The 63876-nt window shown below is 38.0% G+C and overlaps 2 protein-coding genes and 3 long non-coding RNA genes across 8 annotated transcripts; 3 read left to right on the plus strand and 2 right to left on the minus strand.

Moving 5' to 3' along the window:
- Nucleotides 1-12651: 12651 nt before the first annotated feature.
- Nucleotides 12652-13224, minus strand: LOC125197247 (ethylene-responsive transcription factor ERF098-like). The gene has a single exon (XM_048095970.1). The coding sequence runs from the start codon at nucleotides 13177-13179 to the stop codon at nucleotides 12787-12789; it is 393 nt and encodes a 130-aa protein (XP_047951927.1). The 5' UTR covers nucleotides 13180-13224; the 3' UTR covers nucleotides 12652-12786.
- A 12219-nt stretch (nucleotides 13225-25443) lies between these two features.
- On the plus strand, nucleotides 25444-27649 carry LOC125192493. 4 transcript variants are annotated; one of them, XR_007171410.1, is made up of 4 exons: nucleotides 25444-25884; nucleotides 26069-26452; nucleotides 26907-26968; nucleotides 27484-27649. It is a non-coding gene; the product is annotated as an uncharacterized LOC125192493 (long non-coding RNA). The 4 variants fall into 4 exon arrangements; XR_007171409.1 differs by having other exon boundaries at nucleotides 25444-26452; XR_007171411.1 differs by lacking the exon at nucleotides 26069-26452.
- A 22612-nt stretch (nucleotides 27650-50261) lies between these two features.
- Nucleotides 50262-52110, plus strand: LOC125196906. Its single transcript, XR_007171959.1, has 2 exons — nucleotides 50262-51450; nucleotides 51838-52110. It is a non-coding gene; the product is annotated as an uncharacterized LOC125196906 (long non-coding RNA).
- Nucleotides 52111-53102: 992 nt separating this feature from the next.
- On the plus strand, nucleotides 53103-54119 carry LOC125193269. Its single transcript, XR_007171548.1, has 3 exons — nucleotides 53103-53272; nucleotides 53603-53679; nucleotides 54057-54119. It is a non-coding gene; the product is annotated as an uncharacterized LOC125193269 (long non-coding RNA).
- Nucleotides 54120-57153: 3034 nt separating this feature from the next.
- LOC125195135 lies at nucleotides 57154-60055 on the minus strand. The gene is made up of 4 exons (XM_048093329.1): nucleotides 59980-60055; nucleotides 58347-58650; nucleotides 57534-57625; nucleotides 57154-57429 (listed from the first exon to the last, which is right to left on the minus strand). Exons 1-4 carry the CDS (start codon nucleotides 60053-60055, stop codon nucleotides 57386-57388), a joined length of 516 nt encoding a protein of 171 aa, XP_047949286.1. The 3' UTR covers nucleotides 57154-57385.
- Nucleotides 60056-63876: the final 3821 nt, after the last annotated feature.

The raw sequence follows: 63876 nt of genomic DNA on the forward strand, positions 1-63876 counted from the left end.
GCTTTCGAGGATCTTAGCGCCCGCCCCCTCCACCCCCTCAAGATTGAAGAATCAAGCTCGATGACTTTAAATGGGGCTTTTGTCCCCATTTTTTTTGGATGTTTTTGAGACGTTTTATTTCCTTGATTTAACAATTTTTGCTTTATTTTTAAGTTTTTTTTGGGTTTTTGGTTTAATTTTGTGCTTTGAAAAAAATTTTGGGGGGGTTCCCGACCTCCCCCAAATTTGCGGCGGTCCGCCACCGAATTTTTGGAAATCACTTTGACGTGCGGGGGCCGCCAAACAGGTGCGGGGACCGCCCCCCGGGGGCCCTTTTTTCCCAAACCCCGTTTTTTTTCAAATTCTTGGGAAATTTCGCCCCCCCTCAACCTCTAGGGAAATTTTTCGGGTACGTTTTTGTTTTAGGTTTACTAAAATTCTATTTTTAAAAACTTATTTTACACTTTGTTGTAAATAAGTTTGGGGGGATGGTGGGGCCGGGGTGAGTTTGGGGTTTTCTTTTTTTTTTTGTTTGTTTTTTCTTTAATTTTCCCAAAAAACCCGAGGAGATTTTTGTGTTCAAAAAATGTTTTCTTGAATCCATGTCATGAACAAAAATAAAGGGAACTTAGAAACACGCATGTTTAGGGACACATTGGGCTAAGTTTCCAATGATATTATATTCCATCTATGTTTAAGTGTGGCTTAACGTTTTGATATGAGGGTTTTGGGTAAAAAGGTGCATAATTAGTGAATTGCTTGTTCGCCTTGAATCGTGGTTTTACCTTGGAGATTTGAGCCTTAAATTTTTTTGTGTGATTTTTTCCGTATGCATGTATATGTTTCTAGAACTTTTTTCCTAGTTTTCCTGTTTACATAGTGTTTAAGTTGATTTAGGGGATGTTAGGCCGTTTTTTTCTTAGCTACTTTTATATCCAAAATTTTCAAACCCTCTCAAATTTTTCCTTTAAAACCAAATTTTTTTGACCCTTTTAAAACCCTTTTTTCTTTGGAACCCAAAATAAATGGGGGAACAATTCCTTGGGTTAGTATAGTTTTTGTTATCTTCTTTTGTAAAGGAATTGGAGAGATAAGGAGGAAAGTATAAAAAGTAGTGTGCTTAATATTAAGAAAGTACAAGTTGTGAAATTTTGAGAAAAATTCCAAATATGTGCTTGATCTTAGGAAAAAAAGAAAGGATGTGTAAAAGAAAAAAAAAAGAAAGAAAAGAAGAAGAAAGAAAGAAAAAATGTGTGAAAGGTTGTGAAAAGAAAATAAAAAATCAAAGGATTAAAAGGAAAATTTGGGAAGGGAGAAAAATAAAGTGTTAGAAGTCCCTTAAGTTTTAGAAAAGGGAGTCATCTTAACTTTTACTTGGGATATTTTTATATTTGGTCACTTTTTAGCCAAATATTCCTCACCTACCAAAAAAGCCTAAGTTTCAACCGAAAAAAAAGACCTTTTGGATTTTTTATGCTTAATCACATTGAGTAGATGATGGAAATTTTGAGCAAGCCTTGGGAAAATTTGGATGATGCATGATTTGGTGATTTTTCACTTTTTCCCTTTTACACTTTGAGAGTGGGGAAAGAACACTTCCCATCTTTTTGGGAAATTTCCCCATGTGATTTCTTGAATTCAAGGTGTTCCACGAGTTTGTAATGAAAGTGGCCCTTTTAAACCTTGCTTGATTTGATTGTGTTAATACATGCTTAATCTTTCTTTCATCTTTTGAGGCAATTATAGCTCTGGGGTTTTTGCATTCCGTGCGTCTATTCTTGTGTCTTTAGTGTTTTGTTCGAGGACAAACAAAAATGTATGTTTGGGGGAGTTGATACACCCGGATTTTGCACTGTTTTAAGGCCATTATTTGGTCCGTTTTTGTTATAAAGATCACTCTACATGTCCATTATTTGCATATTCTATACATTTTGGTATTTTGACGTGTTTTGTGAGAAATGTGCATATTTGAGCCGAAAAGGGGGGGTAAAAAAGCATAATCGGAAATTCAGGGCGGGCGGCGACCGGCCCCCGGGTTGTACGGCGACCCGGCCCGCCGGGGAGAGCCATGTGGCGGCCCCCCCCTCGGGAATTTACGCTAGGAGAAGAGTCTCGCCCGGGGACCGCCCCGGGGGACATTTGGGGGTCCCCACCGAAAAGGGCGGGGTCTCCGGGTCCAATGCGGCCCCACCGCCGGGTTAATCTTGGGGAAGGGCCCCGGAAAAAAAGGGGGCGAACCGACCAGCCCTAGATTTGCTCCAAAAATTTCCCAAAATTTTTAAGATCTTTTCCTTCTATGATGAGGAATAATCTTCCCCTTTTTAAATAGGACCTCAAGCTTCATCAAAAAAAAAATGTTTTTTTTACACACAACAAGAACACATTCATAGAGATCAAAAGCTAGGGGTACTTAATTGTAAAAGGGGGTTGAAGAAGGGTTTCCAAAAACATCCCAAAACCACAAGGGTTCAACCTACGGGTTTTTTTTGCTTTAGTTTTATGTTCGGATTGCCCCCTTCAATCATGTTTTTAGTTTATTCAAAATTTGTAACTAAACTCATGGGGTTTAGGGATGTGTTAGTAGCAACTTTGGTTATACAATTCCGTTTTCTATTTTATCCATTTTGTTTTTTCTTTGTTTCTTCCCTAAATTAATCATGATGCTTCATAATTGAGTGACACAATTATGTATGATTCAAAACAAATTTGGGTTCATAAACCCTGGGGCGAAATTCTAGCGAAATTAGATCCACTTTTTGTAGACACTACAGTTTGCTTCCTTTTAAAAAACGAATTGAGGGGTGAGGACTTTTCAAGGGTCTTAGGAGCTTTTTTGGGGTTACGTGTTAGGATTGACAACCCCAAAGTTAGTAATCCCAAAGTTTGTATCGCATGAGCATAAGCTAGGTGACTCTCCTTTTCAAAGTATTAACCCTGCTAGGGTATTGTAGTTTTGGGAAATTTTTATAACCATAAAAGTGAAAGCACATCCCCCCAATTCCCCCTTTTCTCCCCCACTTTTTTGTGTTTTTTGTTTTTGTTGTTTTTTTGTTTTTTTTCCGTTTTCAAAAAATTTCCAATAATTCTTGTTTCTCCGGATAGTAATTGAGTTCTAGTAGAAGATAGACACTTTGTGTACATCTTCCCCGTGGTTGAACCCGGGACTAACCTTTTTCTATATCCTACTTTGTATACTTCTTGGTTTTATAGTCAAATAAAAAGTGCATCAAGGCCGGGTGATCAAATAGATACGCCCAAAAGTAGAGCGATCCCCAAATTTGGGGGGAAGTGGTGATTGAAGTAGCGCCGTATCTTCCGGGTCCCAAACGCGGGGTTATTTTCCCCTTGGGAAAGGGGGAGCTTGGGGTTTTACCCGAGGTGGGGTTCGGGTTTGCCCGTTGGTGGGGGGGTGAGTGACGGAGGCAATTTCCAACCCCTAAGGGGGGCGACGACGCAGTTTGGGTGCGTCGGGGGGGCGGGCTTCGGGCTCGCGTCGATGAGGAAAGAGACTCTCCCGATCTTGCGATTCCCTTGCTTCCCGCCGGCGGGGAAAGCCTCGGGGTCGAACGGTTTGACATCGGCTTATCCCGGTTTTGGGGTAGCGGATTTTCATGTCGACAAAATCCGGGGGAAGTTCTTCGTTGGAGTAGGGGGCGGTGGTGGAACATTGTTGGTGTCGGGAACCCGAACCGGAAGCCAGGAAAAAGGGATAGTGTAAAGGGTGGGGATATTTTTTATGGGTGATGGGGAAGAGGACTCAATGTAAAGCACCAATTGATAGGTTTGAGTAACTTATCGGTGGAGCAGGCCTTTTGCAAGCCAAAAAAAGAAGGCGGCGAAATAAGAACAATGGTTTCGAGAATAAGCTTTTTATTTCTTCTTCTCGATGTTTTGACTCTCTAATGAACTCTATTATATAGAGTTCGGACCCTGCTGATTCGACTTACGATTCGGGAAAGAATCAAGAAGAAAACCCGAAAAGATTTAATAATAAAAATAAAAGATCTACCCTAGTGCAATCTTCGTAATAAAGGAAAGCAAATAAAAATACAATAAGGTCTTATTCTAGTGAGATATGAAATCTTTGAATTTAGCGAGTCTCGGTGCCTCTCTTCTTGAGTCGACCTTCCGGGCTTGGGCTGGTTCTTTCCTCCTTCCTTCTCGTCCCCTCGATGTTCTTCCCTCATGCACGTCTGCATGGCGCCTGGTCGTTGGGTCCCTATCATTCACCAAGATACTCGCCGCAGTCTTTTCCTTTGCTACTTCACGAAGTACCAAGAACGATCGCACTATGTGCCTTCGCCTCAATTTCAGCTTTCTTGGTAATCGCCTTCTCATCAAGGACCTCATTCCCCTTGTCGTCCTTATCTTCAACGATAACGCCGACGCCAAGCCTTGCTGAATCAAAATCGCTCTCATCTTCATTCTCCATAGGGCAAAATCGTTCTTGCCCGTGAATTTTCCGCCTCAAATCTAGAGGCCATCGTCTTCGTGGATCCGCTTCCAAAATGATAAATCGAGTAAATCAATCACCTCTTGTTCCCCAGACGGCGCCAATTTGTTGTGATTGGAGCGGCTTCGAACGTGAAACAAGATTAGAGAGAAGAATTGGAGTGCGAAGAATCGAGAGAGATTTCTTATTGATTGAATCGGAGCTCAAAGAGAGAGATTACAAATTGGGGAAATTCTGTTTTCAACTAACTAAACAAATTCTATTTTAAACCCCTAAAAGATCAACGGCTACTTGATCTAACGGCTCAGATTAAAACGTCAAACTAAGAGCTAATCCAACGGCTGCTGAAGACTCAGAAGCTTGATCGAGCTTCTTCCTTTTATTCCTCGCTTCACGGCTGAGCTATCAACATTACAAGTATAAATATGATATGTATTTAACCATGAAATAACTTTTGTAGCATTGTCCGGCCGAAACCCTTACATTGTGTTTTGGATCAAAATAAACTTTTGTAGCATTGTCCGGCCGAAACCCTTACATTGTGTTTTGGATCAAAATAAACTTTTGTAGCACTGTTCCGATTTGGCTTGATACTGAATTTACATTGTGTTTTGGATCAAAATAAGTTATATGACCTTATAAATTAGATTTTCAAGTGTGTCGGGTTCCTGGCATGGACTGGCCTCAGACTGGGTCGACAAAAACGATACATGCTTGGACTCTAGCAACTCAATTTAAGAGGACTTCAATAAGGTATTTTTCATTAAAAGTTGGGCACGCAAATTTCAAGTCTAACTAGGCTGATCCTACTTTATTTTTGTAAGCCCACCCACCAACCAAGCGACCAAAGCGAACTACTCACTCGTTCCATAATAGTGGAGTCGTTTTATTATTTTGGTATGTTATATAATAGTTGAGTCATTTATCTTTTTAGAAAAAAGTCAGCGTATTTATTTTTACTTACTTTACTCTCTTTGCTTTATTCCTCTTATCTCTTATCTTTTTTCATTTACTACTTTATTATTCGTTTAATTTACACATTTAACACAATTTTTCTTAAATCACATACCCAAAAGAAACAACTCCACTACCACGGAACAAAGAGAGTACTATTTTAACACAATACTCCCTCTCGCCATAAGGAGTCACGCTCACTTTTGCGCACTCGTTTTATAAAATGATAATAAATCATTAAAGTGGAGAAATGGTAAAATAAGAGAGAACTCTCTTTAGAAGAATCTTCTCAATATTATTATCACTTACTTTACTATTTTTTCATTTTTAACTATTTATTACTACCTCTGTCCCGAAAATTTGATACAATTTACTATTTCGGTCCGTCACGAAAATTTGATACACTCACTTTTACCATTTTTGGTAGTGGCCCCAATTCCATAATTTCATTCCTACTCATATGTTATTATAAAAAAAATACTTTAAAAGTAGGACCCACATCCCACCAACTTTTTCATTCACTTTTCATTACATTTCTTAAACCCGTGTCGGGTCAAAGTGTAGCAAATTTTAGGGGACGGAGGTAGTATCATTTTTATAAAACGAAGATCAAAAGTGACCGGGATTCCTAATAGCGGACGGAGGAGTAATAGCCTCCTAAAAAACAGGGGATTCAAAATAACAATATTTCAGCCGCAAGTTCATTTTTTAGGTGTCACGTCTCATTTCACCCATAAACGGTAAAAATTAGATCAGTCTCATTTTTAAAGCCAACTCAAAATTTTAAAATCTATCATTATTTTTAATTACATTAAATATTTATTGAAAGTTTCGTAAATTAAACTTCAATAGGTAATCTAATTTTCGCGAACAATTTTTTCGAACTAACATGAACTATGGAAGTAAAATAGAAAACGAAAATTTTAGTGTAATTGAATCCATGTTCATTTTTTAAAAGATTACGTTTTAATAGATTACGTGATCTGACTTAATCAGTTATATCTCATAATGAGATTATTAAATTATAAATCAAATTGGAAGTTTACATAAGAGTGCACTTTTACATTTTTTTCAATTAGTTAAAATGAATGAGATGGAAGGTTTCATCTAATTCTGCAAAATAATGTCACGTGAGAATAAATCCCTTGGGTGACAATCGACATGTTATTGTACTTTGCATTGCAATTCATTCTACAAGTATATAAATGTTTAACGTTTAATTAATAGTATGCATTTGGAGTGTTTTAATAATAAAGGAATCATAATATTTTTACCTTACAGTAAAAGCAACACGAATTATTCTATGTTAATATATATTGACGACAAGTAATATCGGTGGATGCAATATGAATAATGCACGATTCCTACGAGCATAACCATCTTGAGATCGACATCTTGAGCACTAATTTGCTTTGCTTTTCTCTAGATACTTTTGGTCTTGATCTTAACAGAAGATTCAGAATATCTAATATTCGACAAATCTGATCACGATGCATATATCTCTTTATGTGGATGTGAGTAATTCACCTTCACAATAATTTTTTTATCTAACAACTTTATAAAAAGGCTCTATTGCATATATTTAAGAATGTATTTACGAATATGCTGTTAGTTAAAATATTCTTTCAGTCTTTTACTCTTGCAGTTCTGGTCTTGCACTACTTTTTATAATTTAGAGATTGCCCATGCTTTGAAAAAATGGAAAGTGAACCGCTTAACTTTGTTTTATATTTTTCTTTCTAATCGGATAAGTCAATATACATGGCAATTATATGATTCTTTAGGTCTCGCAGTGTGCAATAACAATGAGGTTCAGAATTCAAACACAAGATTGGGTTGATAAGGTATTATCATCTCGAAAATTCATCGAGTAAAAACCATATGTTTATATAATTGAAAGTTTCAGTATACCAATTTTCGATACGAGTAAAAACCATATGTTTATATAATTGAAAGTTTCAGTATACCAATTTTTGATATGACTAGTTTTACCATTATTCTTTTCAATATATGAAAAATTACGATATCTTTGGGTTTCGGTAACATATAAACACGGGGAAAAGTGCTAAGCAATCGTTACGAAAGAATTTTACCGTTACCGTACCGAAAGTTTATGTATGGGCAATATCACTACCGTTACCGTATCGATAATTCGATATACCGAACTTTAGTACACTATACCATTATACCGCAGTTTCGTATAACTTTATACCGAAAAAATTATAAATAAATTTATAAATTATTAATGGATATATATATGGTTTTAATCTAAAATATTAATCCATTCGTTCCATGTTAATAGAGTCATTTTTTTTTTTTTGGGAAGTTCCAAGTTAATTGAGTCATTTCTATTTTTAGCAAAAAGTAATTCTCTCTTTTACTTGTCTCTTTATCTCTCTTACTTTATTCAATTTTACTTTATCATTATCCATTTAATACACTATTCTTAAACTCCATGTCGAAAGAAATTGCTTTATTAATAAGAAACGGAGGGAGTAAATTATATTACTCTCTCTACCCACCATTTAAAGAACCATTTCCATTTTGCCTTTTTGAGTTGTCTACGATTTATAGAACCATTTACTTTATTCCACTTTTAGTATGTAGACTACATTCTACCAACTTTCCACTCACAATCCAATATAAAACTAATACTTTAAATGAGTTTCATATTCCACTCACTTTCTCACTTGACTTTTCTTCACAAAGTCAAATAATTTCTTAAAACCCGTGTCGAGTCAAAAGAGCTCTTTAAATGGTGGACATAGTATATTTTTATCGGTAAAATAGGTATATCGTTAATTTGATCGTATTGATTTCGATATATATTTCGAGTTTTGGTATGCCGTAATATCGGTACATACCATATTTTCGGTATACCCGAAAGCGTATAAGAAAATTCATACCGTCCGTATCAAAACTTATGGTCGTGTACCTTGTCTTAAAAAATACGGTATATTGAAAACTTTGGTTTCGATAATTTCCGATAGACGATCAGACACGTTCTTTGGGTATTTTTGCCCCCGCCTACATTTGATGGTGCGAATCGGGAAGAAATCAAACAGGTCACATACACGTATTATTAGAAATATCGTATAGTAATATAGGGGGTGTTATATTGTTAACTTTAATCTTAATTCTAACTACAACTCAATAATAGAAATTTGATATTAAAATTTAAAATCACAGATCATCAAACCGGGAAAAGTATACGATGAACAAAAAAGGGCAAAAAGCTATAGGATTAATTCCAATAAAAATCAATAGGGGTATTAATGTCAAGTTAGTTATAACTAACTTTTAAAACAAATCTCAAAACTTTAAATTCATATAACATATATCAATTAAAGATAATTTTATAAGTTCCCCGATATACTACATGCTATGTTGGCGTCAAAATTTAAAAAAAAATTGAATTTTTTTTTTGAATTTTTATTTTAAAGCGATTTATTCAATAAATTTTACTAATATGTCAATATTATGCTTTAAAAATGTCATATGTTGTTTTGCATTTTTTGTTTATGTTGATATATTTAATTTTTGTATTGCTTTTTCAAACCAAATTTGATAGTTGTTATTTTTTTTTAATATTAAAAAAAAAAAAACGAAATTAAATAAAATTGTACCCCAAATTTAAAATCTATGGTTTAAATTATTTTAGTTACAATAAAGATAATTAAAATTTCACAAAGGTAATATAAATGGTGATGGGTTCCGGTGCGTCTTAGTTCTTGTTTACAGAATGTTGCATCTAAAAAAAGGTGCCTATTTCAGTCCTTGCAGTTTTCGGGGTTTAAATTTAAATCAGGCTATACTATAGTCAAGTAAATACATAAATAAATACATCAAGTTCTTAAGGAAATTTTAAAAAAATTGGGTGAATTAATTCAAATATGAAATGTCCCGAATATTTTCCAAATTTTTGAGTTTTGTTTTTAAATCAAATAGATAAATCGAAAGTTCTTATCAAATAATTATTAACAGGTGAATTAAGAAAAATAAATTCACCGATTTTGACCCTTTTTTCTTGTGCCAAATATCGCCAATTTTGACCCCTTTTTTCACAGCAACACAACTTAAATTTTTAAAATGGGAAAATTTAAAAACAAAATTAAAACGTCCATAAAAAATTTTTAAACCCTTTTCAAAAACATTAAAACCTATAAATGATGTAAATTTCATCTTTTCTATGAGTGAACTTATAAAACATAAATGACTCATTCCCTTTGATTTCTCCCAACTCTAATAATCCATAAAAATAAAAATACATTTATCTCTATATTTTTTGGATATAAAAAAAAAATTATAAAATTTATGACAAATGTTAAAATTTGGGAAATTTTAACAAAAAATGCCAAAAAGTCAAAAGGGTTGGTTTACTGGACTTTTTTTTTGGCATTTGTCTTTTTTATATTTTAATTTCGTCATTAATTGCATATTTAAGTTTGGGATCGATTATATTTATATATTTCTCTTACATTATTTGCTTTTCCCTTCTCAAATGAGACTAATTTTTTAGTGAATCTTTTTCCCATTTTATTTGGGAAAACTTTTTTAAAGGGGGTGGCTACCAATTTACTAAAATTTTCTTCTTTTTGAAAATTGGATATTTAAATGGAAAAAGAAAAAACGTTTTAAAAACTTAAAAAAAACATCAAAAACATTTTTTTTTTAAAAAAAAAAACAATTTGAAGAACACTAAAAAAATTTTTTTTCCCAACATGAAATATGTGTGTATAGGTATCTAAAAATGTATATATTTTAAAAAAATTAGATGTTCTCCAAACCAAAATAAAATATCCGCAATGGATTAAAACCTACATCTTAAAATATAAAAAAAAGATGGTTTCTCTCCAACCAATTCACTTTTAAAATCCAAAAGGGGTTAAGTCAAACATAGGGTGGGAGCCCGTGGACCACTTCCCCCCATAACCCCTTTTGAAAAACTTAAAAACGGGGTGAAAAGATTTAAGGGGCCCAAGGGTAGGTAGTTATAACCAATTTGAATGAATAAAAATGCCTCTCAACTTTCACATCTTTTGAGACTAGTCTCGGCCCCTCGGGCGCCCCCCGGGGCTATTGGTGGTTTCCCCATATGATCCTTGGATCGACCCTCGTGGGCCCAAACTCTCGAAAGCCCCGACACAACAATGATTAAAACCCGGGAAATCGAGCAAAGTAAAACACCCTCAAAGTGAAATTAAAAATAACCCCCCCGCTTGGTTTAGGTTGTCCACCTGACCCTTTGGATCCCACTAGCACTTAAGCATTTCTAAAATCCCCAATTCTAGACAAAACATAAAAATTCTCACTTTTAGACATTGACAACTAAAAAGCATAAAGCTTGAAATCAAAACCACAAACATCAACTTAGGAAGTGAGATAATCCAAAGAGGAATTCAATTTCTACCTTAATTCGCAAGAAACTTGAGTTTGGGGAAACAAAGCTTCAACCTTGAAATCCATTAATGGAGGTTAGAGAAGATGGAGAGGGAGAGGCTGCGGGCAAGGAGGGGAGGGCCGATTGCCGGCGGCCACGGCAATACCGGCGGGTGGCAGCCGGTGATTTCCGGTGGCTGCAATTCCATCAAGCCGGAGGAGAGTGATGGGTGCAAGTGTTTAGCCGTGGGTAAAATGATGTTCGGTGTGTTTGATGTCTAGTGTGTATTAGGGTGTAGTGTGTGTGTTCTTAAATTATGGTGTGTCGTGTAGAGTGTTCTAGATTAGTGTCGATTTTTATTTTTATCAATTCCTTTTTCTGTTTTCTTTTTTTTTTATTGTAACTATCAAATGGACATAAAAATCAACACAATTAATTTTATTGTTCAAACATGTAGAAATTTTAAAATCTCAGTCACTCTATTAAGTGCAAAACTAACACACAAAAAGAGCACAAAATGAAATATGAATGATATTAACCAAATTCTCTATATTCTAATTTCAAAATTTCAAGTCTCTAAAACCACTAATTTCACCCAATAAATCAAACACGAACACTTAAACCTTATTTATTTTGCTAAGGCGCATCTTCGGTCAAGTAGGACAACCTGTAAAACATTTGGAAAATCAAACTCATTAGTTCAAAATGTTTATACCAAAAATCAATTGACAGTTAAAATAATCCCAAAAAAATACTTTTGAATATACCCAAAACATATAATAGCTTCTTTTATAAATTAAAAAGATGCGGGGTATTACAATTTGAATTGTTGATTTATAGCTACGATTCATATTAGCTACTAAGTACTGTAGTATTTATGCAGAGTTGTTGATTAATGTTCTTACGCTATAGTTATATACAACGAGTAACAATATGGGTGGTGAATTAGTAATTATATTCTTTTGCTATAATACACAATTCTGTTGATCCTCAGGTTGTAAATTAGTGTTTTTTTCATAAATTTTCTATTCTTAGTGTTTGGCCATAATTTGTTCTCAAATTACTCTTAATTGTTACTCCTAGGAGTATTAATTTTTATATGACTCACAATTCCAAATATTATCAATTGTGAATTTATCGATATTTTTGTTCAAATACATTCAGTTGTAGATGAGTTGCGCAATTACAATAGTTGTCAAATTAAGACCGTTAACAAAATAAACAAAAACAAATCACAGCAACTCATTGTTGTTTATCAAAATAAATAAGACCAACACCTCTGATGCGCGCATCTTCTCAATAAATAATCTTATTCTTCTTAAATCACAATCGTGCTTTTGATTTCACTCTCGTCTCCTTTGCAAAACTTACCCTGATCACCATCACACGAGGCTGAATTTGAAACTCTCTTTTCCCTGCGACGGTTTTGTGTTGACAAAGAAATGATTGAGAGTGAAAATTTTAGCATATACTATAAGCTTGAAAAAACTAGGGATATAATTATGCAATTTCTTGCAAATTGCAATAGTTAGGTTTTGTTTTTTTTTTACTTTTACTAAATCAATTTGAATAGTTTTTTTTTTTTTTTTTTTTTTTTTTTTTTCACTTTCTGTTTTTGAGATAGTAATAAGTGAATAAGTAAACCATACAAAAGCCGAGCATCCAGTGTAACGAAATGAGATAACATTACTCTTACAATAGAGAATCTAACTGTATCTATACTGTGGGAACTTTCTTGGTTTGAATAAGCATTCACTTTCTCAGTCAAAAAAAGTCAAAAGAACATATGCAGATTCGCATACTTTCACTCACCACGCCTTCCATTTTGTATTGAAAAGTTTTACTTCAATACAGAATCTAAAAGCAATATAATAAAAGCTTTTTTACTTCATGAGTATAGTACTAGTATTTATATATATCGTTGAACTTAAATAACACGATCGATGGTGATCTAGTCGTTCACATACAAGAGTAACAACCAATTAAAACAGATGTAGATTAGATTCAGTGGCGACAATCATCAATTCTTCTTCTTCTTCTTGTCGGACGATTCAAGAAGCTCCTCCAACAAACTATCATCATAGTACTCCAGTTCAATCTTGTCGTGTGAGGAATTACGACGCGAAGAAAGAGTAAAATTAGGGTTATAAGGCGGAATAACAAGTTGAGAGTAATACTCATTGGGGAAATTCAAGATCGCCAGATGCCCTCTGAATTTAAACGCTGATTTATCATAGGCCCTCGCGGCCTCCTCCGCGGTGTCAAATGTCCCCAGCCACAGCCGCGCTCCCTGGCGAGTCGGGTCGCGAATCTCAGCTGCAAACTTCCCCCACGGCCGCCGCCTCACGCCGCGGTATTTAACTTCCTCCTTCTCTTGCATGGCTTTGCCTGATGAACTCGAACCACCTTCCATCTCCAACTATTTTGTTTATCCTTTTGTGGAGTTGAGATTGTTTTTTCTGCTAATATGATTGTTGGTATATATAGAAGGTTGATGACGATTGTGATCACCTTAGATATGATATGCTTAAATGACAAATATGAAAATAGTTGTTGTCTATTGTGAAATCGCTAGAAATATGGTTCAAAGATGTGAGAGATAAAAATGATTCTAGGGGAAACTGTTGGTCTTTGGTAAGCAACAGGTCCATACAGTGTCCAAATTAAAATAATTTTTGGGGAACATGGATATTCTATGTCAAACACACTCGGTCCTAAATAATGGTTTATTTTATAAGTAATTTGTAATGTTTCACAATTATTATACTTTATAGCATACAACTCTCTTAAAAAATCATCATTGAAATATCAATAGTGCATATCTTCTTTCAGTGTAGAATCTCTCTCTCCAGTTATGTATAGTACTCCATCTGTACCAAAAGAATAAACTTTTTGAGTTCGGCGCGAGTTTTAATACAAAATTGATAAGTAAAAGAGAGATAGAGATAAAAGGTAAATAAAATATTATTAGTGGAGAATGGATCTCACCTCATTAAAGAGATACTCCCTCCATCCCCGATTAGGAGTAGCACTTTGACCGAGCACGAGTTTTAAGAAATGTAAAGAAAAGTTGGTTGAAAAGTTAGTGGAATGTGGGACCCATTTTTTTATATTAGTTTTATAATAAAATGTGAGTGAAGTGAGTTAGTGGAATGTAGAACCTACTTACCATTTATGATAAAAATGAAGTGCTACTCTTAATCGGGGACGGACCGAAATGGAAAAGTGTTACTCTTATTCGGGGACGGAGGGAGTAATAATTTCCAAAATTAGAAAGTATATATTCTTATGCGACGGACTAAAAAAGAAAAGAATGCGTATTCTTGTGGAACGGATGGAGTACTACTATATAATATGCTATTGTCATACTAATAAAATGTGTTATAAATATACTACTACTATATTTATAACCATAGATGTACTTAGGTGGGGTCGGGCAGGGTTGACCGACCCCCTCGTTGGCCCATTAGTAAAAAATGGTCTAGAAACTCCATTAATTGGCCTCCAATCTTACAACAAATCTGCTTTTGCCACAACCCTTATTTTACTACCGTGCGATTTCAAGGTCTCATTATATTATATGATCAGAATATACATGGTTCAAATAGCTATTGAATCATCTTTCACAAAATTTGTGCAACTTTTTGCACTTACCTTACTACTGTTTTCCATCTTTATCCTTAGAATGAATTGCCTTAAAAGTCCCTAACTTTTCGGATTGTGACACTGCAGGTCCCTAACTTTTCGGGTCGTTTCAGTTATTTAAACAATTCTACTATCATTCAAATGGAGACTCATATTGAATCTATATTAACTTCATATTCGTTTTCAATAAGATATGTTATATGGAGACAAATAGTATAATTTTAAATGTAAGAAAATAGAACTCATTGCTAGTTTAAGCTGGGAGTTTCAGTAATTTATTGCCCAGACTTCTTTTATATTTCTACATACCTTTTTCTTTAAAAAGATAATGTTCTTAGTGAGAGCTTTTAAACAAGACGGAAAATCACATAGAGGTAGGAGTGACAACTTCAAAAAAGAGAAAATACGCCTCCTCAATTACGAAGTTCGTTTCTTGGATTCGTTAATTACGAAGTTCGTTTCTTGGATTTGTTAATGATACAACCCCGGAAAATTTTCTACACATTTTCAGAGGATCAAGACGTTTTTACGTCTTTAATTTCATCTAATGTGTGTATCATTCTAAAAGTGATCCCACGAGTTCACTGTATGCCTTTTTCTATAATGGTACGTATGCATTTCTGTGTTTAACATAAGAAAGGAATTTGTAAATGTTTTTTGAATGAATATATTTAAAGGACTTCATAAGTGTGTGGGTCAACTCGGGATTTTAGGGAATTTTAAAGGGTAAAAATATGAGTGTGTGGAAGTAGTGGAATGATGTACTACCAAAAATAGAAATTGGTAGTATATATTAGTGGATTGAAGTATATTTTTTTTCAATAAGTAATATGCAGTTTTTGTAATTTAATGATATAATTTCTGTGTTCAGTAATATGCATTATGCGTCAAGAATACATTTTTACCGCTCTAACATTAAAATCTCTTTTAATACTTAAATTAAAAAAATGTACAATATTATTAATGCCTTGTCATCACCTTATTAATTCGAAAAACGAAAGATTGATGACACATGGAGTGTTATATTGCGAACTCAATACCTAATTGTTAACTACAATTAAATGATAGCCGTTAGATATTTAAATCAATGGCCTAGATCATCAGCCTAAAAATGTCAATACGGATATTAAGATCATGAATTTACAGCAAATTAGTTGTAACTAACTTTTGAAAAATATCACATAATTTTAAAACATATATAACTTAGCCATAATCGGGATTCATTTTACCATTATTTATGCTAATGTTTATCATTAAATAATCTGTTAATAGTTTATTGTATATTTGTATAATGAGATGAAATGACCATTCGAAAGTGTAATGCTTGGAAAAGGAAATATTATATCCTCAAAAGATAAGATAAGAAAAATGCTGTCTTGTTGATCTATATTCCGCAAAATCATTGTAATTTCAATCTAGAATCACATAATAATCTGAACTTACCGTCGATTTTCGTGGTCAATAACTTTTTGTTGATTCAATAGAAAAACTACGTAAATTATTCTTATATAAACTAAATTAATAATACAATAAATTAATAGAAAAAGTAGATCAACTTAACACTACAATAAAGCAGAGTTTACCGACTTTATTCTTTGTTAATTACCAATACATCTCCGATGGAATACTGCTAGCGAACACGTAACATCCCCGACGGACTTTCTAACTGACCGACAAAAATGTCATTTTTGTTCATAAATTACCATCCCTAGATAAGTTATCACCCCTATCAAACATGGCCTAAAATTGACTGATTGCGGACAGAAACAAACCGTGGGCATAAAAGAACTTACCCAAGTCGGATGGGAGGGGTTGATTGCCCCTGGGACATCTAGAACCCGGAAATAGAGGGGGTGATTCAAATATCTTGATGGTTTCGAATATCATGGTGGTCTCAGCTATCAAGATAATAAAGTGTAGTAAGAGAGAAGAAAAGTTGTTGCTACAGTAGGACAATCCAAAAATAATATGACTCAGCTACAAACGTACGGAAGAAGTATCATTTATTGTGTTTTTTATAAATTTTATTATGTAATGATAAAATATTTCAAATAATAATATTACTATCAAATAATAATATAAATAAATAAATAATGATATGGTTGAGTGGTTATTGATAAATTAATAAAAAATAGATGATTGAATTGAATGAATAATGTATTGGAGATAGAAATTAATTGAATATTAAAAAGTGACTGATTGAATTGGAAGGTGTGGTTACTAATAAATATAGTCTAAATTGTATTGGGTTATAAAAATTTATGCCTTAGGATAACATTAGACTAACCAGTGGCTATTTTGCATAGTTTAATCATACCAAAACGAAAAAGCAAAAACTTCAGCATTTTCATAATTTTTAAAATTTATAGCATGTATAGTCTAATTTAGCACTATATCTATAACTTTTTGTGTTAGAACAGTATACTTTTGTTTGGACCACTATCATACAACTATAACTAATTTTCGAAATTAACTCAATATACTTATTGGCTTTTTAACGTTTTGTGCTAAAGTAATACTGGTTGTTTGGACCACTATCTTACAGCTATATAAAACTAGTTTTAGAAAATATGAACTTAAATATACCTGTTGGCTAAATATATACTCCCTCCGTCCCGGAGTATTAGAGCATCCACAGCGGTGTCTCTTATCCGTCTCATCTCTTCACTATTCATGGGCCCCACTGTACTTTTCACTCCATCTCTTAACTCAAAGATAGCACCCACATCAATTCTTAATCATCTCATCTCTTAACTATTCATTCAATTTCATTTTTCATTTTTATTTTCAACAAATCCAATTAATAAAAAACACACTTCATTAAATAAAATAAAATTACAATTTAAAATCCTAAAAAAAAAAAAAAATACATAATTAAAATCCTAAAAAAATAAAAACACACATAATTAAAATCCTAAAAAAATAAAAACACACGTAATTTAAAATACTAGAAATTAAAAACACTTAAAAAACTACTCCGCCGGCGAATCATCCCCCGAAGCCGGTGGCGGTGCACCCGGCTGAAGACCAAGTTGCCTTGCCATCGCCTGCATTCCGAGAACATGATGTTCGTATTGGGTAGGCGTCATCTTGGAAGTGTCAGCCATCGTGGAGAGCATGTATACGGACCACAGGGAAGTGTTCGAGCCCATGCCCGCGCCCGCGCCCGCCTGGCTCGATTCGCCCCGGCTCTTCCCCTTCCCCTTCCCTCTCCCTCTAGCCGCCTTCGCCACCTTGGTCCCTTGCGGCCGACGTCGTGAACCGGAGGAGAAGCCACCGGCTTCAGTGGGCGTGTCCCCAACCTCATGTGAGGCGTTTCCTGATCCGCCACCCTCACTAGACGAATAGCCACCCCCCGTGTGCTTCGTACGTTTCGAGCTCGAGGACTGGACACCGCCAGCCCACCGATCTTCGTTTCTGACCAGCTGCCAAACATCGATATGTTTGAAATCTTTTTTGACGTCGTCTCTAAAGACGCGCATCGCCGCTCGCAGAATGTCGGCTTCGCTGGCTCCGCTTTGGTAATGCTTCGCTTCACCCCTGTAGACCGCGCAAAACTTTTTGACATCTCTGTCAACCTGGTCCCAATGAGCGCGGAGCATCTTCACGGTGCGGGGGCGACTCCCCCTCGGCTTTGAATCTGTGTTGTAAAGCTCGGTGACCTTCTGCCAAAAGCACAATTTGTTTTGTTGATTCCCGGCGATGGGATCGTACGAGACGGTGAGCCAAGAGCTGTATAGAGCCATCATCTCCTTGGAGCTGTATGGATGACGGCCTAGATCCTCATCCACCTCCTCCTCCACCGGGGTCTCTTCGTCCTCGGTATCACGGCTGGCGGAGCCTCTACCGCTGCTGAACGGAACCTATTCCGGAATGTGTTCTTCCTGAAAATTCTCCCTAATTTGGGACAATCCCTGCGTTGACCTCGGAAGGGGGGAGGGACGATAGTATGCATCCAGATCGAAATGTGGAGCTTGGTACGGCGCCGGCGTCGTCGAGCCTTCGGTGCCCGGTGTTGACGAACGAGCCAGCGAGTTGTACATGCCCCCCAGTCGCCAAACGCGTTTAAATCGAAGCCGCCGGAGCCGCTGGAGTTTCCATCACCGGACATTTTTAAAGAAATTGGAGAGGGAAAGAGAAGTGAATTGAGAGAAGAATAGATGTGGTGTTTGTAGTGTTTGTGTGTGGAATGGAGAATGAAAGAGAGTAGTGTGTATTTTATAGAATAAGAAAAAAGAAAAAAAAAAAAATTATTACCGTTGAAAAAAACGGTAATATTACCGTTAATTAAAAAAAAAAATTAAATCGATTTTTTTTAAAAAAATAAAATAAAATTAAAATCAGATATTCGACGCCCACTCGTGGGGTCAGCGAGTGGGCGTCACGCACCAACAGCGACGTGCCACGTCGCCCAGCGCGTGGCGAGACCGTCTCGCCAGCTGCCTCGGCGAGGCGGGACGCGGGACGGGCTCGGGACGAGATGGACGCCACAGCGGCGTCTCGTCTCTCCGAGACAAGACCGGGCTGAATTTGTCAGCCGCTGTGGATGCTCTTAGACTCGCTTCTTTTGGGCACATGATTTAAGGAATTGATATTTAAATAGTTAAAGTGGAGAGAGTAAAGTATGAGAGAGGGAAAAAGTAGGGGAGAGAAGAGAGAAAAAAGTAGGTGGAGAATAAAATAAGATAAATGCTTTTTGCTAAAAAAGGAAATGAGTCTAATATGTTGGGACATCCCAAAAAGGAAAGTTGGTCTAATACCTTGGAACGGAGGGAGTACGTTTATTCAATAGCATGTGGACAATATGCTAAAGGAAAATTTACCACTATACAGCTAAGAATTTGTTGGCTATGAACACTAATGATCCACTATTAATCAATAGGCAAAACTCATAGTACTATAAATCCATACCTACTGAGGAGTAATTTTACTAATAACATACTTCCTTTGTTCCACTCAAAATGTCCACCTTTCCTTTTCAATTTGTTTCAATCAAGATATCCACATTCAATATTTAGAAATAAACCCTCTCTTCTCCCTTCTTATTAAAATATTCAACTACTTTTTAAATCTCGTGTCACTCAAGAATGTTGACATCTTGAATGGGACGAGGTACAACAAATTATTAAAATTAAACCTGCATTGTGATACAAATATAGACATTTGTATTTCAACAAATAAGATAGACAATGCAATTCTCTCTCCGTCCTTTAAATCTCCTCTGCGTCTGTTATTAGTTTAATATTTTAGTAAATTGTGAAAAACGAAGAAGTAAAATGGCGGAGAAACCGCCGAAGAAGAACCTTGTGCAGAAGAGGAGAAACCATTGACGAAGAAAAGAGAGAAACTTGGAATTCATTAATGGCTACGTTAATTGGGGAAAATATTAATTACACAAATTACAATAAAAGCCATATAAATATGCTGGTAAAAATAACAAAATATGTACAAATTTATTTTCCTATTGTAACATAAATGAGTATAATCATATGCGTAGGATGCAACTTTCCTACTTAATTTCTTGAATATTTGACATGTTAAATTAAATCAATTTTTGCAAATGCATGCATGTCTAGTTGATTTTCATGTGGGCAGTCATCAACGCTAATATATTGAACTGAACATATAAACCATATTTAATTAGGCGATTCCAGAATCAACAATTCAAAATAACCAAATATTATTGCTTAATTTGATGCATATATGGTGGCAGTACATAGGAGGTGCAATTACTAGTACTACATCAACATTATTTCTTATTACTCGTGTTTATTCCCACTAGCTTAGTGTTATAAATCACGACTCAGTCGAAGGGCTAATGGCTGGGCTTGGGCCCACCTTCGATGTCTAGGCTCAGATCGTGCAGCTCTTTGGGTGAGGGAGGCGCCTGATAGAGCCCAGTGGCATATCGAGCTTCATATGGTGAAGTGGCTGGCTCCTCGCCTTGAACGACTGGACCAGCCTTCTCCCCAGTGGCATAACGAGCTTCATGTGGTGAAGTGGCTGGCTCTTCGCCTTGGACGACTGGACCAGCCTTCTCGTGGCGGGCGAGAGAGGAGGTTGCCATCAGTACCATTACCAAAAGGGAGAAGAGAGGAATGAATGAATGAGACTTGTAATTAGCACCCATTTTCTTTACTCTGTGTTTGAAAATCCTTCTCCAATTCACCTCATTTATAATGAGTTGCGACCAATGAAGGAAAGCCACGTGGTGTGAAAACGATGTGAATTCATCGACTGAATTTGGCTCGACAAGACTATTTCTATGTTTTATGATTCCTGCAGAAAAATATGTTTTAGGGTAATAAGAATTTTGTCTATTGTACTAATTGAGAGCCATGACAGCTGGTGATTTTCTGTTTAGCCTGAAGAACAGTTTTTTTCTATAAGATCGATTGTTGAAATCTAAACGTAACATTAAAACGTACCTAGTCTTGGAAAATCGGCTCCAAAATTAATTTGTACATAGAAGCAGTGGGGAATATTATGCTTTTTTTACTAAAAACACACATAATATAAATGTAATAAAAGGGTTATATTACTCCCTCCGTCCGCCAACAGATGTCTCATTTTTTATCAGCTTGGGTTTTAAAAAATTATTTCACTTTGTAAGAAAAAGTGATAGAAAAAAATAGTGAAAGGTGGGTCCAATTTTTCTATATTAATTTTATAATAAAATGTGAGTAGATTGAGCTAGCGGAATGTGGGACCATATGCCAAAAGTGGTAAAAGTGAAATGAAATATTTATTTGCAGAATGGATGAAAAAGGGAAAATATGACATTTAATGGTGGACTGAGGGACTATGTACTTAGTGTTGTTTTTGTAAGAAGATAATATTAATTCTCTCTTATATTTATTTGCATAATATTACTTTCTTATAAAATGTACTCCTTCCGTCCACCACAAGGGGAGTTTTGACCCGGCATAGGTTTTAAGAAATGTAATAGGAGTAGAAAGTTAGTTTAAAAAGTTAGTGGGAATGTGTATGTGTCCCACTTTTATATACTCCTTACTAGTTTTATAATAAAATTAGTTTTATAATAAAATGTGAATGAAATAAAGTTAGTGGAATAAGAGTTCAAAAGCAAATAAAAAATTTATTGGTGAACAACTTAAAATAACAAAATAAAAAGTTTATTGATGGACGGATGGAGTATATAATAACTTATCCCGGACGATTGCTATCTTTCTTAAGTTGCTAACTTGTTAACTCATCAACGCAGTGTATTAAAAATGTCAACACGATGACATTAAAATGTCAACACATAATTTTGTTGAACTTTAATATAATGTGTTGATATTATTTATTGACATTTTGATGTCACCGTATTGACATTTTTAATACACTATATTGATAAGTTAGCAGAGTTAGCAATTTAAATAGTTAGTAATATAACGCATCCCAACTTATCCATGCATAAACGAAGCTCAAGTTTAATGCAATTTATTTCATGAAGACATTAAAAAAAAAAATCTTTACTGCTTTAGAAAAATCTTTTTGTTTAATACTATTGCAAATGTTATCTGAGACCCACCTGTCCACGATTAATGATGTGCTCCCTCTGTTTCATTTTTTATTCTTTTTTATTTTATTGATTACATATTCATCATGTCATTACCAATTAATCTATTTTATAAAACGGAACGAGTATTATTCCGCAAAGTGAAGTAGTATATATACCTGTGAAAGGGTCTCCGAAGATTATAATCTATATAATCAATTATTTCATGTAAAAAATTCAAATTATGTATTTACTTGGCGTAATCTAAAACATTATGCTAATTTAGTTAGTGAAATACTAGTAGTATAAACTTATTAAAGTCTAGCTATGCATTTAAACTAGTATCACACCCGTGATCGCACGACTCGATCTAATTTCATCACTGTGAATTCATATTTTGAATTAATTACTTAAAATCAGATATTATTACATTATTTAAGGATTAAAAATCACAAATATATAAACCAATTTAAATGTACAATTTCTAAAACCGAATAACGCAACTTTAGAAATCAACTAAGCAAAATTTAAATTCAATTCCAAAAACATAAATAAAGTAACTTTAGAAATCTATACACATATTTAATTAAGATGTCAAAAAGTTCGAACCGTTTATGATAAATTATTGCTGAATGAAAAATTGTATAAAAAATGTATTACTTCTTCTGTCTCACAAGAATATACACTTTTTAATTTTAAATGTCTTCTAATAAGATGAGACACATTCTCCACTAATAATACTTTATTTACTTTTTCATTTTATCTCTCTCTTACTTGATCAATTATTGATTAAAACTCAATATCTAACAAAAAGTGCATATTTTTGTTGATCGGATGGAGTAGTAAATATTAACTTTATGACACATTTGAATTTCTTGACTATTAATTTAATAATAAATAAAGCATCACCAATATTCTAAAATAGGATCCTAACAAATATGAGTAATCTCGAAATCAGTCTAAAGATCTTATGATACCTAACTCAAAGAGTGTGTACAATTTTCAAATTAAAATAGGTACCTTAACTTGAATTTCTTTCTCCAACCTTAACTTGCGAAGATAACCTTTTTAAAAACATCACAATATAATATAATACACAAATCAGACTTCAAGAAATTCTTAAACTTTAATAGGAATGCATGCCTCGTAATTAATTTCCTTTTCTTATTTCACTTATCATTAAGAAATTTCTAAAACTCGCTTGCATACTATTTAATGCTTCTTCTTTCACTATTCTCGACTTTGATTGAATTGAACTTTATACTTTAACTTCAAAATTTACTTTTATGCAAAACTCTAAAATAAAACAAAAGAAGAATTATTTTATCTTAGTTACCCCATTAGAAGAAACCATATAAAAATATTAATTGAATCTTAACTGAAAACTTAGGCTAAAAAAATTAAATATCTAAATTTCTCCCAGCTAGTTCTTGGCCAACTTTTTAAATAAATTTACTGCAGCCCAACTTATTAAAAGGAGTTGGGCTCGGATTTTAATTCTCTCATCCTCTTAGCCCAAGTAAATAACATGCAGCCCAATCATCAATTAAAATGCTAGCCCAAAAGATATAATTATACCCACATATATATACTAAGTCATCATCTTCCTTGCAATAATTCTAAAACCAAATTGACGTGAGAGAAGCTCCTCCTTCTCACTTCCGTCTTCCCCTCTTCTCTTCTCCGTCTCCCCCTCCTCTCTCTCTCTTTCTCCCCCTCTAATCTCTCCCTCTCTCTGACCTATTCACGCCGCCGCCACTGTGCATGCACAGGCGGCGGCTTCGGCCTCCTCTGTGCCTCGTACTGCTCGGCGCCACGCCAGCCCCGGCCGCTGCCTCCTCACCGAACTCCTGGAAGGTAATGTTAATATTTAAATTTCTTTCTCTTTTATTCCATTTTCCAAGAACTTAAAATCTTAAATCTGAGGTTTTTTTTGGAATTTAATTTGTGAAGGTTTGTGAAATTAGTGAAGAAGCGGGGTGTGGGGCTGTCACCGTTAGCAACGGCGTGCCGAGACTCAGTCGCCGGAATTCCGGCAGAATCCCATTTTGGAGATAAATTTCTTTAACTATCTAGTTCTAGCCATTGTAGGATTTTAATCTCTCTATTCCATGTGTTTTGTGAATTGTGAGTATTTTTTTCTAGCTACTTAAAAGAAGACTAGATGGTAAAACTATTTGTTGAACTTGCTGTGTATTGTTAAATCCAAATTTGGGCAAATTCTAGCTTCAATTTATAAATATGCATGCTTGTACATATATGAAAGAAAGGAAGGGTTTGGGGTTTACCTTTATGACGGTGAAAAAGTGTTGTTGGGTCGTAGGGCTTGACTCTACAATTGTGAAAATCTCCCCCTTGGTACTCTTCTATTCTATGTTGTGTTGGTGTGTGTGAGAAGAGAATTTTAGGAAATTTGATAGTGATGTGTGGCTGATTTTGGAAAGGTTTGAGGTATATATATAGGCTTTTCATCTTGGCAAGTGGCTCAGGTGATTAATGATTCATATCTTATTAGATCTTTACATGATCTTAGTCAAAGATTTGTTGGATTTGGGGATGATCTAAGCCGTTGGTGTAGATTTGATGTATCATTGCACACCTATCTCTAATTGTAAAAGATTAGGATTTGGTTGTGTTGTATACTTTTATCGGACTTCTCGTCATGTACTATTATTCGAACTTTTTAAATTAATCATGGTAAAACAACCAACTTCTTCTGTATATTTCGTCTTGATTTCTTTATAACTCAAAAGATCGATCTTAAAAATTCAAACGGGCAGTTTATAAATACTACATTGATCACTTATTTAGAATATATAGTTAAGATCATAATAATAATACTAAGGTTCAAAAGTTGGGGATGTTACAAAAATGCATTCCAAGCTGACGACATTTGACTTGTCTCCGAGTTTGGTCATTTCAAAACAAAAACACATAGAACTTTGATGATTGATGAAGTTATGCTAGATTGCAGATGACAAATTACAAATTCTATTGAGAAGTTTAACGGGAAAAGCAATGAGAAAGTGAATAATAAGCTTACGAATGACACATATTTATAGTCAAAATATATAAAGAATCCATTTCAATAATTTTTAGTACGTTTCTAATGATGCGGCGGTTACAAATTAGTGTAACGCTAATTCCATTAATTATGTAATACTAACAATTTGTGGACTAAACAATGCTTGACTTTATCCATTAATAATAATTAATAAAATATACTATTACTATTGTAACATCCCGACTTTTCCTTTTTCTTTTTAATTGAACTCGAAAGGACGTCTAATGGGTAGCCGAAATTTTTTATTTAATCTTCATTTCTTTTCACTGATTAAAAGAGTATTGAACGCTTAAGATCGATCAAGAGGAATTATAAAATATGTTTAGTTTTGGCATAACACCTGAGTGTTGATTGTCAAATTTTATGAAATGAATTTGTATTCAAAAAAAAAAAGAGAGAGAGAGCACAGTAGAAATAAATGATTTATTTCTAGTGGCCCTAATTTAAAAAGAAAGTTTCATAGCCCATTCTCTCAAAAAAAACCCAAATCACTAAAATAAATTGTTCTTGGAGCCCAAAGGTCCAACACCAAATCTCTCTGCATAACTTGTGATAAATCTCCTCCACCTCCTCCTTGATTATGCTCTTCCCATTCAAGTCACGTATCTATTCTCCTCCACCTCAAGTTCTTTTTGATTATGCTCTTCCCATTCAAGTCACGTATCTATTCTCCTCCAACTCCTGCTTGAACTGCTGTCTTTTGTCCCAATAGGATACAAGCCAAGGTAATTTCTATTTCACAAATTCATAGCACAAACTCCTCAATTCCATTCTAGTTTCAAGCATATGCAACATGCAGTTGACAGAAACCAATTTGATCAAGTCAAAGGAGCTCTCTGTTTCTTTTCAACAAGAAATTCGAAGAAGCTTTCCATCCCTTCCACCCACCATTTTGTTCGAGGAAGGTATAAACTTTTGCCCTCTTCAATTCATCAATTTCACAAGCATGCTCATCATACAAATATAATCGAAACTCGAAACCAAATTAAAACAATCAACACCGATCGAACATCACAATTGAAACCCCTTGCTGCGAATTGAAAACTGAAAACGAAAGAACATAGCTTTGTAAAAGAACTTATCTTTCAGGTTGTTTTGAATGATTCGGGGGCTGCCGGCGAGGTTGTTTCGAGCTCAGTTGGGGCTGCTGGATACCGATTCGGGGCGTGCAAAGGCGGCGGCAGATTTGGAGAGAGAGGCGGCGGCGGTGACCAGAAAGAAGCCGAGAGAGAGAGACCGATAGGAGAGAAGGGGCGACGAAGCTATTTCGGAAATTGGGGAAAATTAGGAGAAAGAGAGAACAGAGGGAGAGACGGGAGAGATAGGGAGATTAGGAGGGGGAGAGAACACCGACGGAGGAGGAGGCGGTGGCGGCGCTGGAGGGAGGTTGGCCGACGGTCAGCACCAGGCAGGAAGGGGAGAGAAAACTCTTCTTTGATAGCCACGGTGGAGTGAGGAAGGAGAAGCATTTAGGTATTAGTATTAGTAATGAGTTTATTTAATTGGGCTAATGAATTAATGGTTTGGGCTAGCATTTTATTTTGTCTGGACTAAGGAGTGGAGTAAATAATTTGAGCCCAACTTTAATTTGAATATTTGTGGCTGCAGTGAATATATCAAAGAGCCCAATTCCGAAATTTAATTACTTGAGCTAAAATTACAGGGAAGTCCTTGTCGAGTTTCGAAATTAGAATTTAGTTGGAAGAAATCTAGTATTAAATTTCGGTAGTCTAACATGAGCCAAATTAATTGTGGAATTCGAGATTAATAGAAGAAGGAGGATCAAATAGTATATGGGTTCTAACAATTTTTTAAGGATAAGTGAAGAATAAAACGCTTAATTAGGAGGCATGCATTCCTATTAAAGTTTAAGAATTTCTTGAAGATTGATTAGTGTTTTATTTTTTTATTGTGATGTCTTAAAAAGGGTTATCTCCGCAAGTTAAAGTCGGAGCGAGAAATTCAAGTTAAGGAAATTAAACGAACGAGGTGAACTTTCCTATCCTACATACTAACATGGATAAAATGTCAAATAATTTTGAGATATTTAGTTATGCAAATGATATTGTCTTGCCATAAATGATTGTTTTATGCCTATCTGTTTGGTTGGAACGTAAGAATCGAATTCGGGTTCAAGTGAGGGTGGTGTCCCTACTCGGACTAGTGTACACAGGTGACCGTGGGAAGGTGGCCACCTTCCACGGCACAAAGATGATATAGTGGAGGCCGTTGGGAGGTGGCCACCTCCCCGGCTGGAGAAAGATGTAGGTGACCGTGGGAGAGTACCATCTCCACGGCACTTGGTGTTCAGATATGACAAAGTATGAAAGAACTTAGACTGCGCAGTCGAACAAAGATTTTAGTAAGCTCGGGCCTTTTAAGAGAAAACTCTCAAGTGTTACTGTGATGGCATGATAACATTTTCAATTTATGTATGTATATTTCGGCAATGTGTTCACTGAGTATTTTTATACTCAGCCCTGCATATATTTCTAAATGTGCAGGTTGAGCAGTGACGGTGGGGAATGCTGAGCAGAGTTTGTGATTTTCTTTATATTTTAAGTAGAGGCTCTCAGAGGTGCATGTCTCCATACATGTGACCATGTTCATTCCGCTGCGTATTGTTCTTCTATACTCTGATAAATATTAATTGAAAAGATCTCCATTCGAGTTCTGGTGATTAAAAGTTAATTTGAAGTTGTTTCCCTTTATATTTCCAAGTGGATATTCAGATATTGTTTACCCCATTTCTGTTCCCCTCTTCTTATCTCCCACTCCTAGTCACGGGTTCCCGGCTTTGCTATCCTTAGCAAAGTGCAGTCGTGACAACTATACTATACAATTCTTCTAATGAGCTAACAATAACGGGTAATTTGTGGAGTATATATATATTATATTATTTAATATTAATTGCAACCGTTCAACGGTGTTTATTGTGATGAAATTATATAGCACTTATTATATTACTCCTTAATTAGTGTAACAATTTATACATTGCTTATAATGATAATAAAAATAAATATAAGTATAAAAATATAAATATAAATATGATAATGATAATAAATATTATATTACTCCTTAATTAGTGTAACCATTTATAAATTGCTTATAATGATAATAAATATAAATATAAATATGATAATGATAATAAAATTTATATTACTCCTTAATTAGTGTAACCATTTATACATTTCTTATAATGATAATAAATATAAATATAATATAAATGATAATAAAGTCAAACATATGAAGAAACCATATTGCGTATAACATTCACAAATTTATTTAAAAAATAATTATGCCAGTTACAAATTTTAGGCTGAATTTATTTTAAAACTCCCACACTATATTGTTTAGCCAAAATCATTTAAGAAATACCTAAAAATAGTGACAGTTACATAAATTAAATGGTTCAAAATTAAAGGGTATTTAATAATTTTTCTTAATTACATTTACATCCTTTGTGTAAAATAATTATTCAAAACATTTCAAAACTCGCCTTTTATATATACTAGTATCACAATCGTGCATTGCACGATCCATTCGATTTTCCTCGTACTTATTTTACACCGTGAAATAATTTTCGAAATGATAAACATACCATCATACAAATCTATAAGCATAAAATATATACTAAAAAATCATTACATAAATATATAAAATCAAAATTTGAAATTAACAAATTTGTAAGAATATATTGCTTAGTAAATTCGGCAATAATTTCTCAATAAAATAAAATGACCAACTGATTGGAATCAATAAAAAAGTTTATACTACTAATTAAGAATTAATCTGCATCGATCTTCTCTCCTATTCCAATATGCATTCATCTTACTTCTAATCTCTCCTAACCTTTTTTATCCGCTTGTCTCTATCTCCAATAGCCTCCTTTTCCATTCATCATCTCCAGCAATTTCATCACCCTATGCCGATGTCATCTTCTCCATAATGTCGGATTGCCTCCAGCTATATAAGAACTTCAAACAAAAAATAACAAAACTTGCCTTTTATAACCCTACCATTTTGTCATGGAACACACCACAATGACAATTGATTTGTCATCGGGCGTGGCTATCTCAAAAACGCGTACATATCTCACTTTGACTACCGATGGAGTATTGCTAGGCTATAAAATTCATTAAGGAATGTGATATTCATATGGAAAACAATGTCTTGTTGGAGAAAATCCAATAATGGAAAGGGAAAAGCCAATGAAAAAGTGAGTAAGAAGGTAGCAAATTAGAGATATTTATAGAGGGTTTAGGTTACATATTAAGTTACACACTCTCAACCAAATTAGCCTAATGAATTTATTTGGATTTCACCAATAATTAGTTACGTTACAAAGTCTTGATAGGAATTAAATTTTCATGATTTGAATTATTATGTAACGGCTTATACATTGATACATACTACTATAATTTGTACAGTAATTATAATAATTTCACTTAATTTAAATCAGTTCCTAAAACCATACAACCTCCCATTACTAAGGCAAAGTTAGTCAAACTATGACTATAAGGTCATAACTTTGGATTTAATTGATAAGAAATTAATTATAAAACCATACAAATTCAGTTTTTTTTTAATTAATTATTCCATAAATAAGCAAATTGGTCCATAATTTATAAATATTTCAAAATAAGGACAAAACTTATAGATATTTCAAAAGACGGCCAAAACTCGCCTTTTATATATGTATAGACTAGTATAACACCTGTGCTAATAGTACTATATTTTTAAAATATTAATTTTTAATTTTAAATTAATTAAACAAAATTAGAATTAATATTAACAATGAACAATAGGAGTAAAATTTTTTGTTATATATGAGAATAAAAAAATCTATATAAATCAACATTGAAGCATAATAAATTTGAAACATATCACATGGAGTAATATAATGTTTAAACAATAAATCATGGAGTAGGAAGATAAAAATCTATTACAATAAAGAATTAAACACAATGGATAATTACTCATCATTTTTAAAACTTCTTAATATACTACATTAACTTTAAAATTAAAATCAACCTCATCATTGTAAAATAAAATCTTCAATTCTTCACAATTCGTCACTCTTCAACATAACTCATATGTAAAATAACTTGTTCGTCATCTTTAAAGCTGTCCGTCTCACCTAAAACTACAATACAATAAGGAACAAAATCAATTTGCAAGGAACAAAATCAATAAGCAATATTGTAACATCCCGGATTTTAGAACCCTAATTTTAGAGCCCTAGAATTAATTGTTGATGACGTGGAATCGAGAATGCATTTATTTCATGAGATGATATGGTCAAAATTGAATCTAGGGTTGTGTTAAAGGTTTGAAAAGTCAAACTTATTGATTTAATGATGTGGCATGTGATTTATTTATTTGTGAGATTATGTGGTAAATTAATTATCTAAGGGTGAGTGAGAATATTAGAGAAAATTTCCATAGATACTTGTCACCCAATTCTTGAAATTTTCGAACCCTAGACTCCTTGGAGAGGGAATTCTTATTTTTTTCGGATTTAATTTAATTTTTGGGATATCTATCCAAATTAAATCCAAGACCCAATTATTTCCTCATTCTAAAAGAGGAAAATCGAGCCCCTTTGTTTCTTGGTGATTTTCGAAAATCACCTATTGTGGGAAGGAAGGAATTATTTTATTTTAGTTAATCCCTTACTTGATTCCCTTCCATACCTAGAATCTAATCATTCTACCAAATCTTTCCATACTTCAAGAGATCTTGCCATACCCTATTTTAGTTAATATTTCAAAAATTCATGCCTTATTTAAAAGGGCTAGAAATCGCCCCTTACCTTGCTTCATGGAGGATTTTCCTTATTTTTATTTTGCTCCATGATACTTTATTCTATATGGAAAAATACCAAAACAAAATCTTGGCTTTTTGGAAGGCCATATTTTCGAAAATCTCATGCCTAGTACCCTAATCTATTTTTGTTAATTCTTCTTCCCTACTTCACAATATTTATTTAATTAATTGTGGAGAATGAGATCTTACCAAATATTCTATTTGTTTACCAAAGATTTCATTTGGACTCTATAAATAAGAACCAAAACCCCTAACCCTAGCCCCATATTTTCGGCCCCCACCCTCCCATACACTCTCTCAAATTTTCTTCTTCTACTCTCCAATATTTTGCTATCTTTTGGAGAAGAATTGAAGTTTAATCCAAGAACTTTGAAGAATCAAGGCTAATACTTGTTTTCTACCGATCGTTTTTCTCAAAAAGGTATTTTTGTTTAAGAGTTATGCTTGATCTTCTTCTATTTCTTCTTTTTCTTCTTCTAACCGATTAATCGGTCTTCTTGAACCCTCATGCATCTTGGTTGAGTGAAAGAGGGATAAAAAGGGATGTGGGAACATGTATATATGTGTGTGGCGTGTGTGTGTGGCGTGTGTATGTGTGTGCCGCGTGTGTGTGTGTGTGTTGTTGTGTTGTGTAGTGTGTGTTTGATGGCTAAATAATCTTGTGTGATAAACATGATCTTGATTTATTAGTAATGATAAGATAAATCGTTGGGATGAGGGAAAAGTAATGAAACATGCATGAGTAAGAGTAGTATTGAACCTAATTTGTGATATGTGCCTATGTGATTAAAAGGTGAAACTTTGGTTGCGAAGCCGGATAACGGAAAAGCGAAACTACTTGAAAACTAAGCAATCTAGGTGGGCTTTACTCTAAAAATTTTATCAAAATGTTGTTAGGCGTTATAAGGGTGGTTTAACTGTTATGTCATATCTATGCTTTACCTACTTTCACCTAACAATTTGTATAGTTTTCAATAAAAGTTAAAAAAAATTAAATTATATATTAAATTTACCAACAGAATAATCATTTCATATGAATCAACCTACTTATAGATATATATAAAATAAATTGGTCAATTATAATTTCAACATAAATTTTTTAACATGGATCAACTATAAAGTAACATAGATGGACTAAAAATCTAATCATTATTATAGAAAATTTTTTATAATTATTAAAAACAAAAAAATAGATTATGTGGTAACATGAATCTAAAAAAGAAAACATAGTAATGAATAAAACTGGACGGAAAGAAATGAAAATTATAACTTAAAAGGAAAATATACCAATAAATTCATATAATATTAAATACAAATATGTTATATCAAAATTAATACTATAAAAATGAATGGATAAAACAAAAAATATAATTAAGAAAATGTTAAGAAAAGAAAAATATAATTAATAAAATGAAAATGCACGGAAACATAATTAAAAAGAACAAAATTAGCCAACCAAAGAAATTGAGGAAGCCTCGAGCTCACTGAGCATGATGTGGAATGGTTCCATGACGTCAAGCTTTCCTCCTATGGTAAGAGCAAAATGGTATGCTTGAGTTCAATAAGGTAAGTAGGTACGTATGGATATCCAGCATTTAAATGACATATAAGCTAAAATATTATGCACGTAATCCTTGACGTAACTGCAAACCAGGAGGCAACCGCTCTACACCTTTCGGATTTGATAGAACCGAGATCTGAATCAGAACATTATTAGAGGGCTGATAAAACATACTGACATTAGAGATAAAGAGATAAGAAGATGCATTTTGTAAGGATGTACACATATAGACATTAGAAACAGAGAGATGAGGAAAGCTTGTAGCTAGGATCAATTTCAGCGTAATTATACCGTGTTCAAAAGAGCTTTTCAAAAGTAATCTTGACTAAATACAATGAACTTCCCCATGCTCCTTCTCCATTCATGGAAGCCATATTAAGATTCATAATTTCATGGACTCGGATTCTCTGCTGTGCCTCAAGGCACAGCATGAGATGTTGTGCTCAAAACGCAGAGGTTTCTATATGAAACGCAGATGTTTGGTTTCAATGCACTTTTTCATTCTTTTCAATAGTTTAAACATTAAATGCGCATGCATTGTTGTCTAATTTTAGCCTTTCATTTTATATTCTTTGACATACTTAAAACCTTTATAAAATTCAATTTTTTATAATACAAGTATTTTCGTCACATTAGATTTATATTTTATTTTATTATTTAATATCCATTTTAAATTATCACTGAATTATTTTAATTTCATTTCTAAATATTGTAATATTATTACTGTGTGTTTGATTATTTAATACTCCCTCCGTCTCATGTTCTTGCACTATTACATTTCAGCCCGTCTCAAACTACTTATATTTTTCTAGTTTAAGTTAGAATTAATGTATTTAATTAATATACTCCCTTCGTCCCATGTTACTCGCACTTTTAATTTTAGGCTGCAAATTTGGGATTGAATTTTTAGTCTAAGTAAATTAGAATTTTAAGTGTGATGAGACATCACATAACAAAGGGGCTTTTAACTTAATCTAACATATTAATTAAAAACATTAATTCTAACTTAAACTATAAATATTGTAAGTAGTTTGTGACGAGCCGAAATGGAAGAGTGCAAGTAACATCGGACGGAGAGATTATTAGATTAAGTTAAGAGCCCCTTTATTAAGTTATGTCTCATTACACTTAAAATTTTAATTTAATTATACTAAAAAATCAATCTCAAATTTACGGCCTAAAATGAAAAGTACGAGTAACATGAGAGAAGGGAGTATCTATTTAATTCCCTAATTATAATTATCATTCGTTAAGTAAAATAATAATCAGCTAAAACAAAATAAAATAAAATAAATAATAATAATCAGCTAAAAGCTGAAATCATCAGAATATAAAATGATCAACTAAGAATGTGCATGTAAAAGGTTGGATAACATAATATGAATTGTGAAATAATGAATACTTACACGTACTACTAGTGTTTTTCAAAAACATAGAACTACAGTAAAAAGGATAGGTGCATTTAATGTTTAAAATATTGAAAAGAATGAGAAAGTGCATTGAAACCAAACATCTGCGTTTCATATAGAAACCTCTGCGTTTGGAGCACAGCATCTCATGTTGTGCCTTGAGGCACAACAGAGGATCCGAGTCCTAATTTCATATAGAATGAAATGATATTGGATGGTTATTAAGAATAGCGGAATTTTTGCAAATATCTTCATTTATAAATTATTGTAAAACCTCCCACGTCTACATTTTTAATTTAATAGTGTAATTTTTTAAACTAAAAACTTCCCCAAAACTCCCCTAATTATTTAAATTAAAAAACTTCCCCAAAACTCCCCTTTTATAGATTGTATAGATGTATAGAAAGCAAAGAAGATAGAATATCATAAAGTATCACATTTATTTTCGTGCGTATACATAAATCATTAATTTGGAGATTAAGGATGAAAATAAGGCGGAAGAAGAGTTAGCCGGATATTGGAGTCACTAGGGTCCATGTCCTAAAATAGAAAGATTCTAAAAGTTTTTATTTTTAAGGAATGACCCAAAATAGAAATAGTTGCTATTTTTAAAAACGGAGGGAGTAAGTTTTTTCATTTCTTATAAAATACTACCTCCGTCGTGTAAAAATAGAAACTATTTTTATTTTGGGTCATCCCTTAAAAGTAGAAACTTTCTATAATTTATTTGTGTGTGTGTTTTTATTTGTTTTGTACATCATTTTATCTTTTATGGTGATATCATAGTTCTCATTATGCTTTTAAGTTGTATATTATTATTGATAGTATTTTAGTATTGAAGTATATGTTTTTTATGGTGATATCATAGTTCTCATTATGCTTTTAAGTTGTATATTATTATTGATAGTATTTTGGTATTGAAGTATGCATTGTAATGATGATATTTTGTAATGAACAAATATTTTCATTTTAGTTTAATTTAAAATTTATTTAGTTATGTATCTCTAATTATATAATATATTATTAATATATAGTATTATAATAATATGATAATAAAGTCAAACATATGAAGAAACCATATTGCATATAACATTCATAAATTTATTTTAAAAATAATTATGCAAGTTACAAATTTTAGGCTGAATTTATTTTAAAACTCTCACACCATATCGTTTAGCCAAAATTATTTAAGAAATACCTAAAAATAGTGACAATTACATAATTTAAATGGGTTCAAAATGAAAGGCCATTTAATAATTTTTCTTAATCGCATTTACATCCTTCATATAAAATAATTATTTAAAACGTCCCAAAATTCGTCTTTTCAATATATGTATAGATTAATACATTTATAAAGCTTAAGACTTCAGCCCACTTACGAAATTAACATAAACCCGCCTAAATAAATCTCCCAGCCCAGCATTATTTATCTTATAAGCCCAGAACTAATCAAATCAAACACAATCATAAATTAATAACTGGCCCATTTTTCATATATTAAAATTTGGCTAGACTCAGTTTTTTCTTTCTTTAATCTCTCAAGTCTCGACCTCTGTCCGCATCACAAAAAGAAGGTCCGAGTTTATACTTTTATCTATTCTCTGTTGAGATTAAGGAAGAGCTACTTTCGTAGAATAAACAATAGCGGCTGAGGAATTGGCGATAAAATGAAAGTATTAATCTCAATTTATTACTACTACATAAATATCAATTGGTTTGATAACGTATGTATGCAATCAATTGTATATGTACTCCATTTGATAACTGCTGCTTCAACTGCTCTTTCTAAAAAAAGAAAGTAAACCAAGCGCCGTTTCCTACTTTGATTGTGAAGGCACTTATGCTATGATGAAGTCGCCATTGCCCATTTGACATTTAAATGGAGTACTAATATACTTGGGTATATTCTCAATCTAATTGACTTTTCATTAGTATAATATACGGAGTACTATTAGAAATGAGCCACTCACCCCTTAAAAGGCATCATAAGGGGGAGGGTTATCCACACTTATATAGATTAGATTGGATCATCACAAAGTCGATGTGGGACATAATTGAGAGAATTTAACACGCCTCCTCACGTGTGGGCCGGAGAGGACATCGGTCTTCCGTCACGTGGGTAGGCAATGCTAGAGAACCATCATCGATGTGGGCCGGAAAGGACATCGGTCTTCCACTCGTGAGGTAGATAAGAGATAAAGAGAAAACCATCATCGACTTGGGCCCGCTCTGATACCATATTAGAAATGGGCCACTCACCCCTTAAAAGGCCTTATAAGTGGGAGGGTTATCCACACTTATATATAGATTAGATTGGATCATCACCAAGTCGATGTGGGACAGAATTGAGAGAATTTAACAATTACTTCACTTTTATTTCAAAACTTAGAAGGAAAAAAACGAATAACCCAAATTTGAGTTATCAACCATATTATTATTGATGTCGCTATTCTGAAAACGATGAGATTAAACATTTCATATAATCTGTTGTATTATCTATTGTTGATAATTCGACAGAAAGTCAAAGTTTAACCGTTGACAAATTTAGTAAAACATAAATTATTATCCGGTTGCACATTATAATTGGTTATTTTAATACTAGTTGACAAATTTGGCAAAACATATATTTTTATCCGGTTGCACAGTATAATTAGTTATTTTAATCGTTGACAAATTTGACAAAACATAAATTACACTCGTGTTGCACATTCATTCTTTTGAATTTTTTAGTAATACGAGACTACTCATTCATCAAATACGCTTTCACGAGTTTCATCTCTATTAATCATAGTACTAAATTACACTTAAGTAGACCCAAATTTTTGAAGCTCATTGGATCTTTGGTGATTTGACTTTTCTGATATTTTTTAAAATCTAAAAAATTGTACACAAAAATTTTGAATGGTAACGTCTATTTGTAATTCGATAAATGCCACTTTTGGTAAATTTTTCCATTACCATAAATATTGTTTGTAAATATTCGGAACCAGTTTTTATTAACACTACTGTTTTGGTTATTTGGTAGATGTAAATACCAGCACAATATATAGCTGCCAACTACTCCCCTTTCCCAACTAATGAGTCTTGATTTGCTATTTCCATCCACCGTCCCACCTTAAGAGTCCTATTTCACTTTTATCATGAATGGTAAGTAGATCCCACATTCCACTTGCATTTTATTATAAAATAATATATATAAGTAGGACACATATTCCACTAACTTATTCAAACTGTTTTTTACATTTCTTAAAACTCGTACTCTAACTAATTAGAACTCTTAAGTTGGGACGGAGGGAGTACTTTACTTTAAACTCAAATCTCTTATTCCTTTTAAAAAATACTCCATCCATCCAGTGGCGGAGCCAGAAATTTCATCATGGGGGGTCCAAAATTAAACTTAAAAAAAATTACATAAATTAAATTATAAGGTTCAAAATGTAAAGTTAAATGCAATCACATCATAACATTTGTCTTCTATTCTTCATCTTCTGAAATTGCTGCATAATAGTTTCATTGGTAACTTTAACCAACACATCCTTTTTCCATATAAGGAACTAAGCAATCATTCAACTGATGAAGAATCAACAGAAGAAAATTTCTTGAAATAACGATTCATATACCTACAAAAATAGTCAACACTGATTAAGTTTGCAAAATATAAATCATACACAAAAAAGGATAAAGTTCATCTTATGCTTCACAACTAAAAGAATAAAGAGAACAAATATACAATATGCTCAAATCTAAAATGTTGTTGTCACAAATCAAATAGTGTAAAACTATTAATACATACACAAGAATAGAGGTTAAAGAATTCCAACACAGAACCACCATAGCCATTGAATTACATAAGCTATCTTCTTTCTCCCCATTTGAATTTTAGGTGTACCAATTTAGAGCTTGAATATGATTATTTAGGTCTCAATTTACATAACTATTGCAGTCAAACAAAAAAACAACATATGTAGAAAAATCAATTGAATTATATTTGAGTTTTAAAATATAACTGGATTTCAGATTACACGGCAGAAGTAGTAGAACGGCGGCTGAAGGAGAAAACTAATTAAGAGGAAACGATTTATGGAGTATTCCCCCCGTCCGCCATTATGAGTCTCATTTATGGGCGGTTCGGGTTTTAAGAAATGTTAAGAAAAGTGGGCGGTTCGGGTTTTTTTGTATGGTTTGATTTTATCTTGTCTTGGTTTCCTTATTGTACAATTTCTGGAGCAATCCACTTTTGGGATTGTTGAATGTAATAATGTTTTGAGAAGATGATATATATGGGATGAGGGTCTTACTTAACCCTCCGCCGTGAAGGCGTTAAAAAAATAAAAAAAAAAGTGGTCGGAAAAAAGTTAGTGGAATATTGGTCTCACTTGTATATATTAGTTTTAAATGAATGTGAATGAAATGAGTTAGTGGAAGGTGAGACCCTATTACCATTTATGGTAAAAGTGAACCGGGACTCCTATTCGCGGACGGACTAAAATAGAAAAACAGGACTCCTATTCGTGGACGGAGGGAGTATAATTGTCACGACCGCACTTTGCTAAGGATAGCGAAAGCGGGTAAATCGCGACTAATGGGGGATTAAAGAAACGGGGAAAGAAAAAGGGGGAAAGAACTTGTGAATATACTCGAAGGCCAAATCGAACACTTCATAGAATAGAAGCCAAATGTACCATTTCATGGTCTTAGAACTAGAATGAATATTACATCAATCAATCAGAGTTCGAAGGTGAGATTCTAAGATGTCTCACTTCACAAAAGAGCAGCGGAATAAGTCCATACTAGACGACTTCGTGTATGAAGACACGAATCGTGAAAGATCCACTTGATTATTTAGTAGCATCGACTCCGATCATTTCTCCCTCCTCTTGACGTTCAACCTGCACATTTATAAATACATGCAGGGCTGAGTACAGGAGTACTCAGTGGACACATGCCGAAAACAAAACATACAATATATAGTTGTCATCCATCTACAGTATCGCACGGGGGTTTTTCTTAAAAGGCCCGAGCATACTAAATTCTCCGTGATCTTAAAAGTTCGATTGATCAATCTATGTTCTTTGAAACACTCGCCAAATCTGTGTATCGTGTACCGTGAAGGTGGCCACCTTCAGCGGACACATCGCCGGCCAACAGCTGATGGCTCACGGCTCTCGTGCACATTATTCCGAACAGGATTTGCGGTCCTATTGGGAACCGAATTCTTTAAACTCGGGCTGGCATCGCCAAAACCCACGGGCTACAACCCCAACAGATAGGCCTCAAAACAAACATTTTATGGCATGACAACAACTTTAAAGTAATCACTACTTCATTTTGAGAAAATGATTTTTCATAACTTCAAAAGTATTTGCTTTATATCCACACTATAGTGCTGGATATTAAAAGAAAGCCCACCTGATATGCTTATGTCTCAACTCAATTACTCGCTTTGGCCTCACTCGCCCTCGAGCAATTTATCCCTTGAAAAATAAATAGCGTAGCACGCTAATTAATACTTGAATTATTTCTCTTTAGAAAGAATGCATGCATCCTATTGGATAGCACCTATATCTCAGTCTCGGCTTATAGGATTTTTCTTAATCCTACCTCGGCTTTACTACTCTGCAGAGTTTATTTATTCTCTTTATTAACTTGGAGAAATTAAATATTCGGGCACTTATTAACAAGAATAGGAAATTCTTGGAAAGTCTCTTCTTAAATCCTTTTCTTCGGATTTTTCTTAAGGCCGCCCATGGCGTCGCGGGGCGACGCCGGTCGGCTTTCGCGTCTCCCACTTTACTACTTTATTTTTCCGGAATCTAAATAAATTATTTGGAAATTAACTTATCAACTTTCGGGCTCCAACTCGAGTCCTTAAATTAAATTCCAACTTCTCATAATTAAGTCCTTGGCCCAATCTACTAATTAAAAAGACTTAGCCTCACTACTAAATTTGGTCCAGCAACTTCATTTGCCTTAGGCCCAAGTTTCTTTTTGAAATAAAGTGGAATAGGCCCAAAGTAATATTTGATTAGCCCAAATATACTCCTATCGGTCAACTCCCTCTAACATCATTCTTTTACTTCTTCCCCAAAATTTCCAATTAGAGTTTTCCCACTGAGAAAGCAGCGGCGAGTTCTCCTCTTCTCACGCCTCTTCTCCGGCGAAATCGCCGCTAGCTCACGGCCTCTCCGGCGGTTTCGCGCCCGGGGTGACTCCAATCCCCCCCTCAAATCGGACTTCTCTCTCATTCACTTCTCCATTCACCAATTAAGTTTTTCAAATCCCTAAAATTAGAGAACACGGCAGCGCGCCTTTCCTCTCCGGTGAAATCGCCGCTAGCTCGACGGATTTCAGAGTCCCGTCGGCGCGTACTCCTTCCTCCATCGAGTTCTCCTTCTCCAGCGAACGCTCTCCGGCGAGTTCTCTTCCCTCTCGGCGACGTCAGCAGTGGAGAGGAGGCGTCGCCTCAACTCCGTGCCTCCGTAACTCGCCGCCTCGCCGGGTGCTGCTCTGTGTCGGCGCCTCCTCTGCGTCGCCGGCGAATTCGCCTCGGCGTTCTCCGACGAGCGCTCTTCGTCCAGCGCCGGCGTCCTCGGCGAACCTAGCGGCAGAGAGGAGGCATCGCCTCCTTCTCCCTCTCTCAGCCGCGACCTGCAGCTTCTTCGCAGGAGCTTCCGGACTGCGTCGACGCTCGCCCGTCGCCGGGTCGCCTCGCCCCTGCTGCCGCCGTGATCCGCAGCTTCTCCGCGGAAGTTCTTCGGCTCCGTCGACGCTCGCCGTCGCCCGGTCGCCCCTCCGCCTAAGCTAAGTCCTCTCCTCCCCTACCCCTTACTCCTTTTTCGAGTTATGGCAGTAGCTTATTTTTGGAAAAGAAATTCTCCATTGGAGTCTTGTGTGGCTTATGGTGGTATATTGCTCAAATTGAAATCTTGCTAAGTTCTTGCTTATGATACTATGCCACTGAATTCTTAGGGAGGGGGTATCATGCGGCTATCTCTAATTTTGCATAGCTCTAAGCTCTTGAGCTTCAACTTAGTGTTACATGATTGCTATTGTTTTCATCCTTGCTGTGAGGATCCTATGAAAATTCTAAGTTCTTGTTTCTAGCTATTCGTTGTTCTACATGATGCGAGAGGGTGTTGAGGAATTTACCTCACTTGGTGAATCCTTGAATCTTGGCTGCCACTTCCTTCTCTCTGCCACCGCCTCTCCTTCGATACTTCTTACAAAATTCAAACTTTGGGGTGCTTGAGAGGTATGGGAGAGAAGTGGCGTTGGGTGGTTTATATAGCCACTTTGCTTGGCTGTTTGTGATTGGAATCTTGGAGGCAAAGGCTCCTATTTTGGGGTTGCTAGCTCTTTCTCTTTCGAGCTTGATGATTGTGAGATTCTTGCCAAATTGATGCAATTTTTGGATGACATCCTTGGCTGTATTTTCAGCCTTGTTCTTGGTGTAAGGAGGGGTCTTGTTTACTCCCTTTTAGGCCTAGATGATGACTTCATCCCTTGTCTACTATTGTCTCTATTGCTCTATGTGGAGAATTGGGGATGTCTCGGTTCTTGGGCATATTTTTCGATTCCATGGCAGCAATGTGATGTCTTGATCATCACTTATACCTTATTGGTGAAAGCCAAAATCCTTGTTCTTTTATTGGAATTTTTCTAACCTCTTTGGTGGCTATTTCTTTGTAGGTTTCTTTGGTGTAGCTTGGCTATCAAGGTGGTGTAGAAGTCGAGAGAGAGGAAGAGATGATCTTCCTCAAGATCCTCATGATCCTCTTCTTGGAAAGATCCAAATGTTGGTTTGGAAACCATAGTCATACTTTCCATTTTCATGTAATTAGAGTCTCTAGAGAAGAGTTGTAATATAAGAGTGTATTGTCACTTTCACCTATGTAAGCACTATGTGAATAAATTCTTCGACACTCTTGTGCAACTTTTTCTTCAATTATTTATCTAATAAAAGCATAGCTTTACTTTTATCCTTGACACAAAATTTCCTTGCACTTTATTCCTTCCAACGAAACATACTTAAATTACTCCAAAGTCGAATACAACGAGGAAAGTACGATTACACAACTTCTAAGAGAAAATTAATTAAGCTACTAAATCCGATTTATCTCGAAAGAAAGGATCGAAATTTCCGGGGCGTCACATTCCACCCTCCTTATCAGAAATTTCGTCCCGAAATTTGTGCAGCTCTACTCGAAAAGTTCGGGGTAACGTTCCTTCATCTTATCCTCCAACTCCCACGTGGCTTCTTCTTGCCCGTGGTGCTCCCACAGTACTTTCACCGAAGTGATAGACTTATTCCTCAATTGTTGCACTTTTCTATCCAAAATTTTCTTTGGCTTTTCCTCATAGCTCAGATCCGGATTTATTATCATCTCTTCTTGGTGAATCACGTGCTTTGGATCAAAAACATACTTTCTAAGCTGAGATACATGGAACACGTTGTGAACGTTTCCAAAGCTTGGCGGTAGCGCCAATCGATAAGCTACTGGTCCGACCGCTTCCAAAATCTCATACGGTCCTATATAGCGGGGTCGGAGTTTTCCCTTGACTCCAAATCTGGTGATCCCTTTCGAGGGCGATACTTTCAAGAAAACCTTATCTCCCACATTAAACTGCAAATCCGTCCGCCGAATATCTGCATAGGACTTCTGTCTGTCCTGAGCCTCCTTGATCCTCTCTCGGATCTTTCTGACAACTTCTATCATCTCTTCGACCGCATCTGGGCCCAGAATTTTCCTCTCACCAACCTCGTCCCAATAGAGGGGTGATCTACACTTTCTTCCGTACAGAGCTTCGTACGGAGCCATATCAATCGTTGCCTGGTAGCTATTGTTATAGGCAAACTCTATTAGCGGCAGTACTTGTTCCCAATTGCTCCCTCTATCGAGCACTACTGCCCTTAGCATGTCCTCTAGTGTTTGAATCGTTCTCTCCGACTGCCCGTCGGTCTGTGGATGAAAAGCAGTGCTAAAATTCAGCTGCGTCCCTAGCTCTTTCTGTAGGCTCTTCCAAAATCTGGACGTGAATTTAGCATCTCTGTCTGACGTAATCGTCGCTGGTATGCCGTGCAGGCGAATGATCTCCTTCACATACAACTGGGCTAGCTTCTCCGACCCGTATGTGATAGGTATCGGTACAAAATGGGCGCTCTTAGTGAGACGATCCACTATCACCCAGATTGCAGTATTTCCTTTTTGAGATTTCGGCAATCCCGTAACGAAATCCATAGCTATGTGTTCCCATTTCCACTCGGGAATTTCCAATGGCTGCAACTTTCCATAAGGTCGCTGGTGTAGTGCCTTCACTTGTTGACAGGCAAGACACCTCTCAACGAAAGATGCTATATCTCTCTTCATACCGTCCCACCAGAACTTCTTCTTCAAGTCCTGATACATCTTTGTACTCCCTGGGTGGGCGGTGTATGGAGTATCGTGCGCCTCGCTCATTATCTCGTTCCTGAGCTCTTCCTGGTTCGGCACACACAATCTCCCTTCGAATGTGAGGGCGTTATCTGCCTCCTCCTGGTAGTTCTTTTGTTCGCCCGTTCTCACTTTTAGGCGCAACTTCTCTAGAGTTTCGTCCCGTCTCTGGGCCTCGATGATTCTGCCTCTCAAATCGGGAATAACTACTAGAGTAGAAACTATGCCTTCTACAGTTTCGGGTGCTCGCACCATTTCTAAACTCATTCTATCGAATTCTCGCAGCAATTCCTCTTCCTGAGTGAACAGGACTGCCACTTGGTGCTGAGTCTTCCGGCTCAACGCGTCTGCCACAACGTTGGCCTTGCCTGGGTGGTAATTTATGCCGCAGTCATAGTCTTTTACTAATTCGAGCCATCTCCTCTGTCGCATATTCAAGTCCTTTTGCTCGAAGAAGTATTTGAGACTCTTGTGGTCCGTGAAAATTTCACACCTAACTCCATATAGGTGGTGTCTCCAAATTTTCAAGGCGTGGACCACTGCCGCCAGTTCTAGGTCGTGTGTTGGGTAGTTGAGCTCGTGTGGCCTGAGTTGCCGTGATGCATAAGCAATCACCTTCCCGTTCTGCATCAACACACATCCAAGTCCGCTCTTGGAGGCATCCGTATAGACAACGTAGTCCGTCCCTGGCTCTGGGACTGCTAGTACGGGTGCGCTGGTCAATTTCTCCTTTAACAGCTGAAAACTCGCCTCGCACTCAGGAGACCATGAGACCTTGGTTCCCTTCTTGAGTTGCTGAGTCATCGGCCGTGCAATCTTCGAGAATCCTTCAATGAATCTTCTATAGTAGCCGGCCAGTCCTAAGAAACTTCGGATCTCGTTGGGCGTAGTTGGTACCTTCCAATTTCGTACCGCCTCCACTTTTGCAGGGTCCACTCGGATCCCTTCCGCTGTCACAATATGTCCAAGAAAATTCACCTCATTGAGCCAGAATTCGCACTTGCTGAATTTGGCGTACAACTTCTCCGCCCGAAGCGTCTCTAGAGCAGTCCTTAAATGCTCCTCATGTTCCTTCCTATTCTTAGAGTATATCAGCACATCGTCGATAAAGACTAGGACAAACTTGTCGAGGTAAGGATGAAAAACGCGGTTCATCAGGTCCATGAACACCGCCGGTGCATTCGTTAGTCCAAACGGCACCACCGTAAACTCATAGTGACCATATCTGGTTCGGAAGGCCGTCTTGGGCACATCCGCTGGTTTAATCTTCAGCTGATGGTATCCCGACTTCAGATCCATCTTAGAAAATACGCTAGCTCCTTTGAGCTGGTCAAACAAATCGTCGATTCTGGGTAAGGGATACTTGTTCTTGAGAGTCAGCTTGTTAAGCTCTCGGTAGTCCACACACATCCTCATGGTCCCGTCTTTCTTCTTGACGAACAGTACAGGTGCTCCCCATGGCGAGACGCTGGGTCTGATGAATCCCAGGTCCAGGAGTTCTTGCAGCTGTACCTTCAGTTCATCTAGTTCCTTTGGGGCCATTCGGTATGGTGCCTTTGATACTGGAGCAGATCCTGGTTCTAGATCTATAGTGAACTCCACTTGCCTGTCTGGCGGCAAACCCGGTAGTGTGTCAGGAAACACATCCGGAAATTCGCGAGCGATGTCGACCTCTTCCAATTTCCTTTCGTCTTTCTCCTCTTTGTTCAAGTAGACAAGGTATGCGGGGCATCCTTTCCCCATCAGCTTGTTGGCTTGCAACATCGAGATTACAGATTTTCGCGTTCCTAAAGAAATTCCGTGAAAGCGGGTAGCTTCACCTTCGGGGTTTCCAAAAGAAATTTGCCTCTCTTTGCAAAGGATCGTGGCATGGTTTTCAGCCAGCCAGTCCATTCCTAGTATTATGTCCACATCCCACATGATCATAACACTCAAGTTGTTCGCTACAATCTTAAGTTCGCCCAGAGTGATCTCTAAGTTCGAGCAAGTACGAGAAATCTCTATACATCCTCCTACTGGGGAAACTACTTCCATTCTATGTTCTGACTCCTTAGTAGCGAGTTTCAAAGTAGTCACGCAATTTGCAGAAATAAACGAATGCGAAGCACCAGTATCAAACAGAAGCATAACAGGGGTATTGAAGAGCTTACCCATGCCTGCCAAGTTTCCCTGGTTCACCTCTGGCTGCTTCTGCCTCATTGCATAAGCTCGAGCCTGTGATGGGAGTTTTGGCCTCTGCTGCTGATTCTTTGGCGCCTGCTGTGGATTTGCTCCAGGTTGAACATTCATTGCGCGCAGTTGAGGGCGCTGAGCTGACGGGTGAGATTTTGCTCCCGTCCCTGAAGTCTTGTTTGGGCAGTATTTGGCAAAGTGCCCAGTCTTCCCGCAGTTGAAGCAACCATCAGTCCCTGACTTGCAGATGCCGCTGTGCAGTCTGTTGCATTTGGGGCATAAGTTGGACTTTGGGGTATTCCCCTTGAATGACCCAGGGGTAGTTTGATATCCGCCACCTTGTGGCTTGCTTGGTCCATATCCTCCCCGCTTAGGCTCAGATTGGGCCTGCGGTCCTTCCCATTTCCTCTTGTCCCTGAATGCTTGGGACTGAGCTGGGGGTGGAGCATGATTCACAGCTGACCCGGTTTTCTCTCCCGGCATAGCTGCCTCAATGTCCAGTGCTCGTCCTAGAGCTTCAGTGTAGGACAGTCCTTCATGACTGGCCAGAGTCATCCTTATCTCGTACCTCAGACCGGTACAGAATTTCTCGGCCATCTTTTGGTCGGTGTCCACCTGATCTGGTGCGTACCGAGCCATCTCACAGAACATACGATCATAATCAGTCACTGACATCCGTCCTTGTTTCAGATGGTAGAATTCTACCTCCTTCTTCTTCCGGTAGCTCTTAGGGATGTACTTGCCATAGACCTCAGCTTTAAATTCCTCCCAAGTCATCTCCCTGAGCTGCTCCGGAGTCATGGTCTTCTTCCTTGCTTCCCACCAGAAGTCAGCAGGTCCAATCAGTTGAAACGTCACGCAAGACAGACGCTCTTGGTCTGTGCAGTGCAGAAAGTTGAATATGCGCTCCAGTGCGCGTATCCAAGTTTCAGCAACAGTTGGGTCTCCTAACCCATTGAACACTGGTGGATTCTGTCTCAGAAACATCTCTTCGACCCTACGGTCCTGTGGCTGGGGTGGTGGTGGGGGTGGTGAAGGCGGTGGAACAGGTGATGGGGGTGGTGTTACTTCATACCAATCTCCTTGTACTTCCTCCTCCAAGATAGGGAGTTCCCTTCGGCCTCGACCTCGGCCTCTCCCACGTCCTCGGCCTCGTGGCCCATCAGCTCTCCTTGGAGGCATCCTAATAGTTCGTCCAATTACTCGTTAAGTACTATCAAAATTTTGAGGGCAAAACATAACAACTGAATCATAGAAGCGAACACAACTTTTCCAAGATAACTAATTTTCCATAAAAACCATCAGATCAGTACATCGTCAAAGGGATAAAAGAGTCTGCCTCGAAAGGACTTTTTACAAAAGATGAATCCTAAAACGTACACCCAAGTACGTATTGTGAAGTCCCGATACTGCGGAACATCACTAAAGTACTTAGCCACTGCCCTCCTAACATCCCGGGTCTTATGTGCTAACAAAACGTGATCTACTGAAAGTCCTAGAAAGAAAAGAACAACTACATCAGAACGCCATCATACTAGGACGTTTCTAATGGTACAACCTCTCTACTGCTCATCGTCTGATCCCTCCGAGCTCACTCCCGAGCTCCCCTCAAAGTCATCATCACTGTCCTCGACCAGAATGGGATCATCTGCCACTGCTCCCGGTAGATCCTCGTGTGCAGGCTGGGGCACCTCTGGGAACAGAGCCTCATCTAGGTCCATCTCAACTCGGAGGGCTTGCAGCCAAGCCTCCCACTCCTCTGACTGTCGCCGCAGCTCGGCGTGAAAGTCCTCATCCCAGACGTGGGCCCGTAGTGGCACGTGCACCTCTAGCATCTGCCCCTCCCTCTCGGGGGCTCTCTCCTGTGCTACCACCGCACGGTCCATCCATGGCTCCCCTAGGTCCTCCTCCTCATCCATAGCAACCATCGGGGCCTTGCCCCGCCCCTCGGGGTCGTACCCTGCGCCATCGAGCCGACGCATCACTGGCTCTCGGCTGGTACCTGGGGGTAGATCTGTAACAGTCTGCCGGGACGACCCTGCCTCGTGGTCGTGAACTCCCCGTGTGCCGTCCTCGGGACGGATCGACGAGCGCCACTGAAGTGGGGGTGGCGGTAAGTCACCTTCCGCAATAGGCGGAACCTCTGGGTAGTGTACGGAATGTAGGAAAACGAAAGACACGAAGCCACGAAAATCCCCCACCTCCTCCTGGGTGTCGATCCTCCTATAGATATAGCTGCTGGACAGCCACTCGGCCCATGCTCCCCACTCCTCGGGGAGTACGGAGATCAGCTGGTGGATGCCATCGAGCTCAGTAGCGCCGCCGTACTGGTGGGTCCTCTCCCACAGCTGGTAAAACCTGCTCACGATCGGTACTATGCTCTCTCCTACGTACGGTCGATAAGCTCTGAACTCGCGGAGTGCATACTCTGCGCAACTCTCAAAAATACTCAACGGGGGTCTAGTGGGATCACGTCCCTCCATCTACACAAAGGGTACGGCTCGAGTCAGAAGGAGGTACTCAAAGAAAACGTAGCGTAAAAGCGATGCATGAGAGTCTAAGTCAAAGGAATCCTCAACTAGAGCCACTATACTGTGTGATCTAACGTCAACAACTAAGTTCACACCTCAAATCTAACGTTTCTAAAGGTTCTCGCGAAACGTGATGGAATCGATACTCTCTTTCGGATCAAATCGAGTGGCATAGCCACCGCGAGGATCTATCTTGTGCTATTCCCTTATAGCATCGTTCCTCATTTTCCTTTTCAACATTTGCCCCTCTTGTGCTCTCGTGCACTGGGCGTCGGCTCTTCTCGCGCAAAAGTCGTGTCACCGCGGATCACGCTTTCGTGCCTAACTCTGTCTAGCATCGTCTCAAAATTGTTGCTTAGGAAAGCAATTATAGGATTTATAGTTCATCCTTTGTAGTCTCATTTTGAGCTACATTCTTCAAGGAAACTCTTTTTCACACTATGTTCTTTCATTCTCGACTGGGATTATCTCTGGTCACACTTGCATCGGTTATCTCAAAATTCCACTTCTTTACTTCCAACTTGGTTGAACGTCATGGAGATGATCGAGTCGATTTCTTGGAATGATCTAGTGAACAAGTCTAGATCTTGACTGAAGAAAGTTTGGATCTCAGAGCAAGAAAGAAACTGTGTGCTCTGATACCACTCTGTCACGACCGCACTTTGCTAAGGATAGCGAAAGCGGGTAAATCGCGACTAATGGGGGATTAAAGAAACGGGGAAAGAAAAGGGGGAAAGAACTTGTGAATATACTCGAAGGCCAAGTCGATCATTTCATAGGATAGAAGCCAAATGTACCATTTCATGGTCTTAGAACTAGAATGAATATTACATCAATAAATCAGAGTTCGAAGGTGAGATTCTAAGATGTCTCACTTCACAAAAGAGCAGCGGAATAAGTCCATACTAGACGACTTCGTGTATGAAGACACGAATCGTGAAAGATCCACTGGATTATTTAGTAGCATCGACTCCGATCATTTCTCCATCCTCTTGACGTTCAACCTGCACATTTATAAATACATGCAGGGCTGAGTACAGGAGTACTCAGTGGACACATGCCGAAAACAAAACATACAATATATAGTTGTCATCCATCCACAGTATCGCACGGGGGTTTTTCTTAAAAGGCCCGAGCATACTAAATTCTCTGTGATCTTAAAAGTCCGACTGCAGTCTAAGTTCTTTCAAAATTTCTACCATATCTGTGAATCGTGTACCGTGAAGGTGGCCACCTTCAGCGGACACATCGCCGGCCAACAGCTGATGGCTCACGGCTCTCGTGCACATTATTCCGAACAGGATTTGCGGTCCTATTGGGAACCGAATTCTTTAAACTCGGGCTGGCATCGCCAAAACCCACGGGCTACAACCCCAACAGATAGGCCTCAAAACAAACAATTTATGGCATGACAACACTTTAAAACAATCACTGCTTCATTTTGAGAAAAGATGATTTTTCATAATTTCACAAATATTTGCTTTATATCCACACTATAGTGCTGGATATTAAAAGAAAGCCCACCTGATATGCTTATGTCTCAACTCAATTACTCGCTTTGGCTTCACTCGCCCTTGAGCAATTTATCCCTTGAAAATAAATAGCGTAGCACGCTAATTAATACTTGAATTATTTCTCTTTAGAAAGAATGCATGCATCCTATTGGATAGCACCTACATCTCAGTCTCGGCCTATAGGATTTTTCTTAATCCTACCTCGGCTTTACTACTCTGCAGAGTTTATTTATTCTCTTTATTAACTTGGAGAAATTCTATTTTCTCTAACTTAAATATTCGGGCACTTATTAATAAGAATAGGAATTCTTGGAAAGTCTCTTCTTAAATCCTTTTCTTCGGATTTTTCTTAAGGCCGCCCATGGCGTCGCGGGGCGACGCCGGTCGGCTTTCGCGTCTCCCACTTTACTACTTTATTTTCCCGGAGTCTAAATAAATTATTTGGAAATTTATTCCTCGACCTTCGAGCTCCAACTCTATTTTTTTCCATCTTTGAAAACTTAGCAAATTATTCGGGAATTAATTAATTGAGCTTCACCTCAATTCTTAAATTAATTCCATCCAACTTCTCATAATCAAATCTTGGCCCAAACAATAAACCTCTTAGCCCACTAATTAAAAAGACTTAGCCTCACTACTAAATTTGGTCCAGCAACTTCATTTCCCTTAGGCCCAAGTTTCTTTTTGAAATAAAGTGGAATAGGCCCAAAGTAATATTTGATTAGCCCAAATATACTCCTATCGGTCAACTCCCTCTCACATTATTCTTTTACTTCTTCCCCAAAATTTCCAATTAGAGTTTTCCCACTGAGAAAAGCAGCGGCGAGTTCTCCTCTTCTCACGCCTCTTCTCCGGCGAAATCGCCTCTACCTCACGGCCTCTACGGCGGTTTCGCGCCCGGGGTGACTCCAATCCCCCTCAAATCGGACTTCTCTCTCATTCACTTCTTCATTCACCAATTAAGTTTTTTTCAAATCCCTAAAATTAGAGAACACGGCAGCGCGCCTTTCCTCTCCGGTGAAATCGCCGCTAGCTCGACGGGATTTCAGAGTCCCGTCGGCGCGTACTCCTTCCTCCATCGAGTTCTCCTTCTCCAGCGAATGCCCTCCGGCGAGTTCTCTTCCCTCTCGGCGACGTCAGCAGTGGAGAGGAGGCGTCGCCTCAACTCCGTGCCTCCGTAACTCGCCGCCTCGCCGGGTGCTGCTCTGTGTCGGCACCTCCTCTGCGTCGCCGGCGAATTCGCCTCGGCGTTCTCCGACGAGCGCTCTTCGTCCAGCACCGGCGTCCTCGGCGAACCTAGCGGCAGAGAGGAGGCACGCCTCCTCCTCCCTCTCTCAGCCGCGACCTGCAGCTGCTCCGCGGAGGTTTTCGGACTCCGTCGACGCTCTTCCGTCGCCCGGCAGCCTCGTCCCTGCTGCCGCCGTGATCCGCAGCTTCTCCGCGGAAGTTCTTCGGCTCCGTCGACACTCGCCGTCGCCCGGCAGCCCCTCCGCCTAAGCTAAGTCTCCTCCCCCCCCCTTCTACTCAATTTCTAACAATAAAAACGAAAGCTTTGGGGCTCTCTATCGCTTATTGATTCGAACTTGGCTGCACTTAATCACTGGAAGGAGCTTGCTATTGTTTTTGCTACACTTAGTCTTGTTTATATGATTGTCATACTTGTGGTTTACTGATTTGGGAGTATCTCATACTTGACTAAGCATTGGTATCATGTGTTGGTGTTTGGTTCTTTATGCTTGCTACTGCTATGACCATTCTATTGAGCTTCTATGAATCTAAGTTATAGGCTATCTATTGGTTGATCTACATGATGCGATGGAGATGGGTGTTGAGGTTGTTGGGATTACCTTAACATCGTTGAATCCTCCTCGGTGGTGGCTGTCCTTGCCGTCACCGCTCGCTGCCCTCTCCCTCCTCCCTCGCTGCTCTTCGTATGGTGTTGTGTAGAATTTGTGGTGTTGAAGTGTGGTGGTGGAGGAGGTGAGGAGAGGCTGCTTATATGGTGCTAAGCTATTGAAAGCTAGGTTTGAGACTTGGAGCCAAAGACTCCTAATTTGGGCTTGTTAGCTCTCTTACTTTCGAGCTTGATGATTGTGAGATTCTTGCCGTTTTGGTGATTGTGGCTGATTCCCTTGGCTGATTTCTCGGCCTCGATTGACGGGGAGATGAGAGTTTGTCTCATCTTCTATTTTTGGGCTTGTGTAGGAGCTCGCTCTCCAATGCCCCTTTGTCTCGACTCCCTTTTGATGTTAGAGGAGATGGTGACCAAGATTTTCTTACCTCATGCTATACTTTGTAGCTTACTTAGCTACATTATCACTAAATGCTCCATCTCTTTATTTAGCTTGTGCTTCCCTCTCTCTTTACTTGTGTGTCACTTTCTAATACCCTCTTTGGTGTTAATATTGCAGGTACAAGGCTGTAACTTGGAGCCTCATGGGCTGAAAATCGAGAAGGATGGGGAAGAAGAAGAAGAGGGGATCTTATCCCTACTATGCTTGCATTCACATTCTTACTTCTAGCTTGGAGCCAAAGTCTTAGGTCTTGAGACCATTAGGATAGTAGTAGCTTGTCAATGTTCACTCTTGTACCAAATAAAGATGTATGTACTTAAATACTTTATTCTCATGCATTTCTATTTCTCCAAACATTTTCACATTTCTCTAGTGAAAGTATTTCCTCCACTTTTATTCTTGAACTAAATTTTCTTGCACTTTATTTCCTCCAACGAGAATACTTAAATTACTCCAAAGTCGAAAACAACGAGGAAAAGTACGATTACACAACTTCTAAGAGAAATTTAATTAAGCTACTAAATCCGATTTATCTCGAAAGAAAGGATCGAAATTTCCGGGGCGTCACATCTAATCGGGCATTTGAGTAACTAATGTATATCGGAGATGATTGAGAGAAACCCATGTCTAAATTACCTTAAACTGATCGAAAAATGGAGGCTTCAACTGAAAGTTTCAAGCCTACGAAACTCGGTGTAGCTTTTACCAAATTCACGTTTACACCACAATTTCAGTCGCCGATGTTGATATAAGATTCGTCTTCCACTTTTACGCGATGTGTTGAGGTCTCCGTCTTCAGTGGATAAGGAATCGCCACAAACTAGGATTGAATATAGAGAGCAAAAGTGAGAAATTAGGTTTTCGTCGATTTGGGGTAAATGGGAGAGAGAAATTGAGAGAAATAGCAGATATTTCGCACCTGCCGTTTTAAAACTGAATCCTAAATAAGATGTACCAATTATACCCCCATAATGTAACCAGAACTCCTAAATAATGTAACTCGGGGTATGATATATATTTTACATCTAATCCGTCCATCAAGTTAATCCTAAGCCTGGAAATACATTTGAACTTAACACTAAAGGGTCACTTGGACCCTATATATATATATATATATGTAGGGGTATATATATATATAGTCTTAAAGTATAACACGAATATCTGCCCTTGGATTATAGATTTGGATGGTGGTGATTTAAAGTATCTGCGCTACATTAATTTATTTGTAAGCTACATTACTAGGGTAAAATGGGAATGACAGAATTTGAAAGATCAGTTTTAAACTGCATATCCATGATTTTCGCCATTCTAATTATAACCGACGATACACATTCTCACTTTCTCACCATCAATTCACAATTTCGCTTCCTCAGTTTCTCTCTCTCGCCGAAACCCAAACCTCCTCAATCTGTGAAAAATAAACCCTAGCTTCACTGTTTTGTTCCAATTTGACGATGCCGCCGGACACTGCAATAGAAATCGATGATGTGTTGTGTCGATTGAATACATCAGATCCACTGGTTGTTCTGATTTGAAGACGCCGCCGAATAGGGTAGGCAAAATCGACGACCTTTGCCTTGTTATTTAGAGAAATCGATGATTGGGCTTATATTAATCAGACATTTTATGTGTTTTTCATGATCAGTATATTTCTTGTTGGTTACGGTGCACTGGTACATGTTTTTCTTTTAGTTATTAATTGATTCGAACCAATGGTTGTCAAATTTACATAGTTACTACTCAGTTATGTGGAATTCTGAAACGTTGTTAGTTTTTGTTAATTCTTTCATTACTCTACTGACATGATTTGAATCAGTTGTTACTAGTTACCATTTTTGTCAAAATTGAATCTTGATAGAGTTACTTTGGTTATTTTGAGTAGAATCGTGTAGCAAAACAAAACTGGCAACATGGTGAGGAGAAAATGACCTTACAAGAGCCAACTAACTCAAAACACAGGTGATCCAATAGCTACATTATTTATCACCTAAATGCTACATTGTTTCTGCAAAAATGTACATTAAGTGCTACTTACATTATTTACCCAATTTTTACATTACTTCAAACTAAGTGCTATATTATTCAGTATTATGGTATGATCTCTTACTTTTTTTGGATTTTTCTGTACATTATTTATTCAAAATTTCCATTATTCATATTGATGTGCTATATTATTATGTGTTACATTATTTACCAAAATTTACACATTGTTGCATCAAATATTTACATTATTTTACACTAATATGTTACATTATTATTTCTTATTGGTGGTAATGTAAATCTGTATTAACCAGTAATGTATTATTGTTGCTAATCAATGATCTATTTGTGAATAGGTAGAAAGACTGAACGAGAGCGCAAGTCAAATTTGATGACAATAAAGAGTTAGTTGGTGTTGGATTTCCTTTTTTTTTTAATTTGTTGTAATATGATGGAAACAGAAAACAATGAATGAGTTGTAACTTAGTTTTTGAAAACAATGAATGCTTTTGAAACTGTTAACTATTAACTAAGATTGTTTGGGATGTAAAAGAGTTGTGATGTACATTCGCATCTAAATAGTGTAATATTTATATATCAAATATTGTACATTTACGATCTAATAACGATGGCAGAGGGGATTCCAATATTAAATTACTTGATGTAAAACGTATACATTATTACTGAACATACATATATTAGTGCCCCAATATTTTGGTAATGTAATTATACTTCACAGTAATGTAGATCTTTAGCAATTAGTAATGTAGATCTTTGGCAATTAGTAATGTAGAATTGTAACAATATCATATGAGATAATATTATAATGTAGACAACACATGAAATAATGTAAGAGACATATACATTAAACGAATATATTTGTACATTACAATCAGTAAGAATTCAAATAACACTAAGTCAAACACGAGCTTTGATATTTGGGTTGGTATATGTCCTAGTCCCATGGATAGCTTAACCCAAGAGGATAAGAATTAAGTTCCGACCACTTACCTACATGAAGGGTAATGATATACCCTAGCCCAATGGGTAAGTTAACCCTAGGGGAATGGTTCTAACTCCCTCCCTTGTTGAACTTTGTGTTACTGAGTCAGTACTACACCCTAACCCCATGGACTGCTAAACCCTTGGGGAATGGATTTAACTTTCGGCCATTAGCGAACAAATAAAAATCTACATTGCTCAGTAAGAGATAAATACATTAAACGACTATATTCATACATTATAATAAGATAAATGTACATTATACAACGAAATTCGTACATTAGTCACTGCGAACTTATCATGTAACATTATATCCTTCAAACCCTAGGTTTCACGCAAAGTTGCAAACATAACAATAAGTAGACTGCTACATCATTCAAGTGGGTCACACTACATTAAAAAAAAAAGTAGTACATTAATTATAGTTGTAAGCTCAAGTGTTCATTCATATAAACGGAAGTTTCTGGAATTCATCTCAAAATTTAAATCAAGTTTCTGGAATTCATCTCAAAAAATATTAATGGACATTACGTTCTTCCATCGTTGATGCTTGTAGAGGATTTGACGAATTCCAATCACAAATCGTTCAATTGAGTTCGTTGAGTTTCTGGAAATATAGAATCAATATTAATTCCAATTCGTGGAATTGAGTTCGCTGAGTTTATGTGTAACAGCCCGCCCTCCTAAGGTACAATAAATGCGGCGAACTGCTACCCAACCGACTCCAAAGATGTAAATGTAGGCCAGGGTTACATTTAGAGAGGAATATCAGAGTAATTAATAGTAAAGACTTGACCTAGAAATTTTAAAGAAAGAATATGTCATAAATGGTTCAAAGGTCTTAAATGTATGACATGGTATCCCAGACAAAATCACAAGAAAAGGGCTAAGGCCACAAACAAAAGTAAGACGCAAATATCCCAAAAGAAATTCCAAAGAGTATCAAAAATTCAGCGGAAAACGACCAAGAGAGAAGCATAGCTATGTATGGAGATACGACTACACTTAGAGTTCAACACATCCATATTTATTAATTAAGCTGCTCAACACCCGCCACCGCTCGTCATCATTCAACCTGCACATAAGGAAAAACACATGCAGGGCTGAGTATTTTGAAATACTCAGTGAGCTCATTGCCAAAACATTTTATTTCAAAAGTTATGCCACGCTTTTCGCCCACGAGACCGGCCGACTAGCTAGGACGGCTCCCGATCCCCTCGTGTACACAGCCTGGTAGGGTTTGCGGCCCATACTCAGACCCGAATTCGTATATCATATCCATAGCCCTATAGCCCAATGGAGCGAACTCACAAACTAGGCATCAGGCACACAATCTCACAATAAAACAAACATAGGCATGGCACAACAGTTAAACCACCCTTATAGCTCCGATAATTATCTTTGACAAAATAAAAGAGAGTTTTTGAGAGTAAAGCCCACCTTGACTGCTTAGATTTCAAGTAGTTTTGCTTTTTCCGTTATCTGGCTTCGCAACCGAGGTTTCACCTTTAAATTCACATAGGCACGTATTCACAAATTAGGTTCAATTATAAATTCTTAACTTATGCATGCCTCGTTACTTTTCTCTTTCCCAACGATTCACCTAAATCTTCATAACCAATAGATTTCAAGTCACACTCACCATGAATTACTAATTTCAAGTCATGCTTAACATACATATATTTCTTAGCGTCTCAACCCTAGATCTATCATCATATGTTATGCAAAAGTATTTAGCCATCAAGCACATACTACACAACACACACTTCAACACACACACACCACACGCATAACACACACACACACGGCACACACACACCTCACCCTCTCGGCACACACACACACACATGTTCCATATCCCTTCTTATCCCTTTTTCTCTCAATTAATATGCATGAAGGTTCAAGAACACCGATTAAATCGGTTGGAAGAAAAAGAAAAGGAGAGGTATAAGAAGAACAACATAACTCTTAAACGAAAATACCTTTTTAGAGAAAATCAATCGGTAGAAACAAAGTATAGGCTTGGTTCTTCAATATCCACGGATTAGACTTCGATTTCTTCTCAAAAGATGAAGGATTTATGGAGTAAAGTGGAAGAAAATTGAGAGAGCATATGGGGTAGGGATTTTCGAAAACTATGGGGGCTAGGGTTGGGGTTGGTTCTTATTTATAGAGTCCAATGAGATCTTTAGGTAATAAGATGTAATAACCGCTCGTTTGTTTTCGTTCGGCTTAATTTGTAAGGGTTCACCACCATGGAAATTGTGTCACTCTCTTGTTGCGTCATATTGAATAAGAGCTCGTTACCTTGCTTTGCTTAAGGGCCGTTTAATAAAAAATATATAGTAATAATAAGCAATGAATAAATAAATAGAGTTGGGATGAACTAAAACTACTCCATTACTATTTACGAGCCATAACTAACAAAAAAAAAGAGAGAGAGAAGAAGAGTTCGTCTTCTAGCTAAGAAAATGCAATTTACTATCAAACACCCTCTAGTTTACATAGTGAAACACATGGGAAGTAAGAAATTAAGAAAAAGGAAATGGGAATGCTATTACACAATTTTACAAGTATGAGCTAAGGCCGACTCTTTTACTACACGTTGGGCCTCTTCTTTTCCGAGCCCAAGCCGCACATCACGCGACCCCACCCGGTCAGCCGGTGAGCCAAGGCAGCGAGCCTACCTCCCGGGGCAGTTGTGTGGCAGCCAAGTGTCTCTTTCTCCTGCAAAAAGACAAACAAATATATTAGATGCAAGGGGAGCAAGAGGGAAATTTAGGAGTACTAAAGCAGCCAGCAGATTTCACTTAAGGAAGATGACAATATACCTTTGTTAGAGTAGACCAAAAGACTTGCCAAAGGAAGCAAAGTCAGCCTGAACTCCCCTGCTCCCAACAGCCCTGCATTCCTTTCGCTGTACCTGCAAGGAGGTCAAACAAAGAGTATTAATGCAAGAGTACTTATGCTAGACACAACACCAAGCTAAATTAAATAAAAGGGGTGGTGGGGAATCAACAAAAGGATTGTGGCAGCAATATACCCTTAGTATACCATCAAAATGTCAGTTAAAGTTGCTGCAAAAGATCAAGGAGGGGAGGGATATGCTGCTGGATAGAGACAAGAGTTTCAGCTGCCTCATTTAGGGCTTTCAAGTTCACAATCAGCCTATAAAAATCCTCCCCACACCACATTCGAACTCCCTCCCACACTTCTCACAATAATCAGCAAAGTTTAGAGAGAGTAGAAAGCTTGGTGCCTTAGGAGTCAACCTCAAGCAACAACAAGGGCAGCCTCACTACATCAAGAGGTAATCACCTCCACACCCCAACACCTTATCTTGCATCATGTTTAGATCAAACACCACATAATATAAGGACTTAGGGGCACAAGTATAACCACATTAAGTCCAGCTTCATAGCAAATAGTGCAAGCAAACCATAGTCTGTTTCATAGACCAAGAATAATAGCAAATCATAACTATCTCCTTACAGCTTTCACACATAGTAGTTCATGAACCCAGCCCAACAATTAAATGAGCTCTATCCGAAGAGAAAATCAACAACGATTTATCATAGCTGCTGCCAAACTCAAACTAGATAGACCAAGCCTAGACAAAAAAAGGGGGGGGGGAAGAACTTAGCTTCAAGGCGACCGGTGGCGGCGGCGCTGGTCTGCACAGCAAGCCGAACGGCGTCAGCTTCAGCCGTAGATGGCAGTGACGGCGCTTAGATGCCGTGAAAGGATGAGAGGCAACAGGGGCGATCCGCGATGGCGTGGTGGTGGAGGATTCGTCGGAAAAAGGCCAGGAGAACGCCGGAAGCAGGGAGGAAGAGAGGCGACGCCTCTTTCCTGTCGGCGATCCCGCCGATGAAAGATGAAACGACGATGGAACGGGAGGTCGCGACGGAGATGCCGAGGGGTCGCCGCGACTCAAATTGAGAGCGCCTCACGAAGCCGCGACGACCGCTCCGCCTCGCTGAGTTCACAGCCGGCGTCGACGCCGGTTTCGGAAGGCGGTGGAGACGAAGCGAGAAGTTTTTGAGATGAGGCTAGGGTTTTGAAATTGGGGATTCATTGTGCTAAAATGAGTTGAGACCGAGGGTTGTGAAGGAGGGGCATCAAAATCTCCGGCGACGCAAGAGGAACCGTCTCCTTCTCCTGCTTAGGGTGTCGGCCGAGAGAGTGAAGAGATGAGGGAGAAAGAGAGAGGGGTCGATGGATAGGGTAGAGAGTTTTGGGCCAATTTTTTTTTTTTTTTTTTTTAATTAGGTATTGGGCCTCCCTTTTTTTTTATTGGGCCTCTTTAGTAATAGGTTGGGCCACCAATTAATTAAAGTATGGACTAGGAATTTTTTTTAAATCATGGGCCTTTATATGTTATGAATTAATTAATAACCCGCAAATTAATTCCACGAAGATAAGTCTAAATTTTTTGGAACTAGCAAGAGTGCTCAAATGATTAATTTTAAGAAATTACGATACGCTAACGAGTATTAAGACCTCGAGCCAAAATTTTTAGTATGTTTAAATAAATGGCATGGGAGGTAGCACCCTCTAGTTAAGTGAATAATTTTACTAATTTAATTAAATCTACCGATTTAATTAATATTCAAGAATTCTAGAACTCTTCTAGAAAATTTAAAGGAAGAATAAAATGATCATCGCACTTAGGATGCATTCATGCTTAAGCTTAATGGATATCTCAAAAAATCTAATTAAGTATCTTTTTATTTTCTAAAGGGACGTCTTCGAACGTCATCTAAGACCAAATTAAGGAAATTTCGGAAGGAGCTTTAGCTTTTGAGGTGGGCATTTCTTTTAAAACGTGTTTCTAGTATGAAAATGTGAAATTTTGCTCAAGTATGTTGTCATGCCATGTTTTGTTTTATGATTACCTATCTGCTTGGCTATGCCAATTTATGTTAAATCGAATTCGGGTCCCAGTAGGGCCGCAAACCCTACTCGGACTAGTGTACACATAAGGGGACCGTGAGCTAACAAAAGGGGTTGGCCGGTCCAGTGACCGTCGTGGAATGTGGCCACATTCCCGGTTCACACAATGATCAGATATGGTATATCTATGTTACGTGATTGCGCAATCAAAATTCTTATGAAAGGAAAAGTATTTAGAGACTCGGGCCTTTTAAATAAAAACCCCGTGAATCTCTCAACTGTGGCTTGACAATTAAAATCAAAACTGTTTTTGGCAATGTGCTCACTGAGTATATCAAATACTCAGCCCTGCATGTTTCTTTTTAAATGTGCAGGTTGAACGTGGACGGGCAGGCGATGGTGTTGGGTATGAATCCTCGAATAAGTCAATAGGTAGCCCAGGGTAGTATGTCTCCATACATACTGCCTTGTCTTGGACGTTTCCGCTGTAATAGGATTCTATGTTAGAAGGATTGTGAACCTAGACCGCACTCTGACTTTATGTTGTCCCATTTCACTTTCACCTGCGAGACTTTTGTCCTAGGCTTCTTCTTTTAAATCATGTTTATTTTTCATCCCTTGACTCTAAGGTGCTATTGAATCACGTTTAGATGCAGTCACTATCATTAGGAAGTTTGTGGTCGTGACAGAGTGGTATCAGAGCACCGTTCTTTCGCTCTGGACCCAAGAACCTTCTTTCAAGCCTTAGTCTAGAATGATAGCACTAGGCTAGAACATGACTTAAATGGAAAGTTAAAGGACCCAACACCTCGACTCGTCACGTTCAACCGCAGCAATGAGGTAAGAAAGAAGTTCTTACCAGAAAATTTTCAGTTATTTATGAAAGGACTTGATAAAAGGGAAAATGATTTCTTTTAAAGATATTTCAAAAATATTCAAGGATTTCAAGGAAAAGCATGTAAATTCCATTTTTCTACGAACCAGAGAATTTCAAGTTTAAAATGTTAAGCATAAGGATGTCTTACAAATGCTAAAGTATTATTAGTTATGCATGCCTGATTATGTGAAGTATGATGATAGATCGAGGAAGTTTTTTTTTTTAGAAAGTTACGAAATGACTAATGCATGCAAACCTAGAACGCCTAAGGAGGTACATTAGGCTAGAGTATCTATGAACGAATAGTCGTGAATGACGACTCTTACACCGCTTCCAAGAGCGATGAAATCAACGGAAAGATGCAAGATAGGGCGAACCCCTAACTTGTCTTGAAAATAGAACTTTAAATGCGAACTACGGCGTACTGTATTACGACCTTTACGTTTAAAAAGAGGAAGAACGTCCAAAAATTATGAGGGCCCACGAGTCACTCAAAACGAATGCTAATACGATCTACCCTATCGGAGAAAAACCCTAATAGGTTATCGATACGACGGCTAGTACTATATATATTTCACTATGCATATTACTTCTATACCTTATTCTCTCTTTTCGCGTTTTGAGAGCCCATTCTTTCGTACAGATGGCACGACAGCGCTACACCCATCGTAGGCCGCTCCGAGCTGGCGCGGATTCCGAGGCAGTGGTTCGCTATTTCCGGTCCTACCGCCGCTGCCATGGGGATACGCTGGCGGAGTTCGTGGCACACTACGCGAAGTTATGGGAGGAGGCCAACTGTCACGGGGTGAAGCCCTACGAGGGTATCATGAGGCTCGTCGGTCTGTTTCCTGAGGAGTGGCAGAGTTGGATGACGGCCACTGCCGAGTTGTACACGTCGTCCCCGCCTCCCACGTATGAGCCTATTGGGGATATGCCCGGTTTCCTGAGCGCGGTCTCAGCAGGGTGCTTCCACTTCGGTGATGGGCCCCCACCAGAGACGCAGGCGCCCGGGAGCGAGGGATTCCGCAGGTTGCCACCCTTGGCCCTCATGCGGGGTGCAGGCGGAGTATTCGAGGAGGGGCAGTCGTCTCGAGCTCCCGCCCGCGAGAGGGGCCGAGTAGAGGTTACGCCCGACTCGAGTGATAAGACCGGGTCTGTGGGGAGCAGCGCGGCGGATGAGGATGACGACGAGAACTCGGAGGAAGAGGGCGTAGACGACGATGAGGTCAGTGAAGAGGACTCGGATGAGGAGCCCGAGGAAGTTTTGGAGTGGGGCGAGATGCAGGAGGATGGTTCCGCTGAGGAGGAGCCACAGATTGGCGGCCTCGCTGATTTGGAGTTGGAGTTCATTCCCCCACCACCAGCCGGACCACCACCAGAGATACCTCCACCCCCGGTGGAGCCCCACCCGGAGACACTACGGTTGTCCCAGCAACCGATAGATTTGACCTCTTTCAGCGAGCTGTATCATCGCATTTGGCGTATGCGCAGAGAGTTGGCCGCCGGGACCGATATTCCCTTTGCACCAGTGGCAGCCCCGGGGCCATCAGAGCCGGTGGCAGTGCCGGAGCACCCCGAGGAGCCGGTGCCTCCGATCGAGACGTCCCATCAGGGGACTAGTCATGGCGACCCGATGTGGATCAGCAGCGACTCTGAGCAGGACTGATTGAGCAGGCCTCAGGCGTGTTTATCGTAGTAGCTTAGCATCATGTTTTCTCTTTCCATGTATCGAACCTTTTAGGAGCTTTCTTATTTTCCTTATTGCCCTCACATGTATCAGATTTTAAGTCCTCGCTAGAGGCAATTTTTCCCTTAACTTATGACATGTGATGTTTCTTGGCTATGTTATTCGATTTTTTGATTTTACTCCTTATGTTCAAAAGAATGGTGCATTTAATGAACCTAATGCTTGCGATCATGACATTCGACGAGTATAAATCCATGTTAACCTTGTTATCCTTAGAACAGAATGCCACCAAGGAGACGTGCCGGACGGCCAAGAAGGAATGGCGAGGTGCCACAAAATGTACCACGAGGAAATGGAGCGGGAAGAGGGATGACCCCACCACCTCCTCCGCCGCCTCCACCTCCACAGGAGCGGCGAGTAGAGGAACTTTTTCTGAGACAAAACCCTCCGGTTTTCAATGGTTTAGGGGACCCAGTTGTGGCTGAAAACTGGATACGCGCCATGGAACGTATCTTCAACTTCCTGCACTGCAACGATCAGGAACGCTTGACTTGTGTGACCTTCCAACTGACAGGATCAGCTGATTTCTGGTGGGAGGCACGAAAGAAAATTTTAACACCGGAACAACTGGCTCAAATGACTTGGGATGAGTTCAAAACTGGAATGTATGACAAGTACATCCCGAAGAGTTACCGTAAGGCTAAGGAAGTGGAATTCTATAATCTGAAACAAGGACGGATGTCCGTTACTGAGTATGATAGAATGTTCTGCGACATGTCTCGCTATGCGCCTGACCAAGTCGATACTGATGAGAAGATGGCTGAGAAGTTTTGTGCCGGTCTGAGGTACGAAATAAAGATGGCCTTGGCAAGCCTTGGAGGGTTGTCGTACCCTGAATCACTGAGTCGAGCCTTGGACATCGAGGCAGCCATGCCCAAAGAGAAGTCAACTGTACTTGTTGCCGCAGCACCACCTCAACAACAGCAAAACTTCCGAGAGAAAAGGAGGTGGGATGGAGATCGTGCTCCAAATGAAATTAAGAGACCACAACTTGCTCTGAAGCCACCGCAGAATGGTGGAAGGCAAACTGCTCCAAATCAGATGATGGAGTACCGACCTAGAGCCCCTCCCTGTGCTAAGTGCTCGAAGAATCATCATGGGGAGTGCAAGGCTGGGACTGATAGGTGCTTCTACTGTGGCAAGGGTGGACATTTCTCCAGAGAATGCCCGGATAGGAACGCTGGAGTCAGAGGGAGACAGAACTATCAAGGGCAGCGTCCACAACTGCGGGCACTTCAAGCTGAGCCGAAAGGAAAAGCGGCCCTACCCCAAGCTCCGCAACACCAGCGGCAGTTACGGCAGAGGCTTCCCACTCAGGCCAGAGCTTTTGCACTGAGACAGAGGCAGCCTAAGACGGAGCCAGGGAACCAAGAGCAGGGCAATCTGGCAGGTATGGGAACTCTCCTCAACATACCTATTGCCATTTTGTTTGATACTGGTGCATCACACTCGTTCATATCAGCACCTTGTGTGGATACCTTAGAACTGCCTACTGACGAAGTAAAACATAAGATGAGGGTGTCCTCACCCGTAGGAGGCCTTATAGACATCACACGAACTTGCTCAAACGTAGAATTCACTATGGGAAACCTTAAGTTAGTGGCTCACAATTTGCATGTGATGTTGATGTGGAGCGTCGACATCATATTGGGAA

The sequence above is a fragment of the Salvia hispanica genome, chromosome 6 (genome assembly GCF_023119035.1).
Source record: "Salvia hispanica cultivar TCC Black 2014 chromosome 6, UniMelb_Shisp_WGS_1.0, whole genome shotgun sequence".
Taxonomy (NCBI): Eukaryota; Viridiplantae; Streptophyta; class Magnoliopsida; order Lamiales; family Lamiaceae; genus Salvia; species Salvia hispanica.

Excerpts from the sequence above, each read along its gene's own strand:
- LOC125197247 (XM_048095970.1), bottom strand. The coding sequence starts at position 13,179 with ATGGAAGGTGGTTCGAGTTCATCAGGCAAAGCCATGCAAGAGAAGGAG.
- LOC125195135 (XM_048093329.1), bottom strand. The coding sequence starts at position 60,055 with ATGGAGACATACTACCCTGGGCTACCTATTGACTTATTCGAGGATTCA. Across the intron at positions 57,626-58,346 it reads CCGCCACCGGTCGCCTTGAA|GTACAGCGAAAGGAATGCAG; the intron begins GCTAAGTTCTTC and ends ACCTCCTTGCAG. Across the intron at positions 57,430-57,533 it reads TTTGGTCTACTCTAACAAAG|GAGAAAGAGACACTTGGCTG; the intron begins GTATATTGTCAT and ends GTCTTTTTGCAG.